Raw genomic sequence first — 71,592 nt, 5'->3', positions numbered from 1 at the left:
TGTACAACTGCCCCTGTATGATTGTATATTTGGGGGCTTTCCTCTTGATAGCTTGTGCTTTCTTCACATCTAGGGGCGTCTCTGCATGCTCCAGATATCGGGAGATTGGGTCCATCCATGAGGGGGGGTTCGGCACCTGGGTTGTGCACATGACGACTGCAGGTTCCGTTGCTAGCCCTGGGATTAGGGATCTGTTCCCTGTGCTAGGTTTAGTGCTTTCTAGCTTAGAAAGGAGGTCGGCTTGGGCGTTTCTTTCTTTGGGAACGTGCTGGATTGTGACCTCTTCGAAAATTTTGCATAACTCTTTTACCTTTTCCAAGTATTTTTGCAGTAGTGCGTCCCTGGCTTGGTAGTTACCATTTACTTGGGAGGTGACGATTTGGGAGTCGCTACTGACTTCTACTCTCGATGCTCCGACTTCTTTGGCTAGTATCAGTCCTCCTATCAGGGCTTCATACTCGGCCTGGTTGTTGGAGACCGGGAAGTCGAATTTGATGGATTGCTCATAGGCTACTCCTGCCGAGTTTTCGAGGATGATTCCGGCCCCTCCAAATGCTTGGTTGGATGCTCCGACAACGTGGAGTTTTCACCGTGTGTTTGGTGTGTCGGGAGTCTCTCCTGTGACTTCTACGAGGAAGTCTGCCATGGCTTGGGCTTTGATTGCCTGTCTTGGCCCGTATTGCAAATCATATTGGGACAGTTCTATTGCCCATGCCATCATTCTTCCCGCTAGGTCGGGTTTCTGTAGGACCTGTCGGATAGCTTGGTCGGTTCTCAGAATGATTACATGCCCTTGGAAGTATTGCTTTAGCCTTCTAGATGAGATTAGTAGGGCGTAGGCCAGCTTTTCCAATTTGGTGTACCTCATTTTCACCCCTTGGAGTACTTTACTGATGAAGTATATTGGGCGCTGAGTTTTGTCCTCTTCTCAGACTAGGACTGCCGCCATTGCTTGCGTGGTCACGGCTAAGTACAAGTATAGGGGCTCCCCCTCTCTAGGCTTGCTAAGTACGGGAGGTTCCGAGAGTATCTTCTTAAAATGGCTGAATGCTTCTTCGCATGCCGGGGTCCACTCAAAGGTGATTCCCTTCTTCATTAGGTTGAAGAATGGGATGGCCTTTTCTGCTGATGCTTCGAGAAAATGAGACAGAGCCGTGAGCTTTTCGGTAAGTCGTTGCACATCTTTGATACACCCATGGCTTGTCATCTTGAGGACGGCTTCGCATTTGTCCGGGTTAGCTTCTACCCCCCTTTGTGTTATCATGAATCCTAGGAATTTCCATGCTTCCAAGGTGAATGCGCACTTAAGCGGGTTAAGTCTCATGTTGAATTTCCTTAGTGCCTTGAAGACAGCCTGGAGGTCGTCTATTAGTTTGCTCGGCTCTGCTATTTTTACCAGGATGTCACCGACGTACACCTCTACCGTTTTGCCGACGAGGTCGTGGAAGACTTTGCGCATCAGTCTTTGGTAGGTGGCTCCTGCGTTCTTCAATCTGAAAGGGCATTACTTTGTAGCAGTAGGTGCCCCTTGGTGTTATGAATGTCGTTTTGTCCTCGTCAGGTCGGTGCATCGGGATCTGGTTATAGCCGGAATAGGCATCCATAAAGCTGAGGAAACGATATCCCGCCGCCGGGTCAACCAAGGTGTCAATGTTGGGGAGGGGAAAGGAGTCCTTTGGGCATGCCTTGTTCAGGTCGGAGTAATCGACGCATATCCTCCATTTTCCACTGGCTTTTTTTACTAGGACAACATTGGACAGCCATGTCGAGTATTCGAGTTCCTTGATGAACCCTGCTTCTAGTAGTCCTGCTGTTTGCTTAGCGACTTCTTTGGCTCTTTCCTGCGACATCTTCCTTCGCCGCTGGGCTACCGGTTTGGCCTCGGGCTTTATGGCTAACCGGTGGGACATGACCTCGGGATCCAATCCCGGCATGTCTGATGGGGTCCATGCGAAGAGGTCGCCATTTGCCCTTACGATTTCCATGAGGGGGCCCTTGAGTTCATGGGGTAGGTTCCTATTTATGAAAGTAAACTGATCTGCCGACTTCCCTATTTAGAACTTTTCCATGTCCCCTTTTGGTTCAGGTCTTGGCTTGTCCTCCATCCTGACGTCCAGGTCTGCCAGGAACACGCCGGATGCCTTCCTAGATTCTTTCCTTAAGGAGAGACTGGTGCTGTCACAGGCGACTGCCGTTTCTAGGTCTTCCCTTATGGAACCGACTGTTCCCTTGTCCGTTATGAACTTCATTGTTAGGAACTCGGTGCATATTACAGCTGAGAATTCATTGATAGTTTTTCTTCCTAGGATGATGTTATAAGCAGTGGAGTCTCTAAGGACTACAAAGTCTGTCATAACCGATTTTCTGGCGTCACTGGTTCCTAGGCAGATTGGGAGGGAAATCGTCCCGTCGGGTCTAATGTAGTTATCGCCTAGTCACATAACTCCGTGTTAGTGATTTTTTAGATCGGATTCCTTGAACCCCATGGCATCAAACACATTTCTAAATAGGATGTTAGAATCGGCTCCCGTGTCGACAAGGATACGCCTAACTAGTCCTGTCCCGATCATCGCGGTAACTACCATGGGGGGTTTTCGGGGAGGTCATTGAACCACTTATCTTCTGGGCCGAATGATATTGTGGGATGCCTTTTATTGGGGGCGGGGCCATCTACCGAGATGAAGAGTACTTGGGCGTCCCTCTTGGCTGCCGACTTGGATTTAGGGGGGCTGTCGCGCCCAACCACTATGTTGACCACGAAGGTTAGGGGGTTACTGGCATCCCCCGTGGGTTCTTGTCTTGGTTTGACAGTCCGGCTCCGATCTTTCTCGGAGCGCTCCCTTTCCTGCCTCTTCGGTTCTCTAATGAGTCGGGAGAATTTGCTCAGCTTTCCTTCTCTGATGGCTTGTTCCAGGACATCTTTAAGGTCGAAACAGTCTTGGGTTTTGTGGCCAAACCCCTTGTGATAATCACAGTAAAGGTTCTTGTTGCCTCCCGTTCTCTCCTTCAACGGCCTAGGTCTGGACATGATTCCTTTGTCTTCAATTTATTGGTAGACTTCTACTATGGGCGCCGTAAGTGGCGTGTAGTTCGTGAACCTTCCTACCCATGGTTGTTTGGGTGGCTAGTTTAGGGAGCCGTCCCTGGGAGCTTCTTTGTACCTGTCAACGTGAGGGGCCTGCCGAGCTGACGAGCTAGGGAGCTGCTGTTTATTGGCTGCTACAACCTGACTGACCTCTTCATCATTAATGTATTCCTTGGCCACGCTCTGAATTTTCTGCATGGTCCATACAAGTTTGGTTGTGAGGTGCTTCCTAAAGTCTTCGTTTAGCAGGCCGTTTGTTAGGCATAGACTAGTGACTGAGTCCGTGAGGCCGTCGATATCTAAACACTCGTCGTTGAACCTGTCTAGGAACTTCCTGGTCGGTTCGCCGGGTTTTTGGGTAACCCCCAGTAAGTTGATTGGGTGCTTTGCCTTGGCTATGCGTGTCGTGAACCGAGCTAGAAAACTTCGTCCTACATCTGCAAAAGCTGTGATGGACTCTTGTAGGAGGATGTTAAACCATCGGATTGCTGGACCGGCCAACTTCACGGGGAATGCCCGACATCTGACCGCGTCGTCTACCCCCTCCAGGTTCATTCTTGCTTCAGAAACTGTGATGTGTTCCTGGGGGTCCTTGGTCCCGTCGTACCTCATGTTCGTCGGCTTGTCGAAGTTTCTCGGGAGCCGGACCTTGAGGATTGAGGGGTGAAAGGGAGTGGCTCCCATGATGATGGGGTCTTGTCTCCTGGGTTTCCTTTTTGGGGATTCCTTGCGGCTTATCAACTTACCTTGAGTGGGTTGGGAAGTTTCTTGCGTGTGCACCTCTTCTTGCCTTGTTAGGCTTCTTCCTTCGCTGTCGTGTACTCGGGGGGGATCGGGTGCGGGTGCGGGACCGGCTGACGTCGCCGTGTAAATGGCTGGCGTCTTCGTGGGATCGGTCCCTCGCCGCCACCTCCCGCTCAAGGTTTTGTACTCTATGCCTGAGTTCTTGCATTATCCTGGCGCTGTCGGCTCCTGTTCCCCCTAAGGGGTGCCTTTCGGGGGTCTTGGTGTACATTTGTTGGTGAGGTTGAATGGAGGATCTCGATTGGTCGGCGGCGCGGGTTGTCGAACTGGCCCTGCTCAAACGGGCCCCGCCTCCCTCGCGGAGCTCTTCTGAAGTGATGGGTCGCTCCATGTATGCGTCGGGTTCCCCACAGACGGCGCCAATGTTCGTTACCTGGCGTTCTCGAGTAGTCGGGTGGTGATTAGTAGGAGAGAGGGAGAGACTCCGGGCAGACGTTAGGGGTGTTCGCGGTGTGGTTTGGTTCGGTTTTGAAGGAAAAAGTCATCTGATCCGAACGCTTAATTTAAGTGTGGTGCGGTTTGGATTGGATGAACATTTTTTGAAAATCCGCTCCGATCCGATCCGATTACAAGCGGTTTGGATCGGTTTGGATCCGCAGTTTTTTAAATACAAAATAATAACTTGATTTATAACGTTATATAACCTGTCCAACAATCCATCGTAATAATAAAACACAATCCAATGTAATAATAAAACAAAAATTCCATAAAATATTATAAACCAACATGTCCAATTGTCCAACAATCCAACATATTCAACAAGTCTTGATAAAATAATAATTCTTCAGCATCAAAACAACTAAACAAGTCTCAACAACACAATTAAATAACATAGCAAAGTCTTAATAAAAACATAACTTAAAAAACTCCAAACTGAAAGCTGAAGCACTGATCACTAATCAGATTCATCACCAGAGTCTTCTTCATCTATTAGTTGAGGAATTGACTCAAGTTCTACAATAAAATGTAATAAAATAAATATTAGTAAGTTAAACATATTATCAAATAGTAAAGTTAATCACTATGTGAAGATAAAATAAAACATAATATTAAAGAACATTACCTTTCTCAAGTTTTTCAAATTCTTCAAAAGACTCCTCAAGGTCAATTGGCAATGAATTGGCTCGAAATCAATTTTTTGCACAAATCAAAATATACCTTAAACAGTTTAACACAGTTTAACAAGTAAAAATTAAAATTAAACAAAATTTTAAAACAACAGAACAAAACAAAACAAACAAAAGCAAGTAAAAATATATCTTGAAGGCTTGAACAATTTAACACAGTTTAACACAGATTAACAATAAAAATTAAAATTAAACAAAATCTTAAAATAACATAACAAAACAAAACAAACAAAAGCAAGTAAAAATATACCTTGAAGACTTCAACAGTTTAACACAGATTAACAAATAAAAATTAAAATTAAACAAAATCTTAAAACAACAGAACAAAACAAAATAAACAAAAGCAAGTAAAAATATACCTTGAAGAAGAGGCAGCAGCGGCACCACCGAGGGGAGGAGGCAACAGCGGCGTCACTAAGAAGAGGAGGCGACGAAGGGCATCATTCAGAAAAGGAGCGGCGGACGGAGTCGGCGTGTGTCAGTGAGAGTGAGTGATGCTATGATGGTAAGAGTGAGTGATGCTGTGATGGTGAGAGTGAAGAACGAAGACTAAGAGAGTGAGAGAGGGCAGAGGGGTTTCTTTCTTTAGAGTAGGGTTTCAAACATTTGGCCATTTGGGGAAGCGGCGCTAGTGTGCTACGGTAAGTAAGGGTATTATTATTATTATTATTATTATTATTATTATTATTATTATTATTATTATTATTATTATTATTATTATTTGTAATATATGCGGTTCGGTTTGGTTCGATTTGGTTTTGCAGAATAAAACCGCAAACCGAACCGAACCGCAATAAAACCAATCCAAAATCCAAAAAATATCTAAAATAGAACGGTTTAATTCGGTTTTTGGTTTGGATCGGTCCGGTTTTGCGATTTTTTTGGAGTGGTTTGGATCTGAACACCCCTAGCTGACGTAGAGCGAGAATCAAAGTGTGCTGACGCTGGAGGCTGAACGGAGCGAGGGGGTGGCCACCTGCAAGGACACTCCGACGACCAAATCAGAGTTCGTACCAGAAGATGGCTGTATTAGGTAAGAAAGTGACGTACCTCGGGGGGAGGGGCTGTCCTCTCCCCTTATATACTATGTTGGGTGGGCCTATCTATGGTCAAGCCCATTGATAGAGGAGTTGTGAGCTGTCGCTTTCCACGTAAGCGGGTCATCCCGGACTTTGGGTCGGGATGCCGGGTACTGACTTTGAGGACACCGACCCGAGCGATAGCACGCTTTGGGTGGTAAGTCGGTCGGACCTTGGGTCGGGTGTGGGGGACCAACCCGTGGAACTCTTTCGCTGAAGGTTTGGGCCTGAGTGGGGCAGTGCCCCGATCCGACGACTTCTTGGTTTGGACTTGGCAGTCCATAACAAAACACATTTAAGGTAGTACGTAAATGCCTAACGGTTACATCAGAGAGGTACAGTAGTGTACAAAAAAAAAAAAAGAAAAACTCATGAGATATGACATAATTCACTACAATTACACTAAAAACACTATTAACTTAAATATGAGAATGTCTTTGTAAGTTATTCTTTTAATTTGATGTCAGCACAATCAAAATTAGGATCTCAAAATCTCATAAACTCGTAACCTTAATAAAAGGTACAAATAACAATGATGATGATCCGATCAATTTTCTGATATTTTTTCTATTAAATTGAAATATTAAATTAAGGTAAATTTTATGGTGTTTTTTATTATGGTATTTAAATTGTCTAATTTGTTTTTAAAAGTAAAAAATAAAATGTTTAAAGTAAAAAATAAAATATTTAAAATTTATTAAATATTATCTATTTGTCTTTTTGGTAAGTTAGGCACAATTTCAAAAGCACCATAGCATTCACCTTAAATTAAAGTGGTCCATAAACGTTGAATTAAAAAAAATGCCAAATCCAAAAATCTACTAGTCTTGGCATTAGTTATTATTTGTGACTCAATGTATATATGGTTATTTCAGTTACTTTTTATTTATCACTTCAACCATCTTTATTTATATATAATTGTTCAGAAGTGGTATTTTTATTCTTTTAAACTTAAAAATTGTATGAGTAAAATTATAGAAAGTAGATTAAAGACATGATATGTTATAATTATTCTTTTATTTCGAATTCTTAATATTTTGAATTCGTCATTTTCAATATAGAGTGTATCTGCAAAGATTTTGACGCTCAAATAATTAACTTGGATTGCAAGAAGTATTAAATTAGAGATCATACTTAAGTGCACATATTTAAAATAATGCATATATATTATAAGATTGTGATATTTTGAGCTTTTTTCTTTATGTCATTTCAAAATTATGAAATATCTTTTAAATTTAGTTCATCCAAAAAGATAAATTACTCTTCTCATGAGTTATTTGATACTTTATTATGATATTATATGTAAGTCATATTTTCTTGAGCACATATATAGGATATTATAACATCCTCTTTTAAGAAGTAATTAATGGTTATAATATAACTATTAAACTCATAGAATGAATTATTATTAGGTATTATATCAATTGATGATATAAATTACTATTATCTTTGTTCGGTAAGTCGGTGGCCGAACGGTTCGGGTTGTAATCCGGGGTGATGGTAGGGGCTTGTCAAGTCGCGGACTGCCGGTCAAAGGGTGCGAGGTCCCGAGCTTTTCGTGTAAAGGGGGAGTGCCACCTGCAAAGACACTACGACGCTCTTGTCAGTAAATGTGCAGGCGGAAAGGGTGATGTGATATGTGACGTACCTCGGGGGAAGAGCCAATCTTCCCCTTATATATTGTCAGAGGTGGGCCCTGTGAAGGCAGGCCCACTATTCCCGAGACGTTTCCTTCACAGCCATGGGTGAGCTGTCACGGACGCGTGTCCGGGTCGGCGATGGAGCGTCCTACCCCCGACCGTCCGGGTCGGGTGGAGCTCGGGTCGGCCCAAACCAGCAGAGGGTTTGGGCCAGGCCGTAACAGTGCCCCCACGCGCCAGTGGTAGTCGTGAGGACTATTCGCGGCACATTTTTTCTTTCTCCACACGTTGTCGCCAGATCGGCCGCCCGTGGGGGGGGGGGACGTTCCCCCCTGCGCGCGTGTCTTTTGGTTATTGAGGTAACCGTTCATCGCTTCGTTCTCCGTGCTGAGCATTGAATGCTCATAATGGGTTGGGAAACCCCATGCGCAAAGATTATTTTGCCCTCAGTCTTTCGCGCTTCCTGGGAGGCAGTTTTAAATAGTTAACCTCCCACTTTTTTCTCTTTTTACGCTTTCGTCTCTTCCATTCCTTTGCTGTCTCCTCCCTCTTCCTTTGGGAATTCCAGCGTGTTGTTGCAGTTTTCTTTGAGCATTTTCCTCTCATTCCTCCAGTTTCAACAAATTCAGGTAATCCTCCGGCTCCTCTCTTTTCTGCTCTGTTTATTGCGTGTTTTCTGTATCTGCTTAGTGTCCTTGCTGTTTTGCTTGGATTCTGTTGTTATGTAGCCTTTCGATGCTAGGTAGATATGTTAGGGGAGGGGTACCATTCCAGGGTAGGTTTTTAGATGACTTGTGGAATAGATGTAGCTTTGGCCATGCTTGATCTTAACTGTTGAGTGGGGTAAACATGGTTTCTGGGTTTTATCCGGGCTCCCGACCTCATAGACTAATGGAGTGGTACCACCACTGTAGGTATGCCTCGCGTCGTCTCCCGGACTTCTACCTCGGGTGCAAACTACGACCCCTACGCCTGGGTGACCTCAGACATAAAGGACTCGCCTAACCAGATGGATCTGGAAGAGCTGACGGAATTCCGGCAAGCCGGGTACTTATGTGGGGGGACAGACGAGGAGACCAACTATGAGACCTTCATTCCTGCCCCCAACGAGCGGTTGTATGAAATCAACCTCCGTTCTCCCCGAGTCGCCGACTGGATCTGGTTTTACAAGGCCATGTTCACCCAGGTCGGCGTTCGCCTACCCTTCTCTGACTTTCAGATGTCGCTCCTCAATCGGATATCCGTGTCGTCGTCGCAGCTCCATCCGAACAGCTGGCCTTCTATCCGCTGTTTCGAGATGGTCTGTGAGTATCTCGAGCTGCCAGCGTCAGTGGATGTCTTCCTCTTTTTCTTCAACCTTACCAACCCCTCCAAACAAGGGAAGGCGAGAAAAGGGTTCCTTTCTTTCCGGTCTGCCCAAGGACGGAGGATATTTGGTCTGTTCGAGGACTCTTACCATGGGTTCAAAGACAAATTCTTTAAAGTTCGCCCCGCTAAAGGTCGCCATCCCTTTTGGTTATCGTTAGAGGGGGAGCGCCTCATCCCAACTTATTAGAGTTTTGGGGCGGGGTCCAATTCTTTTATTAAGGTTACGTACAAAGGGATGTCCCCTGTAAATAAGAAGATAGCTTATGTGTTGTTTGCTCTCTTTGGGAAGAACCCTGTGAACCCCCATCTCCTTATGGGTGAACGGGAGGCCGCCAGGAGCTATATCCGTGAGTCGTTTTGTTTTGTGCTTGTACTGTTTATCATTGCTTGTTTTACCTGATCTAGCGACTGATGTGTTTGTCTGTTTGCTGTAGTGGAGATGTCTGCATCAGTAACGGGGCTTGAAAATTTGATGAAGACCTTCTTCGAGGACAGTGATGAAGAGAAGGCTGAAAAGAAAGATGCCGAAAAGTCGGAGGGGCCTTCCGGGGAGAAAGAGGATCAGGCTGTGCCCTCTCCCCAGTATACCGGTATGTCGGATAAGAACCCAGAAGGGGCGCAGGCTTCCCCCCTTCCCGAGGTGGTCGTTGGCGGGCATTCGTCCTCTACCCATCAGGAAGATGATGATGTGGAACTCATCCACACCCCTAAGAGGCGGAGGGCGTCTGCGAGCCCGGAAGGGACTCTTACCATTATGGAAAGAAATTTTGATGCTACAAAGTTTATTGACTCGCAGCTGATCCCTGGGACGGAGGAGCATTTTCATGGAACCGACCTGGCTGGACAGGCGAGATGGATGTACCGGACTTTACTCCGGGGGGCCGTGATAGCTCGAAAGGCTGAGTTCGAGTTGTCGGGAATGCAGGCTCTCCGGAGGAAGCTCGAATCCTCTAGCAAGGCAAACAATGATTTCAAGGTGCAAGTTGAGCTGCTCCAGAGCCAGTTGTCCGAGATGGGGGAGAAGCTCAAGGCTTCTGAGGAAAAAACGACATCTGCCGAGGAGAAATTGAAGGCTTCCGACGAGACGGTGGCCCGTTTAGCCGAGCGGGAGATGACCCTGGAGAGCCAGCTGAATGCCGCTCAGGGTCGGGTGGCGGTCTTGGAGCAGGAGCGTGACCAAGCCATTTCGTCGGTTAAAGCCGCTAAAGCCGAGGTCGAGGAGCTCAGGAAGAAGCTGAAAGCAACCAAAGAGCAAGGGAAGAACGCGATCTCCATGACTGAGGACACCCTGAAGGCCCAGGTGAAGATCGTGGCTCCTGATTTCGACACATCGGCTATTGGTGTCTTCAAGATGATCCAGGACGGCAAGATTGTCGATATGCCTAGAAAGTGATTTCTTGTAACTTTGGGTTGTTGTGGGTTTGTTGAACATTTCGTTGTGAACTTGTTACTTTATGTTTAGTTGGTCGCTTGGTCGTCTTGTCGTTATTGTTGTTTATCTTGTTTGGCGTTTTTGTTTTTGTTACCGCCTTTTGGGGCGGGCTTATTGCTTGTGCCCGTTTTGCCATTTGCGTTGGTAACCCGATTAGAACCGTTGTGGTTTTATTTACAAAGCCGCTTGATATGGCCATGGTTCTGTTGACTTCCCGGGGTGATCAGTCCCGGGTTGCCGTTCACGAGTGCGATTTCGTGAATTACGCATCGGGAGATAAAAAATGGAAGAATTTGGACAAGTAAGAATTAGTCGTTAGCTAGACAAGTCTATGAACACAATGGGCATTTGATAAAAGTAAATAATTGGGAATTATCATTTGATTAAGGCAAAACTCTACCCAGCTTATCAGGCCGCTTGGTCGGTAAGCCCAAGCTACGAGTAGAATCTCCTCAGGTTACCTGCGTTCCAAGTTCTCGGGATCTCCCTACCATCGAGTCTTTCCAGCTTGTAGGCACCTTTGCCGAGCACTTCTTTGATTCTGTAGGGGCCTTCCCAATTTGCCGCGAGTTTTCCTTCTCCTAGAGTCGGTAAACCGATGTCGTTGCGTCGTAGGACGAGGTCTCTTTTCTCAAAATCCCTCCTGAGGACTTTAGTGTTGTAGCGTAGAGCTATTCTTTGTTTTAATGCCGTTTCTGACAAGTGGGCCATCTCTCTGGTCTCTTCCACCAGGTCCTTTTCTACCGCTTCGTCTACTCCTGCAAGTAGTAGCCGTGGGCTCGGTTCGCCGATTTCGACGGGTATCACTGCGTCGACCCCGTATGTTAGGCGAAAAGGGGTTCCCCCGTAAAGCTTTGTTCGGTTGTTCGGTAGGACCAGAGGACCGACGCGAGTTCCTCGGCCCATGCGCCTTTTTTGTTGTCTAAGCGCTTCTTGAGGCCGAGTAGGACGACTTTGTTTGCGGCCTCCACTTGCCCGTTTGTCTGGGGATGTTCCACCGAGGAGAATTTCTATTTTATCCCTAGGCCGGTGAGAAACTCCGTGAACTTCTTGTCAGTGAATTGCGTCCCATTATCCGATATGACGACCTCCGGGATACTGAAACGGGTTATCACCTGTCTCCACATGAACTTCCTGCAATTGGAAGAAGATATGCTGGCCAATGGCTCGGCTTCTATCCACTTGGTGTAGTAGTCGATGGCGACTATCAGATATTTGACTTGTCCTGGGCCAACCGGGAAAGGTCCTAAAAGGTCAACTCCCCATTGAGCGAAAGGTCGTGTAGACGTCAGCAGGCTCAGCTCGGAGGCCGGCGCTTTGTGGAAGTTGGCGTGTTGTTGACACTTTACGCACTTTCTAACAAATTCCCTGGAGTCTTTCATCATTGATGGCCAGTAATATCCGGCTCGGATGAGCTTCCTCGCCAGGGCCTTGCCCCCGATGTGGTGGCCGCAGCATCCCTCGTGGACTTCTCTAACTACATAGTCCGTCTGGTCGGGATGTAAGCACTTCAACAGGGGTTGGCTGAGCCCCTTTCTGAACAGTTGCCCTTGTATGATTGCATATCTGGCTGCCTCCCTTCTCAATGTTTTGGCCGTCTTCTCATCGTCAGGTAACTTTCCAAGTTCCAGGAAGTTCGTGATGGGTTCCAACCAGGAGAGGCTTGACTCCGTCAAATGGAGGGCGACGGTTGGTTCTTTCACCATGCCCTGGATGAGAGACCGGTTACCCGCTCCTGGCTTCGTGCTTGCCAGTTTGGACAGGAGGTCTGCCCGTGTGTTCCTTTCTCTTGGAACGTGTTGGACCGTGACCTCTTGGAACTCTCTTGTCAATTCTCTCACCTTTTCCAAATATTTTTGTAGAAGGGGGTCCCTGGCTTGATAGCTTCCGTTTACCTGTGAGGTGACGACTTGTGAGTCACTGCATACCTCCATCCTTGCTGCCCCGACCTCCCGAGCTAACGTTAGTCCACCTAAGAGGGCTTCGTATTCCGCTTGATTGTTCGACACAGGAAAATCGAACTTGGTCGATTGCTCGTAAATGACCCCCGCCGGGCTTTCTAAGATGACCCCGGCTCCCCCGGATGTCTGGTTGGAGGCCCCGTCTACGTGGAGCCTCCACCGTGTGCTCTTTTCCTCGGGGGGATCACCGATCACCTCCACCAAGAAATCTGCCATTGCCTGTGCCTTAATCGCATGCCGGGGCTCATACTGCAAGTCATATTGGGAGAGCTCGATGGCCCAGGTCATCATCCTGCCGGCCAAATCAGGTTTTTGGAGTACTTGGCGAATCGCTTGATCCGTTCTGACGACTACACGGTGACTCTGGAAGTACTGCCTCAACCTTCGAGAGGAGGTTAGGAGTGTCAGCGCCAGTTTTTCCAGTTTGCTGTACCTCAGCTCTGCTCCTTGTAGGGCCCTGCTTACGAAGTAAATCGGTTGCTGAGCTTTCCCTTCTTCTCTTACGAGCACTGCTGCAAGTGCTTCCTCTGTTACTGCTAGGTAGAGGTAGAGTGGCTCTCCGGCCTTGGGCTTTCCGAGCACCGGAGGCGTTGCTAGGATTTCCTTGAAGTGGTTGAATGCTTCCTCACAGGATGGGGTCCATTCGAATGCTATCCCCTTTTTCATCAGATTGAAGAAGGGCAGGGCTTTCGTTGCCGATGCGCCGAGGAAGTGGGATAACGCCATCAGCCTTCCCGCCAGCCGTTGGACGTCTTTGATGCAACCCAGGCTCTTCATCTGGAGGATCACTTGGAACTTCTCAGGATTGGCCTCTACTCCTCTTTGGGTGATCATGAATCCCAGAAACTTCTCGGCCTCCATTGCGAAGGCGCATTTGAGCGGGTTGAGCCTCATGCCGTGTTGTCGAAGGGAGGCGAACACGCTCCCCAAGTCGCTCAGGAGATCGTCAGGCCGTGCAGTTTTTGCGAGGATGTCGTCCACGTAGACTTCTACTGTCTTGCCTATGAGCTCATTGAATATCTTGTTTATCAGTCTCCAGTATGTGGCGCCGGTGTTTTTCAGACTAAACGGCATCACCTTGTAACAATAGATCCCTCCTGGCGTTATGAACGCCGTTTTGTCCTCGTCAGGTCGGTGCATCGGTATCTGATTGTACCCAGAGTATGCGTCCATGAAGCTCAGATACTGGTACCCCGCCGCTGCGTCGACGAGTGCGTCAATGTTGGGTAGGGGATAGCAGTCTTTAGGAATGCCTTGTTGAGGTCGGAATAGTCTACACATATTCTCCACCTCCCACTGTGTTTTTTCACCAAAACCACGTTCGACAGCTAAGTCGAGTAGTCCAGTTCTCGGATGAACCCTGCTTCGAGTAGGCTGGCCGTCTGCCTGGCACCTCCTCTGCCCTTTCCTGTGACATCTTTCTCCTCCTCTGAGCCACTGGCTTGGCCTCCGGCTTGACGGCCAGATGGTGTGACATGAGCTGGGGATCTATCCCTGGCATATCGGCTGGTGTCCAGGCGAAGAGGTCGGCATTGGCTCTGATCATCTCCATCAAAGGTTCTTTTAATTCGTGGGGGAGGTTTCTGTTTATGAACGTGAACTTCTCGTCCCCATCGCCGACCCTAAATTTCTCCAAGTCCCCTTCTGGCTCAGGTCTGGGCTTGTCATCTATCCTGGCATCCAGGTCGGCAAGGAAAACCCCGGATGCTTCTTTGGATTTTTTCCTAAGAGAGAGGCTGGCGTGGTCGCAAGCGACTGCCGTTTCCAAGTCTCCTCTGATGGATCCTACGGATCCGTCATCAGTAACAAACTTCATTACGAGCAGTTTTGTGCTAATCGCTGCCCCAAGGTCATTTATGGTTTTTCTCCCCAGGATGATATTGTAAGCAGTGGAATCTCGTAAGACAACAAAATCGGCCATTACCGTCCTTCGCCTCTGTCCTTTTCCAAGGGAGGTCGGTAGTGAGATGATCCCATCTGGCTTGATGAAGTAATCACCCAACCCTACCACACCGTGCTGGTGGGTCGCCAGGTCGATATCACGCAGTCCCAAGGCGTCGAAGACGTTGCGAAACATGATGTTCGAGTTCGCCCCCGTGTCCACTAGGATCCGTTTGACGAGTCCGATTCCGACTCTGGCCGTGATAACCATGGGGGGACTTTCCGGTACCTCATCGAACCATTGGTCCTCGGGGCCGAAAGAGATTGATGGGAGTCCCCGGGAACTTCTAGCGGGTGAGGAGGAGACCGCCATGATCTTGGCGTCTTTTTTCTGCGCCAATTTTGACCTCGGGGCGGAATCCCTCGCTGTTATTACGTTCACCACCGTGAGACCGTGGTCGTCCCCCTCGGGTTCTTGACGTCGTCTTGTCGCCCGAGACCTGTCCTCGCTATCTTGATCCCGATTCCGTCTCCTCGGTTCCCTTATGAGGTGGGAGAAGTCGACGAGCTTTCCATCCCTGATTGCTTGCTCCAGGGCATCCTTTAGATCGAAGCAGTCTTGGGTCTTGTGCCCGTATCCCTTGTGATATTCGCAGTAAAGGCTCTTGTTTCCCCCCGTCCTGTCCTTCAGAGGTCGGGGCCTCGATAGTATCCCTTTCTCGGCTATCTGTTGGTAAACTTCCGTGATCGGAGCCGTGAGGGGGGTATAGTTGGTGAATTTCCCGACTCGGGAAAATGGCTTTGGCGCCTTGCTCGGACCGCCGTCCCTGACATGTTTCTTCTGTTTTTCTCCACCATCGTAGTGCCGGGTTTGGTTGTAGGGGGGTTGTCGTTTATTGGCAGCCACGACCCGGCTGACTTCCTCGTCGTTGATATACTCCTTAGCCACGCACTGGATCTCTTGCATTGTACAGACTGGCTTTGTGGTAAAGTGCTTCCTGAAGTCCTCATTCAGGAGCCCATTCGTCAAACACAAATTCGCCACCGAGTCCGTCAACCCGTCAATTTCCAAGCACTCGTCGTTGAAACGATCCAAGTATTTTTTGGTCGGCTCCCCGGCTCTTTGGGTCACCCCTAGCAAATTGATTGGGTGCTTGGCTTTGGCGATCCTGGTTGTGAACTGAGCCAGGAAGGCATGGCTGATGTCGGAGAATTGGGTCACCGAGCCCTGCGGGAGGTTGTTGAACCACCGTATTGCAGGTCCCACCAGGGTGACCGGGAAGGCGCGACACCTTACCTCATCTCCCACTCCTTCTAAGTTCATCCTGGCCTCGAAGGCCGTTAGGTGTTCCAGGGGGTCTTGCGTTCCATCATACCTCATATCCGTTGGCTTGTCAAAATGTTTTGGCAGCCGGGCTTCGAGTATGGAGCGGTGGAATGGGGTCGCTCCCATTATTACGGGTCCCCGTGTTCCCGTCGTTCTTCCCTCGTCGCATTCCCGACGAGTGTCCTCATCTCCGCGGTTCCCGGTACGCCGCCCCTCACGTCTGGCGTAGATGACGGGGTCACGACGTCTTCTCGCGCGCCCTCTCCCCCCGGTGCTTTCGGATTCAGCTTGGGGGCTAGGCGTGCGTCTGGAGCGACTCCTGGAGCGAGAGCGGGAGTGGCTCTGCTCTGGGGTGTGTTGGTCGCGTTCCCTATCTGCTAGCCGACGCTCCAGGTCTTGCATTCTATGGCGTAGTTCTTGCTTTATTCTGGCGTGGTTATCTCCGGTCCCCCAAAGGGGCGTCTCTCATGTGCTTGGGTTGCATCCCTCGGGGGTGATCTCGGATGTTGTCGGGTTCCCGTCTCGGCGGCATCGCCTCCGGGTATGGCCTCGTGGCCTGTCTCCGTTTCGACCAGCACGAAGTCCATGGACAAGTCCCCACAGACGGCGCCAATGTTCGGTAAGTCGGTGGCCGAACGGTTCGGGTTGTAATCCGGGGTGATGGTAGGGGCTCGTCAAGTCGCGGACTGCCGGTCAAGGGGTGCGAGGTCCTGAGCTCTTCGTGTAAAGAGGGAGTGCCACCTGCAAAGACACTCCGACGCTCTTGTCAGTAAATGTGCAGGCGAAAAGAGTGATGTAATATGTGACGTACCTCGGAGGAAGAGCCAATCTTCCCCTTATATATTGTCAGAGGTGGACCCTGTGAAGGCAGGCCCACTATTCCCGAGACGTTTCCTTCACAGCCATGGGTGAGCTGTCACGGACGCGTGTCCGGGTCGGCGATGGAGCGCCCTACCTCCGACCGTCCGGATCGGGTGAAGCTCGGGTCGGCCCAAACCAGTAGAGGGTTTGGGCCAGGCCGTAACAATCTTCGTAACATCTTTTATGGAATTCTTGGAATCTGAGATAATAATCAAAATTGGATTTTTTACATACTGTTAAATTCGGTTCTTAATAATAATGAGTTAGAGAAATATTCTAGAACAATAATATTTGTCCATTTGATTTTTTTGTAATAAATTAATATAAAATATTATATACATACAAAAAATTAACTATTAAATTAATTATTATATATTTATATATAAATATATATATTTTTATACTCATTTTTAATATATTTTTATATTTTAACATGTCTTTTATATATATGATTGATTTGGTAAATAACTTTTAATGTATATATGACACTATTAAAATTATTAAAAATTATATATTGATATTATCTTTAAATTACTTTAAATTTCAAGGTTCGTAACAATTGTGCATGAAACCAAATTACCCTTTTTTTAGAAAAAGAATGAGCATATGTAAGAAAAGAACATACATAAGGAAAAAAAAAAAGAGTTAATTAATTTGAATGAATATTTAATATTTTTATAAAAGAATGATGAAATAAAAACAAAATGATTTTAGGATCGGAATATAGTATGTTCTTGTATGACATGATCTTGATATAGTTTGTCTCCAAATGATTGTCTTTCGGTCTTTAATGAGTAATACTACTTTGGTTGCTAAAGAATAAGGAAGGAGGATGAATATTGCAAAAGATATTCTAACACTCAAATTAATATGTGATTCATGAATTATTTTTAAGAATGAAATGTTAGGGTGATAAAAAAAAGGTTTAATTACTCTGTTGGTCCCTATAGTTTCACCAAATTTTTAATTAGGTCTCTATATTTTTTTTCCTTTCAATTGGATCCCTACACTACTATAATTTTGTAATTAAGTCCTTCCTAGTGTAAAAAATATTAGAGTTAACTGAATATTTATTCGCAAATTGAAGGTATTTATAATTAAAAACTTAATTAAATCTTTGACCCCATGCATTCTGGTAAAAATATTATGTTAATTTTAACATTTTTAACATGAAAAGGACGTAATTACAAAATTAAAAGCAGTGTAGGGACCCAATTGAATGGAAAAAAAGTATAGGGACCTAATTAAAAATTTGGTGAAACTATAGGGACCAACAGAGTAATTAAACCTAAAAAAAAAATCAGAACTTGTTTTATTTTAATTATTTTTTTGTTACTAAATATTTTTGGATTAATAGTCAAATTCGTCTCTAAAAGATCACTAATTTTTTAAATTAGTCCTCAAATAATTATTTTAATTATATTAATCTTTGAAAGATAAAACGTAAGTCAAATTAGTCCTTCCGTTAGTTAGATAATGATGTGTCACGTGACATGATGGCATGTTATGTTAAGTGTCACGTGTCACCAAATGATTGGTTGACGTGTCACTTAACATTTAAAAAGTTATTTATAATTAAAATAGTTCTTAAAAGTTGTTTGAGCTGCTTCAATTTACTGATTTTTTGAGTTGTTGATTTTTGAGTTGCTAATTTTTTAAAATAATAGTTGATTTGAATGATTCTGCTAAATATTAGCTTATTTTGAGTTGCTGATTTTTTTGAAGCAGTGGTTGAATTGAATGATTCTTTTAAATATTTTTTGTTAAGTTGATTTGTTTGAGTTAATTTTGTTGATAGTCATTTAATTTATGTTAAAAAAAAAAACAATCACAAAGTGATCAATAACCATAAGAAAATGCTGTTCACAAATTCCAAAGGCATTCTTTAGAAGGATTGGTTGAAAATGTTAACAAAATATTAACCTTAACTAGTTAAAAAATTGTTTGTTAATATTTTTTTTGGTGGTATAACATTATATGTTTGTTATTTATGTATATTTTGATTTTTTTTTAGTTATAAATTTTTATGTTTAAAGTTGTTTGTGAACTTTTAATTATGTAAAATTATAAAATTTTAAATTTTATTAGTTTAAAAATTATTTAATTTAAATATTTAAAATTATATATTAAATTTTTAATATTTTTATTTTATATTTAATTAAACCAGTTAAATTTCAATTAAATTTTGGTTAGACTACTGAAATCATTAAGCCAATAATTTTATTAATTCATTGACCGATTCGGTTCTCGCAATCTACTACGATTAATGCGGTATCAATATTAATCGCTGATTTGTAATGTTTGTCAGAGTTATAGCGTATAGACGATCCATAACGGGTATATCATAATATTTATTTGAAACTTAATTTACTATACCAATATATCCTAAACCATGGTTAATATATACTTTTTAGTGGCAGTTAAATTTAACTTGAAAATTAATTAGCCCACCGTATTGATATAGCAATACTATAAGTCGGAAACAGGTGAAAGGTTCATCGCCTTCATTATGATCATTCATTTCTAGATCAATAACAGAATGTTTCAGGAGGAACGTTCTTAATTAATTTTATTTTGTTATACCTCATAAGAAGATATTCATCATCTTATTACTGACTTGAATATTGAAATATTTTTTTTTACAGATACCCATCTTCTTGTGTTTTCTAGAAGTTGAAGTATACTTCATACCCAGAAAAAAAAAAAAGAATAAGCCTAACTTCTTTGAAGTCAAAAGATACCTTAGTAGGATCATCAACACAAGAATATAACAAATATTAAATTTGCTCCAAAAACACCTAAGAATTAAGAAACTATAGTATATGAGGCTATGAGCAACGACAAAAGTTGGTAGCATACCATAGAATTTGTTACATCTCATTTACAAGAAGAGAAATTAAGTGAAATTACTTTTGTAATATCTTTTTTATCGACCATGTTATTTATATATAAAAATTATCTACCAAATGATTAGTTATATGTATAAATTATATGCTGAAATAAAAAATAGGCAAAAAAACCATATTGAGCCAGAGCAAGAAACTTGTAACCAAAATGCGCCAAATCCAATTTCGTTTCAGCAATGAGCCAAAATGTATTTTAATACAATTCGAACCAAGCTGGTTCGAATTGCACTCCTTCATAATTCGAACCAAGATGGTTCGATTTAGTGTTCCACGTTTTTGAATAATTCGAACCAAGATGGTTCGAACTTCTCCAACACATAATTCGAACCAATAAGGTTCGAACTTCTCTCATGCATAATTCGAACCAGGGTGGTTCGAATTATGCTTTGTATTCGAGTCCATGTAATTCGAACCAGGTTGGTTCGAATTACTCCTAATGCACTCCTTCATAATTCGAACCAGGCTGGTTCGAATTATGTGTGATTCGACTATATAAGGAGTTCGAATCACCCTCATTCGAACCATTATCCCTCCCCCCTACCCCACAAAATCTCAGAGAAAACGACCCAGATTCTCTCCGAGAAAGACCTGAACGGACTACTCTGCTGATGGGGGACGATCCGGCACGGTTATATCGGTTGGACGGAGTCGCTCATATAGCCGGGGTCATCAACGACGAGGTTAGTACGGAAATTTTTTTTGATTCAAGCGTTAGTTGTGCCTTAGTGGTTTTGTATCTTGGTTAGACGGGAATTTATGTTAGTGGTTTATGTAGGTGGTTTAGGTGAGGGGATTATGTAGGTGGTTTATGATAGTGGTTTAAGCTAGCGGTATAAGTTAGTGGTTTATGTAAGTGGTTTAGGGTGGTGGTTTAGGGTAGTGGTTTTTGTTAGTGGTTTAAGTCAGTGGTTTTTGGTAGTGGTTTATGTTGGTGGTTTATGTTAGCGGTTTTTGTTAGCGGTTTTCGCAAGCGGTTTTTTTATGTGGTTTATGGTAGTTGTTTAATGGTAGGTGGTTTAAGTAAGCCGGTTTATTGAATTTGTTTCTTGTTAATGGGTCTCGTTAATTGTGGTATATGCTAGCGGTTTAGTTGTGTGGTTTAGGGTTTGTTTTCCAGTTAGTTATCTTTCATGTAATGTTATGCTGTTTAATTTAGAAAAATGGTTAATGTAAACCTGTTTATGGAAACCGTTTTATGTAAACCCGTTTACGTAGACCGGTTTACTGTGAACCGGTATATGTGAACCGGTTTACTGTAAAACCTGTGTAGTTATATATCTCAGTATGGGGTTCTTTTCATGCGCAGCCCGAGCGATGCATTAGGAGCATGAGGCGGCAGCAGGGCATGCGTCTTGATGATAGATACGTTCCATACTTGCAGATGGCAGGGCTATACCATCTTGCACGGCTGAACGACCGGTGGTTCCGGCTAGACGAGGCGCTCGTCAGTGCATTCGTTGAGAGATGGCGTCCCGAGACGCACACTTTTCATATGCCGTTCGGAGAGTGCACGATCACACTCCAGGACGTGGCATACCAGCTGGGTTTGCCAGTCGATGGCCGTTACGTGAGCGGGTGCCTGTGTTTATGTATCTCAGTCATGTATGATAGTTAGGTGTAGTTTTCTTGTTATGTAGTGCTGTGTTTATGTATGTTGTTCGTAACTTGTGTTCCGGGACGTTGACTATTTGTATTAAATGAAACATGATAAGGTATAACGTTTTCCTTTAGTTATTAAAATGAGAATCAACGATTCCTGTAGCATAACTTCAAATGAAAGACAACATATTCATTACTACTCACAAATACCAAAGTTCAAAGAATTAATCTCAACAAGTTACATTCGTGCTCAAGCAATGCATATAACAAGACAACTTAAATGTAAATAACACTAACAATAACATCATGGAAACTAATTTCGCCCTGTCTGAGACGATCCTACTACCTGTGGGCACCTACGCCTAGTGTGACCGGGTTGGCGACAAAGGCCACACCGTTTTGGCCTGTTTGGATCTGCCTCATCCATATTCGTCCGTATCCTTGTGGATCTAGGCCTCCCCTCTCTCGCACGCCTTCTGTTTGGGTCCGGAATCACCGTGGGTCCATCGTAGGGTGGCCAGAAGCCCTCCGGGATTGGAGGTGTGAATCCCATCCGATAGACATTGAACACCGAGCTAATCTGATAGACGCTATGAACATAGGAGCTCCAGCTCACACGTGCGTAGGCACAGCATGCAAGTGCGTGCTGACACGGGAAATGAAGAGCCTGAAAGTACCCGCAGTCACATGTCCGGGAGGCAAGCGATACTCGGTAAGTACCCAATGAGAAAGTACCAGTCGGAGTGGTCTCCGCTACGGTGAACTCGGAGTTATCACGGTCATACAACGTCACCGTGAAGCACCTGGCCGTCTTCAAGTTGGCCTCAATACACTTCACCAAATGCTGACTGAACTGCTGTCCGGTGCCCATCTGGGCCTCAGCCTCTCGCCCCTTGCGAACAAAGAGTTCGGCCAGCCTACCATATGTTGCCTTCACCAGGGATGCTACAGGAAGATTTCTTACACCCTTGAGGATTGAGTTTACACACTCGGAGATATTCGTCGTCATGTGACCGAATCTCCTCCCCTCATCGCGATGCTGCGTCCACAAGGAGTAATCAATACGGTTCGCCCACTCACACATCGCCGGGTCTTCAGACCTCAATATATCAAACCAGTAATCAAACTCAACCTCAGTCTTCGCGTACGCTGCATTCACGAGAAGCCTCCTAGCGTCTTTACCCTTGAAGGTAAGGGCGAAATTGGCCGCTACGTGTCGTATGCAGAATGCACGGTACGCAGAAGGTGGTAACCAACCTCCGTCCGGGGCCTCAAGCGCAGACTTGATGCCGTTGTGCCTATCCGATATAACCAGCAGACCGGGAAGCGGGGTCACGTGCTGCCGAAGGTGCGAGAGAAAGAATGTCCACGACTCCGCATTCTCACCCTCTACTAGTGCGAATGCGACAGGTAGAATGTTGGAGTTCCCGTCCTGTGCAATCGCAATTAGCAACGTTCCCCCATACTTACCATATAGATGTGTGCCGTCAATGCTGACTAGCGGCTTGCAATGCCGGAATGCCTCGATGCATGGAGGGAAAGTCCAGAAAAGTCTGTGGAAATAAGCTTGAGACTCGTCCACCTGTCCTCCAACTAGAACCGGGCTCGTTCTAAGGACCGCAACAGAACCAGGCATCGTCAGCTGGACACCCAACACCCACCTAGGTATCTCGCTGTATGACTCATCCCAGTCACCGTAGATGAGGCCAACGGCCTTCTGCTTCGCCATCCAAACCCTCCTGTAAGTCGGCCTAAAACCAAAATGCGCTGCCGTGGCGTTCAGGAGCACCTTTATGCTAACCGATGCGTCAGCCCTAACCATTGGCATAATGAACGCCGAAATCACAGAATGATCCAAACTTCTGTGATCACTTGATATGGATGTGGCCAGGCAAGTGTGAGGGCCATTGTACCGTTTGACCTCCCAAATGCCCTTGCGCTTCCGGAGACTGAGCCGAATCAACCATGTGCACCCATTCCCGAACTCCGAACACTTGCCCACATACCGGCGGTGATCGGACTCCACCACCTTGTACTGTACCCCTCGCCGGATGCTGTAAGTCTTCACACTTAACAGGGCCTCATCTTTATCCTGGAATTGCTGACCAACCTGGAACTCTGTGAGACCAGCATTTCCTTCCGCATCTCTAGCTCCGAATCCAACAGGGTGACCTAGCGCACCCTCATGCGTCATGGCGTCCAGGTCCAGAGAAGAAAAATATGGTGGATACTGCTGTGTGCCAGAGCTAGAACCACCGCCAGCCAATGCAGGCCCAGCCGCTTGAACCTCGTCCCCGCTATCATCCTCAATCGTTTCGGGCTCAACGTCGTCCTCATCAGGATCACCCAATTCTCCGTCTCCGACGCCAACCGGTGGAACGCCCTGTAAAGCGTTTGCCAGAACATCAAAGGATCCTACCTCGTCGCGGACGCCGTCATTCAAATCAACAGCAAATGACGGAGAGGCGACAAGTTGGGCCGCTGGCTCGTAAACTGGTACGGAGGAAGAGGCCACAGCAGCCATCGAACTGGAGCCAGCTGCCGTGGCTACATTGGTGGTATTCCGGTTCGAACCCCCTGAGCTGGATACCACATCAACCAGCTTTGCCAGCAACTCTGGTGTGCGGACCTCCGGAAACTGCCTCCGACAAAGAAACATGACTTGGAGGTCCTCATCACTACCAATCGTCAGACAATCATACTTCACCGTATCGTGCAGGATCGTGACTGGAATGCGATAGAAAAACTTCTTAATCCGCTTCGCACCTTCCAGGCCAAGTTTCATCAGCACAGCTCTAACCAGGTCATCATAGCTTGTCGTTCGATTCACCACAATATAGAGAGGATTCTTATCTGTGAACTTCACTCCGGACCGAGTTTTCCTCTTGATGGATCCTTTGTGGTGTACCAAAACAGCAAAACTCTCCTCCTCACTAGCCATGTTACGTCCTCTAATGAGAGCAATTCACGTTTACAGCGTTTATATAGAGCTCTGATTCCTACTAATTCGAACTAACCTGGTTCGAACCATCATACATGTAATTCGAACCAAGCCGGTTCGAATTACTACAACCAACCTCTCTTTGGTTCGAACCAGTTTGGTTCGAACCAAGAAAGCATGTAATTCGAACCAGCCTGGTTCGAATTACTACAACCAAGCTCTCTCCCCATAATTCGAACCAACCAGGTTCGAATTACATGCTTTCTTGGTTCGAACCAATCTGGTTCGAATTATTCAGACTTTTTCAGTAGTAGTTCGAACCATGTTGGTTCGAATTACTAGTTAATACAGTTCGAACCATGCTGGTTCGATTTATATAAAAATGCCTCTTGGCTTATTGCTAAAACAAATTTCTGTTTGGCGTATTTTGGTTAAACTTTTCTGCATGTGGCTTAATATGGTTTTTTGCCCTAAAAAATATATAAAAAATATTTAAACGATATATATATATTGATTTAATATAATATTTTTCTTTTAAATACCTTAAGACTTAAGTGTATGTTTTTTTTCTTTCTTATATTAAAGTCAAGTTTATAATTTTTTTTCTCTTTTTCCTTCCTAGTGATAGGCACGCTTTATACTTTAAAGAAAAAACAAAAGAGTGTAGTATACGATGCATAGAAAGAAAACGATATACAAAATATGAAAAATTGGGAGTTCTAGAAGGGCGTCTAGAAATTTTCATCCACTTTAAATGCCACTACATGTCTACATTCATTTTGTTTCTGGTTGTGTGTTCAATATACTTCAGTAGTAATTTATTTATGTTGAATTCTATGTTGTCTTTAAAATTGTGTCTAATTTATTAAAAAAGTCAAATAGATAATATTTAATAAATTTTAAATATTTTACTTTTTATTTTAAATATTTTATTTTTTATTTTTAAAAGCAAGTTAGATAATTTAGACATGGTAGTAAAAAACACTGTAGAACTCACCTTTATTTATTGCATCAAATATGGGTAAACATTGAATACGACTGAGGAGAACGCCTTATTTGAAACTTGAAAGTGATGTGTTCAATTTAATGTTAACTTTGTTGAATTTGATTGCTTCCAATTGCAATATTTGACAATTTAAAGCTTGAATTAGTCTCCACTAATAATATTCTTCCACCCGAATATCTTAACTTCGAAAATGGGATAAAATAATGCTTGATATTAAATTACTTCTAATGATAATGTATAGTGTCTAAAAAAATATTATAAAAATTAATTTTTTTAGTCAACTATCAATCAACATTTTTTTATTAATAACAATTCGAATCTTAATCCTTATTTATATTTTCTTTTATTGCTGAGTAATTGTTAGTTAAGAAAAATTAGTTTTTAATATATCTATCTGCTTAGCTATTTTATATATATAAAATTCACAATTGGTATAAGGTGACACTGACCGATGAGTAGAATAGTATTTAGAATAAAATTAAAGATATGTTTGGTTAATATTTTTATTTTTTATTTTTAAATTATTTTAGGTAAAAATAATAACTATTTTCTGTTTCTAAATTTTTTTTTAAAGATTTTAAAAACAAAAATATTAAAAATAAAAATAAAAATTAACAAACTCTAAAAAAATAAAAAATAACATTAAAAATACCCAACATGGCAGACACAATAAATTAACAACAAAAATACTATTTATATATTAAAGAAAAAGTCTAGAGAACCAATATTTTCATTAAGAGGAGTGTTAAGGGTCAGTCATTTTTATGGTTTGTAACCATCAATTGACTATCAATAGTATTTTTAATTATGTGAGATTACATCTAATGGTGGGATATTACTCACTTTTTTTTATGGTTAAGTGTTGGCTACAAAATACAAAAGTTGCTGCCCCTAAACTTTCTCATTAAAATTTGGCTAGCACTTAACCAACAAAAGAAAAATGAGTAATCTCACATCATTAAAAACATCAATAATAGCTAATTGATGGTTACAAATTATAAAATTTGCTGGCTCCTAATACTCTTCTTATTAAAATCGGTTGCTATGTATTTATATATATATTATTTAATTTATATTTAATATATATTTTATATTTTAATTTATATGAAGCATGAATTATTAACAATAAGTCAGCAGTGAGCACGTTCATAATTCGCATACACACCATTCCATCTGCAATTCCCTTGACCCCATTATATGCCTATAAATAGAAGCCACTCCTCTGCTCATCAACCACACACTACAAATCTAACCTCACTTATTACTATCTACTTCTCATTCCTTTCATTCCTTCCCTTAGCTTCTTAACTCAGTCATGGGCGTCTTCACTTTTGAGGATGAAATCACCTCCACCCTGCCCCCTGCTAAGCTTTACAACGCTCTGAAGGATGCCGATACCATCACCCCTAAGATTATTGATGACGTCAAGAGTGTTGAAATCGTTGAGGGAAACGGTGGTCCTGGAACCATCAAGAAACTCACCATTGTCGAGGGTCAGTAACTATTAATTCAGTCAAAATGATCACTTTTCTTTTGTTTTAAGTACTAGTAACATTTTAATAAAAGTACTCGTTTTATAGACTTTTTTAAATTTTTATTTTTTTAAAATAATTTATAAAAATTAAGATCTCCATGTAAACGATCTCGGTCTATCTGTAGACATATACATAACAGAGCACAATGGCGTCGTTTGATTCATGTAGCCGACCCTATTTAGTGGGACAAGACTTTGTTGTTGTTTGTAATTTATAAAAATTAACTTTTAAAAATTGTATATTTCTATATTTAAAAATTAAATTAAAAATAATTTTTAATAAATATAAACAACAAGTATATTAATAAAATAATTTTTAAAATTTAAAAATATTATAACAGATATTAATATAAAAATTAAATTTAAATAAAATTATATTATACTTTTTAATTTTGATAAATATAAATTAAATTTAAAATTTTTTTTTAGATATTTTCAAAAATATTTTTAACTTTTAAAAGCTAAACACAAGTATGTACATGAAATAAATATGGGTTGTGAATTGTAATAATAATAATGATGATATATATGCAGATGGAGAAACCAAGTTTATCTTGCACAAGGTGGAGTCAATAGATGAGGCCAACTATGCATACAACTACAGCGTTGTTGGAGGAGTGGCTCTGCCTCCCACGGCGGAGAAGATAACATTTGAGACAAAGCTGGTTGAAGGACCCAACGGAGGATCCATTGGGAAGCTTACTCTCAAGTACCACACCAAAGGAGATGCAAAGCCAGATGAGGAAGAGTTGAAGAAGGGTAAGGCCAAGGGTGAAGGTCTCTTCAGGGCTATTGAGGGTTACGCCTTGGCCAACCCTTCTCAATATTAGAACACATACTTTGCTCAATCTTCATACACAAGTTTCTTTTTAGTATTATTTCTATACAGTTTTTTTCGTGTGAAAATAATAGTTAAATAATTTCACATGTTTGACTAAACAATATGTCATTTTCACACGGAGAAGACTAGTTGGGAATTTTCATTTTCTGTTGGGCATGTTTGTGTGGTGTGCGCTTGTGCTTCAAGTAATTGGTTTTCTACTCTGTAATAAGTGTTGCCTTCTATCTGCTGCAGCTTTGTCTTTGTGTGAGCTTCATATCAATAAAATTTAATACAAAAGAAATTTGAATAATTATTATTGTTTTGCTCTCGAGTCTTACTCATTTCAAAAGTGATGTTAGTCAAGTTTGAGATCAGTTCTAAGAGGGGAGAAGTTAACCTCTAATAACAATCTTATCTCATATAATTAATCTAACCTAATTCAACAATTTCATAGTTGGTTTTCTTAATTTGGTGGATATATCTTAATTGATCTCAGCTGAATGAAGCTCTTGCTTTTGCGTTGCATCTTTTATTCAAAAGATGTCAGACATATTTTGACCAAACTAAAGTCACGCTTAAAAAAAATCTCTTAACTGATAACTAAGGGTAAAGGGTCATAAATAAGTAATTTAGCTCTAAAATTTCTCCAAATTCAAGGTTTCTACATATATATACAAAAATACGTAAACGCAATTTATATATAGATTAAATTATTTTGTATCTTAAGGACACATTTAAATAGTATTATAATAGAGTTTTAAAAAAAATTAAAAATTTTAAAAATTATTGATAATTAAAAAAAAAGCATAAAATATATTCTTATATTTTGACGATCATTTTTTTTTTGGAAATGTTTGGTAACTAAAGAAAATCAGAAAAAAACAGCCATAATTTACCTTATTTAATATTTATTAATTGTTGTGACAATTAATTAATACTAAATAAGGTAAGTTTTAGCTGTTTTTTTTTTCTATCTAACATTATCCATTTTTTTTGGGTGACTGAGGATCATATATATGGATAATGCTAGGAAGACAAAAAAAAAGTCAGAACTTGCCTTATTTAGCATTCATTAATTATCGCAACAATTAATGAATATTAAATAAAACAAATTATAACTGTTCTTGACTAATTTTCTTTTGTTACCAAACATTTCCGGATATATATACTCTTCATTTAATATTGATGGGGTTTTCATCCATCTGCCCCACACGGTTTGAGTCTTTGAGATCATTGGTTTTGAATCAGACTAATGGCATAGAAGAATTTATATTAAATAGGATCAGCTGCGTAACGCATTGGGCAATATATTTGGTGATTCTTATGATATTTAAAAAATAATATCTAATTTATTAAAAATAATTAAAAATTAATATTTAATTTAAAAATATAAAAATAAATAATTTTTAAATATTTAAAATTGATTATAAAAATTAAATTAAATACTAAATAACATCCGTGATAAAATTGACCAATATATTTTAAGTATTTAACACTTGATAATTTATAGTCCAAAGATCCTATCTAAATTGTATTACCATAAAAGGATTGAGATGAGAGAAAATTAAACTTTTCTCTCTTTTTTTTTTTTCAAATAAAAAAATAAAAGCTCCATTAATATTCATTGTATTACTTAAAATCAAGATATTAAATATAACTATACAATTCTATATTTTGAAACAACCATATTACCACTACCAAAAATAAGGGATTTAGCACGAAAAAATTCGTGGCTAAACTCTAAAAAAATTGTGGCAATTATGCTTTGACAACAAATAAACATTTGTGACTAAAGAGGGCGATGCGTTTTTAATTAGCCCCGCTTTTTACTCCATTAGCCACAGTCTTAATACCCGTGGAGACATTTTGTTAGTCACAACTTTAGTACGTTTAAACACGCTCTTTTCCGTGGCAAAATGAAAAAATACATAACGAAATAATTGTTTCTGCCACACTTTACCCGTGGCAAAATTGATTAGACCGGACTTTTTTGCCACACTTTTTTCCGTGGCTAACAATAAAAGTTAAATTAAAAAAAACATCATAATAAAAATGCTCCTTAATATAAAATTTTATCAGATATGATTAAAAAAAATAATAATAACATTCCTATATGTATTATCCATAGTATAAAAATATGAAATTAACTAATACTTAGTATTGAAAAGCAAATATCTGGGAGTTTAATGTTAAAAAAATATTCAAATATAACTGTTACAAAATAAATATCAGACTTTGTTAAAATGATACAAAAAAAACTAAAAGCCTAAAAGTACCAAGACAAAATGAATTTATTAATCTCTACATTTCTTGTTACACATATAACCCACATGCAAAAGATATAACTTCATCCACTGAATTATACATCCTGTCGATACTCCAATTGTTTTGTGTGCTCCAATAAAATTTGCTAAGAAAGATAGAGATCAGGAATCAAGCTAAGAAATTAATAGGCCATGAAGAACAAAATGATGCCAAAAAAGAAATATAAAAAACAAAATGATGCCAAAAAAGAATTAACATGAAAAAGTACAACTTTATTCAACGTTGGCATCAGGACTTCCAGCATTGTCTTCTACCTAGTTCAAATTTATCCATATTCATACAAGTTTCAATAATTACAAAGCCACAAAGCTAAATCAAAAGTTTAACAGTTTAAAAGAAAACACAAACATGCATGGAAATCCCAGCATCGACAAGAGCCAAAATTGCAGCATTGATGATACACGCAGATCTAGTTCCTACACAGGAATATTAGAGAAGAGTTAGTGAATGATAAAAAAAATAGTCTTTTAAATAAAAAAAAAAGTAAAGATCCAGCAAAGAGAGAATATTAGATAAATATAAAAATAGCCTGCTTAGGGTTTCTTCTAATCTTCTTTGTGATTCAGGATTGTCTGTAAAATCTTGATTTCCGCTATTTTGGGACCTTCTTTGACGACTCAACGTTGAATTTATTAAGGATACAGAGAAACTGAACAATAATCTAAACCTGTGAGGGAGTTCTTCCGATTTTTTAGAGTGGGCTTTACTTTGGTGCCAAGTGAAAATTACTTTTAAATTTTTCGCCCAAAATTTCACTTGTATTATTGTAAAAGTTCATTTAAATTTATTTCAGTCAAGTAATTAAGATTTTTAATTTAAATTAATAGTTAACTATAATGAAAAAAATATACAATTATAATATATACCATATTTCAAAGACGGTGCATACTAATTACTGTTTCAAAAATAAACCTACTTTTAATTTATGTTGGATATTTTTTTTACTAAATTAATAAAAAGATAATAAAAAATAAAAAAATTAGGAAAACTAATGCATATTGTGAATTAGAGACAAAAAAATGTACTCTTTTTTATCGTGAATTTTATATATACTTTTAACATTCATTCTCAATTAATTAAAGCAATAAGTATGTACTCTTTTTATACTATTTCAACTCATGCATCCTCGGTTACTCAATGCTGAATTTACTAAGGATACTGAGAAATTGAACAATAATTTGAACCTGTAAGAGAATTCTTCCAATTTTCTGGTGAGTGAGATTTACTTTGATGCTACATGAAAGTTTTTTTTTCACCCAAAATTTTACTTGTGTTATTATAAACGTTTATTTGACTTGCATATTTCAAAGACAGTACATACTAATTAGGATTATGAATTTTGACTCGCATTTAAAAAAATAAAAAAAAGATTGCCGGAGAAAAAAATATTAAAATTTTGTAACTATTTCAAAAATAAACCTAAGTTAACTTATGTTGGATTTTTTTTATTAAATTAATAAAAAATATAAAAAAATTATATATTGTCAATTAGGGATAAAAAAATGTACTTTTTTTTATCATGAATTTTATACTTTTAACATTCATTCTCAATTAATTAGAATTATAAATATGTATTCTTTTTATATTATTCCAACTAATGCATATCTTATTAATTGAAAATGGTTGAGAAGGAGAGAAAAAAAAATCATCAACAAATTAGATAAGTCTACACCCTTAAAAATTAAAATTTATTATTAAGGTTTAAATTTGGAAAAAAGTAGAAATTGCATATAAAATTTTTGAAAAGGATGGAAAGAAACATTAAAAGCGCGTAATTTGAAAGTAGACATCGTTTGACTTTGCCACGGTGAGCATTAGATCTGTGGTAATTGAGAGAGTCCAGTTCAAATTGGCCACAGACAAACAAGAACGTGCAAAATTTTCGCATAATTTAGCCACAAAAAAGCAAAACGTTGCAAGTAATTACAACGATCATAGAGATTTATCACTGTTTCTTGTTCGTGAGTATTTTCCCATGGTAAACTACCACTGTTTCTGGTAGTGTACATATATATCAAATATTAATTATCAATATAAAATATATATTAAAATATAAAAAATATATTAAAAATAAATTAAATAACATGCATATATAATTTAACACTAGATCCTGAAATTAAGATAAGAGTATATTGATTTGGGAATTTAATTTTGAACTTGGATGATGATTAAATTGATTTAAAATATCACATCAATAATTAGGGGTGTTCAAATCTAAACCGATCTAAATTAAACCGTTCATCCAATTCGATCCAAACCGAAAACCGATTAAAACCGCACTAATTCGGATTTGATTGGATTGTATTTTTTGCAAATCGCTGGATTGGATCGGATTTCGGATCTACTTTTCATAACCGATCCAATCCAATCCAAACCGCACAATGTGATATAATATTATTATTTTATTATTATATTTACAATTATATTTATAACATGTTCAATTTGTTATACATTTTTCTATTATTATGTATTATTATTATTTAATAAATATTTTATATTCAAAATATTATTTATTTATTTATTTTAACTAACCTATAATTTTATTTCTATTGTTATGTTATCGTTAGCTTTTTAAGATATTGTTAAAATTTGTTATGTCATTGTTGATTATTTAAAATTTGATATTGAGACTTGTTATATGTATTTAATTTTTTTATTTAAAAAACCGCAAATCCAAACCGATCCAAACTGCTTGTAATCGGATCGGATCGGATCGGATTTCCAAAAAAATTTCATCCAATCCAAACCGCACCGCACATAAATTAAACGTTCGGATCGGATGACTTTTTTCCTTAAAACCGAACCAAACCGCACCGCGAACACCCCTATCAATAACTTACTTATAGAGTAAATTATATTATCTAATTTCAGTAGTTACTTTAATATTATGTTCATCGAAAATATAGGCCAACGAGGTGATGAATATGTTTGTCAAATTTTAAAATTATTCAAAAAAAATTATTGTTAACATTTTTAAAATTTTTTTGTTAATATTTATATATTTTATATACCAAGAATTGATGATTTAACTACTGACGAAACAATATTGTAAGGCTTGGTCTAGTGGCATTTATGCCTGTCTTGCTAGAAGTGTATCAAAGTTTAAATAATTTTAGCTATGATTAAGAAGTGGTTAAATGAAATTCATAGAGAGAAAAAGTATATGTCAGTTAGGGTGTATGACAAAAAAAAAAAACTAACGTTAATTAAGTACCTGATGACCTTTATACCTACCTAATTATTGGGGGGGAAAACCTGCTTCAAGTTTGTCATATATAACCTCAGGTTCTCAAAGTCACAGTAGAGGTAGGTAACGATAAAAAATGTTTGTCGAATAAAAAAAAAACGGAACAATGAAGTTTGAATTCAATTTGTTTATGTATGAATGCAACTCATGCGAGCCTCCAAGGTAGCCAGTAGCCACATGATCACATTCTACCAATAGTCATCCCTCTCTGGGACCATTAGTCTCAATAATATGCTTATTATTTCTAAATGTAACTATTTATCTAGAGATATTTTCATATAAAAATAACCTAGGTAAATCGTTAGATAATTTAATATTTTTAATTAAATTATTTGATGTAACACGTATTCACATCTTAAATATTATCTTTACATAAAATATTTTCATATAAGTAATCATCATTTTTAAATATACAAAAGTTGTATGTAAACAACTTATTTTCACAATTATATGTAATAGTTATATCAAAACACGGAAATATGTGTTTTTTGAGTTTGTTAGATAAGAAGAATTATAATACGCTTCTTTCTTGATTTTGTGTAGTTGTCGGTTATAATTTCCAAAATTTAATTATTTATAATTATATATCCTTTTTTAATAAATAATAATTTAAAATATATATATATATATATATACCCAGCAGCCTTTAGCATTGGAAGTCATCAAATAAGAAAAGTCATATTTATCATTGCTAAATTCCAAAATAAAATATTTATTTAATCAGAGGAGTCATTTCTATGAAACTTCATTCATTTATTGGGGACCTATAAAACACCAAAGCTTGTCCCTGAGGTTGTACATCATTTCATAATCATAACTTGGATTCTCTGTGATTTCTACATCCTACAAAATTCACCATGGGAGTCACAACCTTTAAGCAGGAGTATTCATCTTCTGTTGCACCATCACGTATGTTCCAGGCTTTGATCATAGACTCCAGAACTTTGATTCCAAAGCTGTTGCCACAGTTTGTAAAAGAAGTCAACCTCATCCAAGGAAACGGGGAAGCTGGTAGCATTGAACAAGTTAACTTCAGTGAAGGTAATTAAGCAATCAAACATAGACAATCTGAATTTTAAAGGACAAGTAGCATTTTTGATAATCAGTGAAATTAATAATTTATGTTGTGTAATGATTGCAATTGGCAAACACTGTTGCTAGTTCTAAGGAACTATAGGATAACTATAACTTTTAGAGTTTAATTTTAATGCACTGATAATGTAAAACGTTTTTATAATCGTTCGATTACATCAATTTTTACTGTTGTCAATATCAATATGAAAGTAGTTATTTACTGACCTGATTGAATGTACGTGTAAAATTGTTTTATATTTACTCTAACTTAGTGGTAATATTTTCTTATGATTGTTGTTATGCAGCTGGTCCATTCAAATATCTGAAACACAGGATTGATGAGCTTGACAAGGAGAACTTGGTTTGCAAATACACTCTGATCGAAGGCGATCCGTTAGGCGACAAGCTCGAGTCTGTTGCTTATGAGGTGAGATTTGAGGCCACTGATGATGGAGGTTGCCTCTGTAAAATGAGTAGCAATTACAACACCATGGGTGAGTATCAAGTGACAGAGGAAGAGGTGAAGGAAGGAAGAGAAAGCACAATTGGAATTTACAAAGTTGTGGAGTCTTACCTGAAGGAGAATCCAAATGTCTATGCTTAATTGCTATTATTGTTATTATTATTCAATTATTGTTACATGTGTCATAGATTTGATATACAAAGTTATTCAAATTATTTTATACATTTGATAGTGTGCATCCATAGCCACAATTAGAATGGTTGCAAAGATTTGAACTACTCAATAAGGCATTAGCATGTATTGCCATAAAGGGTTGTGGTTTTGCAGAATATTTGTACTTTGGTTTTGGTAGTAACAGAATTGAGGATTTGAATCACATTTTTAATCATACTTTGATGATGTTATTTCTGCCTAATCTTAAGCTAAATAATAATCTTGTATATTCCTTATGATAAAGTTCAGTCGCTATATATTTGTGTATAAATATATATATTGTTTTACACATTTTCAATGTATATTTTGTATGTCAATATATATTTTATACGAGTGACTGATTTGGTAGCTGATTTTTCGTGTACATGTAGCATAATTGTTGGCGCTTAACCTCTAATCAATTCCTTGCATATTTTTACCCCTGAGAAAAACAATTCCTTGCATTTCTGACATTCCTAGTCTTTTACATATTCCTTGCCCGTGTGCAAGGCATGTACAAATAGAGATTCCATTCACATATTCTTTATCCATAATCCACTTCCTTAAACCAAAAAACATCTCTGATTTCTCCAACTTCAGAGATCCATGGCAAGCAATCTTTGCAAGAGTGGCTAATCCATAAAATGCAGAAAACTCACGTCACGCAGATACAGGTCCGAGTGGACTGTAATGGATGTGTGCAGAAGATCAAGAAAGCTCTTAAAGGCATTCTTGGTATACATGATCTTCATATCGATTTCAATCAGCAAAAGCTAACAATCACTGGGTGGGCAGAACCAGAAACTATTGTCAATGCAATTAAGAAGACAAGGAAGAAAGCCATCATCTGCGCTGATATCGAACTGTCCCCTCCTCCGTCTCAACCAACAGAGTCAAAGCCGAAAGCTAATCATGCAACAGTCGACGATGCAACACAACTGCCACCAGAAGCCTCTCCACCACCGCCTGAAGCAACACCACCATGGCCACCCACATCTACAGAGAACAATTCAAGCCAGCAGTGGGAGAGATACCCAGGAAGGAAAGATGTAAGAGAGGTTCATGTGATTCACCACCATCTGCCAAACTACCTCAACAGAGTAAATTCTAGTCCAGTGTTTGTGACACACAGTTATGATTCTTACATGCTTTCACATTCTGTCAGTGAATATGAATATGTCATGCCACCACCAGTGCACACACATTACAATCTTCTAGAAAATTACGGCGGAAACGGTATCATCACATCCATGTTCAGCGATGATAATCCGAATGCATGTTGTATAGTATAGTTTCTTGTCATTGCTCTCTAAAGTCTTGATGAGCAAGTTTTCATGGTAGAAGATAATTTGAAAGGAAATTGAATGAGGGAAGAAGTAATGAAATAGCTTAGGGGTGAAAGGAATGAGAACAATAATTATTATATTCTTAGCTTCTCAGGTCCTACGTAAGTTATTCTGGATTCCTTTCCTGAAAGAGGTTTTCTTGTTCTTTTATTTTAAAGAAAAAGGCACTGTAGATTGTAACTGGAACAAGCCCTTTTTCCCGAAATCCTTTTAACACTATGTTTACATTCTCTGTTTGAGTCTGCATATCATCAGATTGCAGAGCACCATGTCAGTGCATAAAATGCATGTTTATACCATATTAAATAATTAAATCACCACAAATGCAAATGAAAGAAGAATCCATGAATAAAAATTCAATGTTACGCACGCCAACTGCCATGAAATGAATTTAAATTATACAAATTTTATAGCAGTAGAATATGAGTATGCAAAAAATGTATGAAGAATACAAAGCTATTACTCTCGAGGACAAAAATCCTATAAGATACGATTTTCCTTGGCTATCTTGTATTTTAACTTATCAGTGAAAATGTCAGTACATAATGAGACGGTACCATTTTTAACAAATCTAGATGCTAACAAAATTTCTTTCTCCAAGAAAGCAACTATCTATATGGCCACAAGTCGTGCATGGAAAAGTTGGCTCAGGTCCAGCCAGCATGTTATGCCTTTAAACCTCTTTCCGCTGCAGAGAGGCTGGTAACTCCTAATCTGTAAAGTAGAACATAAATAATTAATTATATAATCCAGTCACTGAGCATACAAAATATCATATAAAAAAAAGCTACTACAATCTACTATCCAGTACATCATGAGACTCGAATTTTCTAGGATGAAACACATGTAAAATAGGGAATTAAAAAAAGCGATCAAATAAATATTTTGGCACTTTATAATGCAAAGGCGTAGCGTATACCAAATTTATACATTATGTCATAACCAAATTGCATTTATCTACTTATCCAATTTTTGTAAGAATCAATGAATAACCCGGGAGAATTTTTAATTACTTCTCATTAAAAGAAAGACTAGCTTTCATCATCACTGCTTATTTCAGAGTCATCATCTCCTTCATCATGAAAATATTCATCCTCTTCATCCTCGTCTCCACTTTCATCCATTTGGAGATCATGTACTGGATGACTTACGGTCTGAGATGCCTTGTCAATCTGAAAGAAAGCCTGAATTAGGCTACTGCCCACAAATAACATTCCCCAGAAAGCCAAATTAATTATAAGCAAATGTCAACCAAACCTGTGATGTCATTAGTTGCAGGCGACCTGATAATTGTAATAAAGACTGAAACGTAGGCCCTCTAGAATTGGTAATCTGAAAAGTGGCAGACGTCAATTCAATTTTCCTAACAGTATGTTTGTCACAATCAAGCTAAATTACTTAATCTGAATATGAACCACTGGAAAATCAGAATGCCTAGAAGAAGCAAAGTTGAAAAAAATAGTTACACAGCAATATTGTGCATATTCCTGCTGTAATTTTAGATCATACAAAAAGTTGCGGAAGAAACATGCCGCAAGAACTAAATTAGAAGTAGTATAAGTGTAGTTGAATTTTATAGTATCTCATAAATAATGTTTGACAAATGAAGTCGAGACCGTGGAGACAAAGCATGTAAATGAAAAACTTCAAACCACAATACCTTATACAAGGAATCAAGCATACATGTTGCAAATTCTTCAGCAGTGAAATTGCGACCATGATTTACTAATATGTTATATATCCAGGGAAGAACATACTTTCCACTAGATGACCTGTTGAGTACAGATTTACAAACGTTAATATTACTGAATGAATCAGTATAGCCATGTACAGAAAAGGAAATATTTGCTTGAAGATATCACAAATGAACTTATAAGTTTGTTTACTGCCCAGACAACTCAAGACGGAGCAATAAAACAGACCTTGACTGCCAAGCAGCCAGTAACGGTTCAAGTAGCTTGACTGCTTCACTTGGCTCCATTGACAAAACAGTTGCTCTAATCTGATGGAGAGTGGATCTCAAATTCAGTCACATAAACACATACAACAATTTAAAAAGAAAACAGAAAAACAAGAATTCTTGACAATAAAATAAAAAAAATCATAAAAATTGAATCAATGAAACTAAAGAATAATACCAAAAGACAATCATGCCAATTCACAGCTAACCTTTTTCGTTGGAGTAACAGCTTCAAGATTAATACCCTTCAATAATGGATAGTATTTTTCAAGGTTTGATGAACACTCTTTTTCACTTTTAAGTATCCCTAGTGATCTCAGCTGGTCCTCCATACAAACTGCATTGATCTCATCTTGGATCATTTCATCTACACCATGTGGTAAAGTTAACAGAATAACAGATTAGAACAAGCAGAAAAAGTAGCTTCCCTTCCTTTGTTATCTACTTAATAATTCGATGCATTATATGGTTATATTTCATCAGGATGAAAGACTGACACAAGTACCTTGTTTCTTGATAGAATCAGCTTTATTAATTCTAAACAAACCATCTGTTGCATTTCTGTCTGAAGAGTCTTGGAATGCTTTCTCTTTCTCAGAAGAATAAAAAACCTTAGGAATCGGAAGCAAGGCATCTTCTGCATTAGCACGGTCTAGTGCAGTTACTGTCAAAACATTGCACCAGCAGTTAGAGACATACACCAAGATCAAGAAGAGAATTACTAAGGCATAATGATAAAGCTCAATAACAAGAGTATGATAACCAAAACCAAGCAGAAAGTTAAACCCTAATATATATATATATATATAGAAAAATTCTTGGTTTCCCTTAATAACTCATTGGGACAATCAATCCTTGACCGAAAAAAAAAAATATCAAATAAGAAAATGCTTATGAGAAAGAGTAGCTCAAAGGCACAGAAAATCTCACCTCTTCGTTCATCTGACCGCTTCTTAGATTTAACAAGAGATTGACTCATTGGAAGAAGAATACCATCATGGGAGACATTCAACTGTACATCTGTACCAGAATGCACTAAAAGTTTTTGAAATGATGGTTTTACAAGCAACCCAGAAACAAGAAAAACATGCCCAGATGCAGGCTTCTGTATGCCTTGTAACTTTGCAGCATATATTGTTGGCAATGCACCCTTGTATTTTCTTGAGAATATATCTTCCGAAGATAATGATATTTTTGTGGGTTTGGCATTACGTAGTTCTTCAATACTATTTCCAAACCAGAAATAACAAACACCAACTTCTGAGATGGCCAAAACACATATGCCGTTCTCATCATGTTCCCCGCTATCAATGCACCTGCTATCAAGAAAGACAGCAGGATGGTCCATTGCAAGAACACAACTAACTGACTGTTTTCTGGCACCATCTATCCTCCACAGAGCAACATATCTTTCACCAACGGCAGATGAAAGGATATACTTGCCATCTTCAGTGAAGACCAAGCATCTAACAGATCCCTATTAATTAAGTAATAAATTATAGTTATACAAATGACAAAATCGCAAAAAAAGATGATAGGGGAAAAATGCATTCCTGTCTTTAGGACACGTATCAACCCACCTATATATATATATATATATATACATGAACAAAGATAAAATTATGTGAAACTCACAGGATGACCAGAGAACTTTTGAATCTTTTTGTGATTAGAACTGTTAAAGATCTTCAATTGTGATGCTGCAGTAGCTAAAGTCTTCCCATCTGATGGAAGTAAAGAATCCAAGTATCAAAATCAGATGTTTTTTTTTTTAAATAAAATAATAATACTTGGAAATTGCAAAGTCATCTTAGCTAATTCGCTGAACACCTGACTGACTGCAGCTCATGCAATGGTGTTAATACTTTAGAATCACTCAATCAGGCATATGAAGCTAAAATGCAATGAATCATAATACATAAAGAAATTAACTCATAACTTGAATGGATGGCCTCGAATTATTAAAATTTGAATCAATGAATCATACATAAAGAAATTTGTGCTTTCTATTTGGAATGTTTTACTGGCAATCAAAATGGGACAAAGCTCAAAGAATTCCTAGGAAACTCATTCAGGTTATACAACTTGTCAAGTGTAGAGCTCAACTTCAGATTAACCAGCTAGCATCCAAACACCGATGCATTGACTGCATTCCTACCACAAAAGTCAAAATATTTCTGCAAAATCTATGAAGGAGACATACCTGAGGAAATAGTCATACAGGATACAGCCTTTGTAGAAGCTTTAAATTTCTCCAACAGGTTTCCCGTGACGGAATCAATTCTACATATCATCCCATCTGCCCCTGCAGTATAGATACATGATCCATTTGCTGACGATGAAATGGCTCTCACACCTCTGCAAATAGAGTTGAGGGAGCAAGAAACACAGAAAAAAGCATTAATAATTCTTTCCTAATAATATGGATTTAAACCATCACAGCCACTGAAATAACATTAATCTTAGAGTCAATAGTTACAATTATTATGAAGTTACAGGATACAATAACTGCAGAGAATCGATTCCTCATACGTTATAGTTAATTACAAAAGAACTCATATCATACCCTGGATGACAGTTGCTAATTCTCCAATTCAATTGACCAGCAGACACGTCAAATGCTAAAACATCACCACCACCAGTCCCAAGCACTAACAATGAGGATGCATGCTTTCTTTTTTTCTGCAACATGTCACAGTACCATTGAGAATATTATTGAATAAAGAAATAAAAGAAAGACAAAAGGAAAGAAGTACATCCAATAAAACAATCTACCTTTCTTTCCAACGACAACCACTTCATGCACGTATAGTCTATTGAGAGATGTCCATTCGTGGATCTATCATATATACTTCTTGTGTCATTTGATGTCATATCTGCAAACTCAGTCTGTACCTGACCCTTCAATGTATCCCATATCTATACAATGAAATTGCAGATACGTCTTAGAAAACAAAATTAACCAACAAATAAATTTATTTTAATGAATAAATATGCTTCTTCAATCACTGCAAAATATCCACACTCATACATAAAAGCACACTATTTATCTAACAGCATGACTGAATCTGAATAAACCTTCCTATAACCTATATTTTGACAACAAAAACCATATTCACCATAAGGCAAGTGAAGAGAACGCTAAAGAAGTGCTCGCAACTACATTCAACTTCTTGCTCCATCATCACAATTCACAAGTCAAGATAGCTAACTGAAAACTCAGCTATATAGTTAATGGAATGTTTTGTTAGCTAAGCAGGAAACAATAGCCGCCAAAAGAGAAACGTTAGCATGCATCATTAGCAAAACAAAGTTGATTTCATGGTTGAATAAACTGAAAAAAGGAAGCAACGGTGTGACCTATGACTAGAAGCTGAATGAAAAAAGCATAAGGAAGATGAAAAGAATGGAAACCTTAACGCGGCCATCGCCGGTGCTGATGGCGAAGTAGTCCAAAGAAGGACTAAAAGCTGTGAGAATGTCTCTGATGTCCGTTGAAGCCATAACCAAAGAGTTGAAGCTCCCAAAAACCCAGGGAAGAAGGAACACGAAAGCAGAGAGAAGAGAATGAAGGAGGAGCAGAGCGAGCTATGCCTAAACCCAAAACTGAAACCGAAACTCGAACAAACTAGGTCGGGTTGGCTAAACTGGATCTTCGGGTTATGGGCCACTCTTTTATTATTGGGCTTTAAAGCCTTACTTTAAGGCCCAATCTGTGATCCAAGATGATGGGTTTTCAAGCCCAAAAGGAAATATTACATGGTTTTCTCCATTCTCCTTAAGTATCTATTAGTTGTTTGTTTTAATTAAACTTAGGTGCTTTGAAGATTTTTAAAAGTGGTTTTACTTTCTAGAATAGTCTCATGTTCTACTTCAATATTAATATTTGAGAGAAAATATGAGAATCCAAAACCATCACAGTTACCAAAATAAATTGTAAAAATTAAAATAAAATTACAGCATTTTGAACCTTTTTTTTTTTGGTATTCTGAACCTATGTTTTATTACAAGATCACCAAAGAGAAAGCTAAGATTAGTAGATTACTGAGTTTATTTCTTATTAGTTTTTTTTTTTTTTTTTTATGTCTTTTGACTTTCAATAAAAAAGAACATTTTTCCGTTAAAATGATAGGGACTAAACACCTACTGGCAGGGGGAAAAAGGTTAAAGAATGTCACAAAAAGCATTTTATTTTATTTGATTATGACTTTTTTATTTTATTTATAGTGTTTTTTTTCGGATAAGGTACAAGTTCCTTGTGTTTTATTTATAAGTACTCAACAACTATGTACCATTCGAAAGTTATATAATTATCATTCATAACCATGTTTTAATATATGATGCTCGGAGTTAACTTTCTTTCGCAGTGTAATCACAAATGGACTAGAAATCTAGAAGAATCTGTGATATAATGTAACAAGAAAACTATCAAATGAAGTTATATAAACTACCAAAATTTCATTACACTATGAATCAAATAAATTAAACTGTACAAATAATATGTTGGTTGTTTCATTTTTTTTTTTCTCTCAGATTTTGTCTTATTGAGAAGATTTAAGGATAAAAAATAGAAGAAAAAGAAAGAACCAAATAACCCCACCGTCTTATTGGAAAGAATGTGTCTTGGCACTCTTTTGTTTTTTTTCATGGACATCAAGCAGAAGAATATGAAGCTTGTGTTGTTGCCTTTGCTCTATTGCTTAGCATGGAGGAACATGCTGTGTAAGAAACTGAAGGGGTCTCAAGATCAAGACAAGGTTTTGGGACAACAGATTCAGAGAATCCAGAGACATTTGAGCATTCCCATGTAAAGGGAGACATAGAATTGAGAGAGAAGTTTAGATTTGAAAGGCATATGTTAGTAAAAGGAGATTCTTCTAGTCCAGAAAAGGTTCCAGCAATAGTGATGTTTGTCCCAGTCATGTTCTTCAATATAATTTGATCCAAGTGTGGGAGAGCATTAGGATCAAACTTGTCATCAGGATGAGATCCACAGTGGCCTGTGGCCGCGATCGCTCGGTATATGTTCTCCATTTCTATGTCTGATATAACTATCTCCTTCATGTAACCACCTCTTCCCCTGGTGGTTCTGAACACAATGCCGGTTTTTGAGTTGTAGAGATGAACATGCTCCACTAGGACATTCGAAATGCCGCCGGACATGTCACTGCCAAACGCAAGAGTAGAGCCGGAAGAAGATTGGAGATTCACCCTTCTGATGTGCACATTTTTTGTAGGCCTGCCATAGGCAATGCCATACTCATCCCAGCCACTTTTGAGTGCAATTGCATCAAACCCCATGCTAATTGTACAATCTTCTATACACACTTTATCAGAAGAATCTGAAAAAACAAATAGAAAAACACATTATACGACAAGTTGATTAAGAAACACATGATTAAGGCATGATAACAAGTTTCAAACCTGGTACTATGCCAACAGTGAAAGGGGATTCTGAAGGAGCTGATATTGAAATATTGTGAATATGTACATTGCTGCATTAAAATACAGTACATTACATTACATTACATTACACCAGATCAGTAAGTAACAATGTACTCAATGCTTTAGAAGGAGCATAAAATGTTACCTGCAATAAACTGGGTGGATGCCATATGCAGGGGTATTCAGGAATGTGATATTTGAAACTACCACCGAGTTAGATGCGACTAATTCGATTAGATGAGGTCGGCTATAGTTCAAGGAATGAGAAGTAAAGGATTGCCACCAAATCGATCCAACACCATCTATGGTGCCATTGTTGCCTGATTATGTAACATAGATATATGAGAGCTTAAGTGAGAAAAGAAACAGACCAATTAATTGAGAAGAAAACAAAGATCCTAAACAAAAACCTGTAATGACCACATCATTTAACATGTATCCATTTATCAAGCTAAGGTATCTTCCGCCGGGAGCTTCGATTCCTCGTCCATAAGAAGGTAAAGGATCAATAACTTCCCAATGAAACGGATCCTAAACAAAGATGAATCATATAGCAACATGTCATCTCTAACAAGTTAGTGAAAATAGAGGAATCAAAGAAGCACAAAAGGGGAAAAAATACCTGAGATCCAATAATGACAGCACCTCTTTCTAGAAAGAGGGTAAGATGGCTAGTGAGGTTGAAGCTTCCGGTGAGCCATTGTCCAGGCGGTACATAAAGCTGAGCGCCACCCTTATCGGCGAATGACTTGAGATAGAATATTGCATTCTGGAATGCAATGGTATTCAGTGTCTTTCCATCCCCAACAGCACCAAACTCCAAAATAGAGACACTGTGTGGTCTTGGAGCTAGTTCTTGACTATATTCACATTGCTCAGAACCACCATAACCATTAACTCTTACTTCATTGCTCAATGCCAGCAGCAACACCAGTGCCACCTAAAACAGTATATCAATTACAGATTCATTGAATTTCTCCTAGATTAAGAATTTTCATTTTCTCCAATAAGGCAACAATCATAGGGCAATGCATATATATGTCTTTATCCATAACCATATGAATCAAGGGATTCAACAAAATTTACAAGGCAAAGAAGAACATCAAAGAGTGCCTAGTGAAAAAATAAAGTTTGCAAATTTATTGGATCAAATTGATTTTGATTGAAGCTGAACCAACCAACTACCATTGGACACACCCAAACAGAATCAAAGACATGTATAATTAGATGTTTCATATTGATGTAAAAACAAAAAAGAAATCAAAACATGCATTGACTCTACCTAAACAATCCAAACAAAGATTCAATCTTGAAACGAGGAAAAATCCTACACCAATTCTGAATACAAAACAAACAAAACAAAATAAATGAAAGCATAGAAACGTACTTACTAGCATGTTGTGTTGGTCAAAGCGGAGTAAAGGAGACAAAAGGAAGAGACAGTGGCCAAGCACCAACACAAATAACAAATAAGCTTTGAGCGCAGAGAGAGAAGAAAAAGAAGAAGAAGCAGCAACAACACCAGCAGCAGCAGAACAAGAAGCAGAGACAGGACAATTTAGAGCATATTTATTTTTATTTATTTATTATATTATATTATAAGCATTAATAATGTACCCGCATACATCTATGTAGATATGGTAAGAAATTTTCATGACAGATTATATTTCTTTCTTCCTTGCATGTCTGTGAAAAAAAATATACAAATGAGGAAAAGAAATTGTGACTATACAGAGTAAGAAATCTCCATTGATAAATACATACCAAATTCAGTTAGATGTATACATATATATAAAGTCAAAAACGCAGAATATCATATAAGAACAAAATTTTTATATTTCAATAACATTTTCGTATAAATACATTTGAGTTAAATGTCAAAGTAGTGTTTTATATTGACTGCATGCATTAAAATAATTTGCAATATATTAATTGTAAAAATTTCTTCTTTTAGACAAATAAAAAATTAAAAATATACTATGTTAATTCGTTCATTTTTTTCTGTTAAGCCACTTGTTATGCCGTTAAAGATTTATATAATTTATTTTATAGGATCTAATGAATATGATTAAAATTTTAAAAATTATTTTAGTATATACAATTAATTTAAGAGACCACTTAAGAATTAAGATGTAATAATTTATTAGTAAATAACAAATTTTTAAATAAAACTTCAATCAACAATAAATTAATTTTGAGTAAAGTATCGTTTTTATCCCGAACGTTTGGGGTAAGTCTTATTTGTGTATCTAACGTTTAAATCGTCCTATTTGTATCCTTAACGTTTATAAAAGTGACTCAATGTTATCCTACTATCAATTATATTAACAAATCAGATTATATTTTTCAATTATTCTCGCTTGGATGTATTCATTCCAAATTAGGTCTCACTTGAATGTGTTCGATTTTAATATTATACCCACTATTTGTGTTTAGATTCAATTATATCCTTCTAAAAGTGAATTATGTAAATGTTGTAAGAATTAGTTTCAACATTTGATGAGCTATTTTTCGAAGTAAATCATCGATTCTATCCCAGACATTTGTATTCTAACTTCAAGAATATATTTTTAAAACTCAAACTAAAGTACTCATGATGTGTAATTGATGGCAGGATAACATTGAATTACTTTTACAAACGTTAGGGATACAAATAAAACGATTTAAACGTTAGAAATACAAATAGAATTTACCCAAAAGTTGGAGACAAAAACATACTTTACTCATTAATTTTTTAGCCTGTTAAATTAAAAGATACAAATAAAAAAATTAATAAAAAAAAACACAAATTATTATTTATTATAATAATATAAGGGAAGAAGCGCATGTGGGGTGGGGTGGACAGAAGAGAAGGGAGACTGGGAGAGTGGGACCCACACCAATCATGGGGCAAGATGCTAGCCTGGCGTGCCGTCAATCACCTCATTAACAGTATATATAGGATATATGTCATATCTTATTGTTCTTATCATTATCATACACAACTTCTTTTTTTTTTTTTTTTCTTTTTGAAATATGCTAACCTCTAATAATGACTAATTAATTTTGTAAGATATGTGTAATTACTACTTTTTCCTTTTACCTTTTGGTTTTTGAAAGTATTGTCCCTTCTTATTATTAAGAAATGAAATAAATACTTGTTAAATATTCTCTCAAATATGCTCTATCTTAATTAGTAATTTTTGTAAGAATTAAATTTTAAATTTAGAAGAAGTTATCAATTTACCTTTTTTGATATATTAAATTACTAATACTTTATCGATATACACGTCAATTCTTGTCAATCATAAAACATTAATAATTATATCCATAAATATTTAATTTGACTCAATCCAATCAAATAAGGTTGTCAATCCAATCCGCTACGGATAGAATTGAGTGCAAAACGAATTAATTTGCACGATGGGATAAAGTGTGGGTTGAGACCTAATATTATTCGACCAACTTGTACCTTATATATGTTATATTATATAAGAAAATGTGTTAGAGATGAGTGTCGAACTAAAATCCTAATCAATATACACATCAATCTTCATCAATAAGGATGGCAGCAACAACCCTATTCGAAGATATATAATCCAACCTAATCCGACTGGATAAAATTGTCATCTGACCCATTTGCGGGTAGTATTGAATGTGAAATTGGTTGATCGGCGAGAGTAAGATAGGGTGTGGACTAAATATATATATATATATATATAGAAATTCTTGGACCAGCAATTTTTAATATTTTTTGCTATTATTTAGCCAATACAAACACTTAATTGTCTTTAACAAATAAATTTTATTAATTCATATGTGCAAATTCTGAAAAATTTGGGTGCAAACTGTATTGATTCATGTGTGCATAACTCTGATAAATATAGGTACAAATTATATTTTTGTTGTGTGCAAAATATTTATAAATATATGTGCAGATTATTGCTAGCTAAATGTTGACAAAAAATGATAATATTTACTGAGAACTGGATATTTGACTGATTCGATTGATGTTAAGAACCACCTAATAGAAAATCAACTTAAGAATTGACCGAATCAGCCAATTTTTTTTAAGGATTTCTAGCTTAGTAGATACCCCTTTAAAATAGCATTGTTTTGCTTTTAAAAGAAAAAAAAGAAATTAAAATTCAGATCTCTCTCTCTCTCTCTCTCTCTCTCTCTCTCTCTCTCTCTCTCTCTCTCTCTCTCTCTCTCTCTCTCTCTCTCTCTCATTTATATATAAAAAACTTTAATCATTCAGCTAATATTTTCGATTAAAAATTTAACACTTTTGTTTATATAAAACCCAAAATCTGTTTATTGATATATCTATCTATTATATATTACTAATTTTACAATCAAGTGTATCATATGTCACTCTATCATTGCAATTGAAATAAAAACTTTTTCTTCCAAAATTAAAGAGCTCTCACCTCTTCTCTCTTCCTTTCTCTATCTCTTTTATTCCTTCATTCATTCTATCTCTCTTATATATCGTTATTAATGACTAATTACAAATTTGATAATCAAAATATATAACATGACATTCTCTAATTACATTTAAATTAAATTAAAATTAAAATTAAAATATTAAAATTGAAATATAGTTATATTATATGTTATATTTATATATTACTAACTAATTTAATGACTAAAATGTGTCACATGATACTCTCTTATTAAAATTTAGAGAAAATATTTTCCTCCAAAATTAGTAAACATCCATTTTATTTTATTTTATCTACCTCCCTCATTTTTTCTATTTCTCTCTATTCTTTCCACTCTATATATAATTTATAATTCATATTTTACATTAGTAATTTGATAAATCAAAATGTGTCATTAGATATTTTTTTATTATAATTAAAATAAAAATTTTTTCTTAATTTCCGAAATTAACAAACTCCTTTTCTCATTTTTCTTCTTTATTTTTCTCTCTCTTTTCTCTTATTCTCTATTTTTCTCTACCTTTCTAATCTAAAAAAAATAAAATTAACAACATAATATAATTTAAATAAAAAATATTATTATATGCATATTTTTTATTAATTTTAAATTTCTACTGATTATCTTTTTAATATATATTTTCACTTCTTTTCTTTTAAATATTTATTATATATAATTTAGAGAAAATACTAATATTGTGATTAAAAGTTAGAATCAGAATTTAATTGTTTAAAAAAATAAATTTAAATTAATTTTATAATTATCAATATAAATTTTTTTATGCTAATATCTAATTATATTTTTTATATAACAAAAAAATATTATTTTTAAATAGCAAGTATAAAAATTAATTATTTCTATTTTTACAACAAACTTAACACCTAATCAAATATAAAAGTATACACGTTAAATTCTTTCAAATTTTAGATAACGAATCTTAAAATTAATTATTAATAAAAAATTAAACTCTTTCGTATAAAAATAATAATTAAAAATTTTATTATTTAATTTTATTTTTATTTATAGAGACCCTGATTTTTTTAGTTGACAGAGACTTTTGTCTCTTACGACCATTTTATAAATGTAGTTTAATAATGCTATAAATTTTTTATGTCATAATCTAATATATAACTGATGTAATTTTAAAAGATTTTTATATTTCTGTAATAATATTACGTATAAAAATACTAGTAAATACTAATTACAACTTCAAAATCTCATTAAATCATTGAGCATTATATTTTTTATAAATTGTGGGTAGAATTATATACCTGCAGATTGATGATAAATAGGATTAGAATTGACATGTTATAAATTCACAGATAAAATAAAATAAAATATTTATAAAATTTAACTCATAGATAAAATTAAAATTGAGTCTAAACTCTAAACTATTCACTGTCCAATCATACTCATCATTCTATAATTTATCTTTTTATTTTATTTTTCACTTGACAATATAATTACTACCGAAATATAAAAATGAGGACCGTATATAATGCCTAGCTCCTTATGCTTCAAAGTTGAAACACTTGTCAATTGCCTTGGGTTTATAAAAGTATTTAGTATGTACAAAAGGTTAATTTAAATGAGTTATTATACATCGTGTATATATATTGTTTTATTTAGATATTTTATATTTTATACAAATATAGGTTAGTGATTATTTTTTAAAAAACTAACAATATAATTTTTTTTTAATGTAGTTATCACTACTAACAAGTATATATATAAGTTTGTTACATAATTAAATACATAAAGAGATAAAAAAGATCGACGAAGAAAATGAGAGCAAAAATTTAACGGCAAAACACGAGAAATGACGGTCATATCGTCAAAATAGATAAAGAGAAAAGTGAGGTTGGATGTGCATCTAGTATCAAAGAAAATTCTTTTTGGGAGAATTTTTTAAAGACTTTAAAGGTCTCTCTTAAAGATAAAGTTATTAGTGCAAAAAAAATCTAAGACCTTTGCATTTGTAGAATCTCTTTTTGGAGATGGTATAACGACGGTAGTAGGTAAGCAGGTGATTCCCAACCTCCGTGTGTTAGCTTCATAAAAGAGGCGAAACTCAGCTTGGCAGGACCTTATAAATATGCCTTAGCGATCAAAGTCTTGGACAAGAACTACAGTTACACAACTCTTTCACATAAGTTTCAGACGTCCCGACACATCAAAGGTGGCTTTGATCTTCTAGATACATGTAGAAATAAAGAAGTAGGCTGAGAACAAGTACTAAGGAAGGAGAAATATAAGATGGGCCAAAAGCAAATTTTAAGACCCAAGAAAGGGAACACTCAAGTAAAGGTTTAGATAGGAAAGCAAGGCTCACATGGCATGCTCCTCATGTTGATGGGTCCGCTTTTTCACGATCCAGGGTCGGATCTCGAACCATGTTCTAGTAGCGTGGGTTGCGTGTGAAGAATGGAGATGCGTCTGCGATGCTATCTTCTCACCAGACCCCAGCGCAACCCTGCTGCTCCTCCCTCCGAAAATGGCCAAGACTACCGTCCTTGCAAAGCTAGCTGACAGAGAAGAATGGAAGCACGGTGGGAGATGCTTCCGCGAAGGTTGCTTCAATGGTAGTACCACCGGGGATGGAAGTCTTGCCGTCAAATGATGCAACATGGGAATGCAAGGATGAGGGGGCCTCCCATGAGAGATCAACGGTAATAACGTGTGAGGGAAGCTGTCTCGTGATTCAAGCATCATCTTAAGGTTGGTGAACCAATTTTATATTCACTGTTGTTCTAGTATTCTATCTTTATATTATGGATAGTTTAAATATAATATTTTGGAACATTAGGAGTGCATCTAATAAGTTTGTTCAGGTAAATTACAAAGAGCTTGTTAGAAAATTTAACTATGTCTTTTTTTTATTGTGGTTGAAATTTATTGTCCTTTTCAACACTTAAAACTGTTATGAAAAAGGCTTGATTATCATTCTATTGGTACATTGGAGGCAACAAGGCATAAAGGGAGTATATGGTTCCTTTCTACAATGTCGGATGCTTGCTGCAAGTGGGTAGATGCTTTTGATCAGTGTATTACAGTGGAAGTTCAGTTAAATAATGTGATTTGAATGTGTAATGATATTTATAATAGTCCTCATTTTAATACCAGAGTTCTTCTGTGGGATTATCTTGTGATCCAGTCCTTGTCTTTTCGTGGGCCATGGATAATTCTTGGTTATTTTCATGAAGTTCTCTTCTCTCATGAATGTAAGGGTTGTCTTTTTTCGAGTTGACGCGCAGATCGGTTTGCTACCTCATTAGGGGAAAGCAACCTGTTTAATTTAAAAACTATCGGAAGACGATTTTTTGGTACAGAAGGGTGAAAAATTATGTTGAGATGATAAAAAAGCTTGACCGAATTTATATCAATAGTGGATAGTTATCTCTATTTCCAGAGGCATATATGAAAATACTAAGTAGACTTCAGTCTGATCATTGTCCTATCCTAGTTCGCTGAAAAGGTCGGCCCCAGCCAAAAAAAAAATAGACCTTTTCGGTTTATTGTAGCTTGGGCTACCCATCTGGAGTACAGAGATATTGTGAACCAATCGTGGCAGTCTGGCTATAAAGAGGTACATGGCAAGCTTTCAGAAGTGCAGAAGAACTCTCTAAAGTTTAATTCTAAAGTGTTCGGCAATATTTTCATTAGAAAAAGTGAGTTGGAGTTCCAAATTAATTTTCTACAGAAGCGGCTGGAAGTGATGGAAGATTCTTCTTTACCACAAAAAGAGCGATAGTTGATTGATGATTACAATAACACTCTTATGCAAGAGAAACTTCTATGGTTTCAGAAATTCAAAGAGCAGTAGTGGGTAAAATTCAGGGATAGAAATATCAATTTCTTTCATGTTTAGACTCTGGTACGAAGGAAGTATAACAAAATTCATGGTTTCTTTCTCTAGGATGGGGTATGGAAAATGGATCCGAATATCCTTTGTAGGAAAGCTGAGTCATTTTTTAAAAAGTTTATTCGGCTAATCGGAGAATGCGAATTTGGGATGTCTTAATGAAGTGACCCTTCCTTCCTGAATGAGGACGCTTGTTGTAACTTTACAGCGCCAGTTACATTGGAGGAAGTTAAGTCGGTTATTTTTAGTATGCATTTTTTAAGGCACCGGATCCTAATGAGTTTCAAGCTTTCTTCTTCAAGGAATATTGAGAGATTATTGGTTTTGATGTTTGGACTATGGTTAGTCAAGCATTCTCTGGTATGGAAATTGATTCGAGAATGATGGAAACTCTCCTTATTCTTATTCTGAAGGTAAAAGCCCCGATTTCCATGAAGGATTTCAGGCCTATCAGTCTTTGTAATGTGGTTTACAAAGTTATAACAAATGTCCTGGTTGATAGAATTTGACCTCATCTTACAAACATTGTTGGGCCCTTTCAAGGAGGTTTTATTCCAAGAAGGAAAACCCCTGACAACATTATTATTGTGTAAGAGATTTTTCACTTCATGAAGAAGATGAAGTCCAAGAAAAGTACCCTAGTCTTTAAGATTGATCTGGAAAAAGCCTATGACAGAATTGATTGGAGGTTTCTGAAACATACCCTTGTGAGTTTTGGCTTTCCTATCCTTACAATCAATCACTCCTAGCCAGAAATTCAGGCAAGAAAACCCGATGTTACCATATCTGTTTGTGTTGTGTATGAAGAGGTTGTCTTACTTTATTAATCATCAAGTTGATATGGGCTTGTGGAAGCCGGTTGTTGTTTCTAGAGGAGGTCCAAGAATTTTTCATTTAATGTTCGCCAATGATTTGCTTCTTTTTTGTAAAGCTGAAAAACGCCAAGTTCAAAATGTGATGGTTGCTTTGGATAAATTCTACAGAGCCTCTGGGATGAAGGTTAATATGGCGAAATCTAAAGCATTATACTCCAAAAATGTCTCAGTGACAAGGAAAGAGATTTTTATTGGGGTGTCATCTATCAGATTCGTCCAAAATTTGGGCAAGTATTTAGGAGTTATCCTTAGTCACTCTCGGGTGACGCGAACAACGTTCAATGATGTTCTGGACAAGATTCGGGAAAGGATGACCAGCTGAAAATGGAGATTACTTAACAAGGCAGGAAGACTATGTTTAATCAATTCAGTAATGGCCATGATTTCTTCTTACTGCATGCAAGTATCTTTTTTTCCTAAAGGGATATCCAATAAGATAGAATCTATGATGCAGAGCTTTCTTTGGAAAGGTCAAGCTGATGGTAGAGGCATGTATCTAGTTAGTTGGAAGGTATTGGTCACTCTTAAGAAGTTTGGAGGTTTGAGGATTCAAAATCCGTTTTGTGCTGATGTTGCTCTTCTTGGAAAAGTAGTTTGGCAATTTTTTTTATCATCCAAACAAGTTATGATTTAAGTGTTGGTAGAAAAATATTGTTCTTTTCTCGGAGACTATTTCAGTCGGTCTCGAGACACGGGACTCTTACATTTGGAAGAGCATATGCAAAACTTTGAATTTCTTGAAGGATTGCTTTGTTTGGTACATCGAAGATCTGAACCAAAAGTGTTGGTTTTCTAATTGGATAAAAGAGGGGTAGTTTTGTCATGAGATGGATTATACATTTATGATTTGGATCTTCGAATATTGGATCTTTGGTTATCTGGATAGTGGTACCTTTAAATATCTATTCTCCTCTAAACCAGTTTTTGCAAGGTAACATTCTTTCCTATAATCCGGATGTGCAAGGTTCAGGGGTAAGATGGTTTTGGTCTAGTGTAACGTCAAAGGTTTATGACTCTCGTAGTGGTTACTTGTGCCTCAGTAAACAAAAGTTTGGTTAGGAGGACCAGGAAAATTGACTTTGCCTTTGGCGTTAGCTTTCTGAAAAAACATAAATTATTGACCTGACTTTGTCTTAGGGAAGTTTTGTCCACTGCTACTTTTTTATCGAGCTTATAAGACCAATTATCAACAAAAATGTTTAGTAAGATACTGAACACATAAATTTTGACACATAACACAAAAATTTTGTTGTACAATACAAAAAATTAGTACACAATAGAAAGAATTTCCTGGTTGTATCAATAATTTTTGTGTTATGTACGAAATTTTTTTACTATATTCATATAAATTTATGTATTATGTGCAAAATTTTATGTGTTACGTGCAAATTATGTGTTTTGTATCAAAATTTTTGTATTAAAAAAAGATGAAAACAAAGAACTAAAGATAAATGCATGTATTTTTTATTTGTTGAACTTATACTAATTTAGTTAGACTTATTTATTGAAAATACTTATACATACAGTATTCTTGAAGGAGACCACTTCGATAAAAATACTAAAAATGTCTTTTTTCAAAGACGTTTACATGTGCTATGATATTATTGGACATTTTTATTAAATCGGTTAATAATTTATTTTTTAATAAATCAGAACAAAAACGGTTTATTATAGCAACAATAATAAATCCAATTATCCGCATTATAATTATTAGACCCGATTTGATCCGTGCGATTTACACAATTTAAACTGAATCATATTTAAATTTTTTGATAAAAAGATAAATATATCCCTAATTTTTATTTTTTTTAAAAAATGATCCAATAGGTTATGTAAATTGGTCGGTTCGACCGGATATGATAACAATTGGGTTTATTGTTATTGTTATAAAAAAATCAATTTTATTCTAATTTGTTAAGAAATTCAAAAATAACCGGTTCATCAATACGTCCAATAATAATATGACATATAAGTGTCTTTACAAAAAGACGTTTTACGCATCTTTATGGGAGCATCTTCCATCATCAAATCATGTATCATAAAATAAAGATAATTTTTTAAATAAAATAATATATTTATTTTTCATATATTTTACGCATTTAGCGAATTAAAATGCATTTGATTTTGAAATTTCTCACTGATTTCAATGATTTAAAAAAGATAAGGACGCAATACTTATACTACTTTTCCCAATATGAGCAAACAAGATCAAGAATACACCCTAACAGTGAGGGTAAACTAGGGCTTTTTTATATAAATAAATATCACAAATAGGTTATTTTCCAAAATACGCACGAAGAGAAATGGTTCAAAAAATGCGCAGGACTACTTTAGGGGGCGCATGCGAATTGGATTTACACTCCAATTCAGGTGTGGCGGCCATGAAATGGGACTGACAGGAGCAGGGAGCCATTTCTGGCTCGGCGCCCACAAAATGAGAGGGGAGACCATTTTGTGGCTGGCGCCAGTGAAATGGCCAACTCCGGTGAGACATCCATGAATTGGAGTCCAAGTCAATGGTACTACATGTGAAATGGTGCACTTCAGGTGTATCGCCTACAGAGTTCGTTCCTAATTTGTCTATATAAACGTTTGTGCACCATTCACGGTAGGAGCCATTCTCCTGCGCTCTCTTCCAACTCCGAAATATCTCTCAACCTCTTTACTTTTTTTCTCTCTAAAATATTGTGGGTTTTGGTTTTGTTTTGCTGTGTGTTTGGCTTCCGAAAACGTATATGTAATCTTATACCCTAATGAAAAATTTTTTCGTACGAAAAAAGGTATTACGGTTGTTTGTGACGATCCACTTTGGATAATGATTCCGCCACAGACATCGTTGCAAGAGCTGAAGAATTTTATTCTCATGAATATCGAAATGGTGAAAAAAAGAAAATGTGTCGCAATATGAAACTCGTCCAACCGATTAAGGTTCTCTTTCACATTAACCCCATCCCTACTCATGTTAATTTTTTTTCCAAACACAACACAAAATATTAAAACCACAGCACAAATTTTCTTTACCACCACCACTTTTTTTTTAAAACCCCCTTTCCCTTTCAACCGAATGCATACGGTCCCCTCCCTTTCACCCTTTTATATGTGTCCCAGGTCCCTTTCCAAGTGTCATTTGCCATCCAGCACAATCAATGCATGTCTCGTACAGGTACTGGTGATTTCTAAAAATTGGCAACCTTGACCACCCACTTCATGGCCTCCGAAAACGAAATGTTCATTTTGTGGCCGCCGCCAACAAATTGGATCCACTTCGTTGACGCTGCCCTTGAAGTCGCCCAATTCGTGTACGCCAGTAGTGATGTGCCTTCATTTCGTGGATGCCAACAGCAGATTGATGGGGCAGCTTTTCAACCTGCTCCTGTCAGTCCTATTTCGTGGTCACTATACTTAAATTGGAGTGTAAATTCAATTCGCATACACCCCTTCTAAAGTGGTCATGCGCATTTTTAGAACCAATTTTTTTCATGTGTATTTTAAAAAATAATTTATTTGTGATATTTATTTATATAAAAAAAAACGTAAACTAGCTTATAGCCTTATCATGCACATTCTCTACCATACATGTTTGTCACTAAGAGAGGCATATGGAAACGAAAACTTTAGAAATTATTTTAAGAGGATATTATAAGACGGCAATATTTTTAATAAAAAAAATAAGTATTAGTTAGTATTAATTGAAATATAAAAATATTATCCGCATATAAAAATATAATTATTAAATTAATTATTATGTATTTTTATGTAAATATATATTTATAGTTTAATATATTTTTAATATATATTTTATATTCTAATATATATTTTATATGAATAATTAATTTAGTGATTAATTTTTTTATATTTAATATAGTTAGAGGTATTTTTTTTCTATGAATAATAGGCTTCTCTTTTTAAATATAATTTTAAAAAATTATTGCTGAATGAATAATTAAATTTTTTGTAATGGATGGATCCAGAATAATTTTTTAAAGGAGATTAATATAAAAACATAACTTTAGAAGGAGAAAAAAAGATAAAATTTGTTGTGATAAGAATGAGCAACGTGGATGCCCATTCCCATGCAAGACTCATATTTTCAAAGAGAGAATGAATATTAAATATGTGTTGAAAATCAAGACCTCATGCATGTATAAATAGGGGGTATGGTACGAGGCTTTACACATAACAAGAAATAAAAATACTCTCTCTTTTCTTTCTTACACAGAAGCAAGTAATAAGAAATCTATTCCCTCTTTATGCTACAATCAAATACTATTCTCTTTATATTTCTACTACAATTCTTTCTCCTATTTTATTTTATAAGTATTTTAAACTCTATTTTCTATTACTCTTTACATATAATATTAATAGCAATATTAACCATCTTTATTATATTGAGATAGTATCAAATGCAAATCTCTCTCTCTTTATTTTTAATACTTTTCCTTATCTTTGTATATATATACACAATACAACATATAATATTATTATATATATATAACAATTATTGAGCTAATTATATTAATAATAGAGTCTTCTATTTATACATCTTTATTTTATATATCTTTTATTTATTTTACAACACGTTATCAGCACGAGACTCTGATCAAATCGTTAGGAAGACTCAGGTAACAAATTTTCATTATGTCGAAACTCTCTCATCTTGAATTCAATGCTCTCGATATATCTGGAAACAATTATTTATCATGGATACTAGATGCTGAAATCCATCTTGATTCAATGGATCTTGGAGATACCATTAAGGCTGAAAATAATGCATCCCAGAAGGATAAAGCTAAAGCCATGATTTTTCTCCGTCGTCATCTTGACGAAGGATTGAAAAATGAGTATCTTACATTAAAAGATCCTGCAGATCTTTGGAAAGACCTTGAAGAAAGGTATAATCATCAGAAAACGGTGATACTTCCTCAGGCCCGATATGAATGGACGCATTTGCGTTTACAAGATTTTAAATCTATAAATGAATATAATTCTGCAATGTTTCGAATCACCTCACGAATGAAATTGTGTGGGGAAAAAATAACTGATCATGATATGTTGGAGAAAACTTTCTCAACCTTCCATGCCTCGAATGTGCTCCTGCAGCAGCAGTATCGAGAGAAAGGGTTCAAAAAATATTCTGAGTTAATTTCTTGCCTTCTTGTTGCCGAACGCAACAATGAGTTGTTATTAAAAAATCATGAAGCGCGTCCAGCTGGCGCCGCCCCATTTCCTGAAGTAAATGCGGCAAATCATTACCCCAGAAGAGGTAAATGGCAAGCTTTTAATAACAAGAAAAATTATGGAAGGAAAAGGAATTATGTTCAAAAGAGAGGATCTCACCAGAAGTGGGACAAAGAAAAGAATATCGGGCAGAATAAATCAACCGAGGAGAAGTGTTTCCGCTGTGGTGGAAAGGGCCATTGGTCTCGTACCTGTCGTACCCCAAGGCACCTAGTCGATCTTTACCAGGCATCTTTGAAAAAGAACGACAAAGGAAAGGAAACAAATTTTGTTTCAAATGATGCTGAGAACTCCACCACTCATTATGATGTATCTGATTTCTTTGAGGATCCTGAAGGAAATATTGGTCATTTGTCAATGATGGAATAGTTTAATATGTGGGATTGTGAAGTATATATGTAAATAAATAATTGTTAAGTTTTATTTTCTATGTATTTAAGTTTCAAATGTGATGTACATAAATAATGAAATATTAATGAATTTTGAAATTATTAAATGTGTCAAATTTTAAAATAAAATTTTAGTATATGACATTATTTTATGTACAGTATTTCTTAGAAAATAATTCTGATCAAGTATTCAATTTAACTATGCATACTACTCATTTTATTATTATTTGTTTTTGAAGAATGGCAAGGATATGTAATGAAGATGTATGCCTTGCGGATAGTGCAAGTTCACACACTATTCTCAAAAGTGATATATATTTTACCCATCTTGTGCCAAAAGAAGAGTGTGTTAATACTATCATTGGCTCAGGCAATGTGATTGAAGGCTCTGGAAGAGCTGTAATTTTGTTTCCTGGAGGAACAAAATTTATAATAAATAATGCACTATTGTCTACCAAGTCTCGAAGAAACTTGTTGAGCTTTAAAGATATTCGCCGAAATGGATATCATATTGAGACTATGAATGAGGGAGATCATGAGTATTTATATATCACAACTCATGATTCAAATAAGAAAGTTATATTAGAGAAATTACCCTCTCTTTCATCTGGGTTGTATTATACCAAGATTAGTGCAATTGAATCACATGCCACTGTAAACCAGAAGTTTACTAGCCCAAATGAATTCATAACTTGGCACGACCGTTTGGGTCATCCGGGAACAACCATGATGAGAAGAATTATTGAAAACTCTCATGGACATTCACTAAAGGACCAGAAGATTCTTAAAACTAGTGAATTTTGTTGTGCTGCATGTTCTCAAGGGAAGTTAATTTTAAGGCCATCACCAGTAAAGATTGGATTTGAGTCCCCTGAATTCCTAGAAAGGATTCAAGGTGATATATGTGGACCTATTCATCCACCATGTGGATCTTTTAGATATTTTATGGTCCTGATAGACGCATCTTCAAGATGGTCACATGTGTGCTTATTATCTTCTCGCAACCTGGCGTTTGCGAGATTACTGGCTCAAATTATTCGATTAAAAGCACAATTTCCAGAAAATCCAATTAAAGCAATTCGTCTTGATAATGCTGGTGAATTTACTTCCCAAGCTTTTGATGCTTATTGTATGGCTAATGGAATAAGTGTTGAACATCCAGTAGCTTATGTTCACACACAAAATGGGTTAGCAGAATCACTTATTAAGCGTCTCCAATTAATTGCTAGACCCTTGCTTATGAGAACAAATCTCCCAACCTCGGTTTGGGGGCATGCAGTTTTACATGCTGCAGCACTTATTCGTTTGAGGCCAACGAGTTACCATCAATTCTCTCCTATGCAATTAGCTTTTGGCCAGCAGCCAAATGTTTCCCATTTAAGAATATTTGGGTGTGCGATATATGTTCCCATTGCGCCACCTAATCGCACCAAAATGGGACCCCAAAGAAAATTGGGGATATATGTTGGATATGATTCTCCCTCTATAGTGAGGTATCTTGAGATACAAACTGGTGATGTGTTTAAAGCCCGGTTTGCGGATTGTCATTTTGATGAATCAAAATTTCCAACATTAGGGGGAGAGAATAAGCTTCCTGAAAAGGAACTTAATTGGAATGCATCATCGTTGATGCATTTAGATCCTCGATCAGCGCAATGTGAACTAGAAGTTCAAAAGATTATACATTTGCAAAGAATAGCAAATGAATTGCCTGATGCATTTTCCGATACAAAGAGGATAACCAAATCTTATATACCAGCGGAAAATGTACCAATTCGAATTGATGTCCCAGTAGGACAAGTAGCTACTGAAGCGAATTCACGCCAGAAGCGTGGCAGGGCGGAAAATGCCCCAATTCGAATTGATGTCCCAGTTGGACAAACTGCCACTGAAGCAAATACACGCCAGAAGCGTAGCAGGCCTGTCGGTTCCAAAGATAGAAATCCTCGAAAGAGAAAAGAGGTAAATATTATTCCTGTTGAAAAAGACATAGTAGAGACACCTGCAGTTGTCCAAAATTCTGATATAACGCCAGAAGACGTTCAGGTACCTGAAAATTGTGAAAATGACGAGATCTCGATAAATTATGTCTTTACAGGAGAGAAATGGGACCGAAATAAGACAATTGTCAATGAAATATTTGCATATAATGTGGCAGTAGATATCATGCATGAAAGTAAGGATCTTGAGCCAAGATCAGTCGAAGAATGTCGACAAAGAAATGATTGGCCAAAATGGGAAGCAGCCATGAAGGCTGAATTAGACTCACTTGCAAAACGTGAAGTCTTCGGACCTGTAGTCCGTACACCTGAAGATGTAAAACCTGTTGGATATAAGTGGGTATTTGTGAGAAAACGAAATGAGAAAAATGAAGTTGTGCGCTATAAAGCCCGACTTGTGGCACAAGGTTTTTCACAAAGGCCCGGTATAGATTATGAAGAAACGTATTCCCCTGTAGTGGATGCGATAACTTTGCGTTATTTGGTCAACTTATCTGGATATCATAAACTGCATATGCATTTAATGGATGTAGTAACAGCCTATTTATACGGCTCATTAGATCGGGATATCTATATGAAAGTCCCTGAAGGATTAAAGATATCTAAACCATCCAATGAATATTCGCAAGGGTTATACTCAGTCAAATTGCAAAGATCTTTATATGGTCTAAAGCAATCTGGACGAATGTGGTATAATCGTCTTACTGAGTATCTGGCCAAAAACGGATTCAAGAATGATGATATCTGCCCATGTGTTTTCATAAAGAAAACTACATCTGGGTTCATTATAATTGCTGTGTACGTTGATGATTTAAATATCATTGGGACTCCTGAAGAGATTCCAACAATTATAAAAACTCTAAAAGAAGAGTTTGAGATGAAAGATCTTGGAAAGACTAAATTTTGTCTCGGCCTGCAGATCGAGCATATAAAAGACGGGATCTTTATTCATCAAACAACATACACAGAAAAGATCTTGAAGAGATTTTATATGGATAAGTCACATCCATTAAGTACCCCAATGATCGTAAGATCTTTGGATGTGAAAAAGGATCAATTCCGTCCTAAAGAAGAAAATGAAGATATCCTTGGTCCTGAAGTACCATATCTTAGTGCCATTGGAGCACTAATGTATCTTGCTAATAATACGCGACCTGACATATCATTCGCAGTGAATTTACTAGCAAGGTATAGTTCCTCTCCAACCAAAAGACATTGGAGTGGAATCAAACAAATTTTTCGATATCTTCATGGAACGGTTGATATGGGATTGTTTTACCCCTATGGATCCAAGTCACAACTAGTTGGCTATGCAGATGCTGGCTACTTGTCTGATCCACATAAAGGGAGATCTCAAACAGGATATCTGTTTACATATGGTGGTACAGCTATATCTTGGAGGTCCACGAAACAGACAATTGCTGCAACATCCTCTAATCATGCTGAAATACTGGCGATTCATGAAGCTAGTCGCGAGTGTTTTTGGCTAAGGAGTCTGATTCAATATATTATGTCATCATGTGGACTGATTGATCATAAGATAGCTCCAACTGTCCTGTTTGAAGATAATACAGCATGCATTGCTCAACTTAAGGGTGGATACATCAAAGGTGATAGAACAAAGCATATTTCTCCCAAATTCTTCTTCACTCATGACCTTCAAAATCAAGGGACAATTGATGTCCAACAGATCCGTTCAAGTGACAATCTGGCAGATTTATTTACAAAGTCACTCCCAAAATCCTCCTTTGAAAGATTGGTACATGAGATTGGGATGCGCCGATTTCGAGACGTTAAATGATGTCGGCAAGAGGGGGAGACTGTACTCTTTTTTCTTTGGTCAGGTTTTTTTCCCATTGGGTTTTTCTTGACAAGGTTTTTAATGAGGCAGTCCCCATCACAAAGGATATTGTACTCTTTTCCCTTCACTAAGGTTTTTTTCCCACAGGGTTTTCCTTTGGTAAGGTTTTAATGAGACAATAATCCTGAATGGGCATCCAAGGGGGAGTGTTGTGATAAGAATGAGCAACGTGGATGCCCATTCCCATGCAAGACTCATATTTTCAAAGAGAGAATGAATATTAAATATGTGTTGAAAATCAAGACCCCATGCATGTATAAATAGGGGGTATGGTACGAGGCTTTACACATAACAAGAAATAAAAATACTCTCTCTTTTCTTTCTTACACAGAAGCAAGTAATAAGAAATCTATTCCCTCTTTATGCTACAATCAAATACTATTCTCTTTATATTTCTACTACAATTCTTTCTCCTATTTTATTTTATAAGTATTTTAAACTCTATTTTCTATTACTCTTTACATATAATATTAATAGCAATATTAACCATCTTTATTATATTGAGATAGTATCAAATGCAAATCTCTCTCTCTTTATTTTTAATACTTTTCCTTATCTTTGTATATATATACACAATACAACATATAATATTATTATATATATATAACAATTATTGAGCTAATTATATTAATAATAGAGTCTTCTATTTATACATCTTTATTTTATATATCTTTTATTTATTTTACAACAAAATTAAAGAGTGCCAATATAAAAATTAAACAACTATACAGAAAAAGTTTTTAATTGGGGGAAGGGAGGGTGGGCATTGTCCCCTTAATTAATATGTATGAACTATGAAGCACCGCCTCTGGCTTTGAGAATAGTTGATTTAAATTAATATAAATTATAAAGTAAATGTAAAAAAAAAAAATAGCTAGTCATTTAATTTGTATTATTATTTTATATGAATTTTATTTTACTAATCAACTTCCCATTATTCTTTAGTTTTATCCGAAAAAAGTTTATTCAAAACAGAAAGTATATATACACGAAGAGAGAATTTCCAAGTGATGATATATCATTTCTACACACAGCTAGCTATTAATTTAATGACTTAATTTTTTTTACCCGCAATAATATAATTGATATATTATTAGTTGCATTAACATCTGCCCACGTGCTAGGATAGTGGTATGATTGTTTGAATAGCACAACATAATAATTAACCAGCTGCCAATGCACCAATAATTATAAGCAACGCGCCAAATTCAAGTCTTCATAATATGCGTGTTGAATACAAATAAAAGTGTACGTAGTTATATATATTTGGAACTAACTAACATGATGATTTGCCCTTGCTGGCAGAGTGATGTGACAAATTATTTATTCACATACAATCATCAAATAATTAATGTTTAGAATGTAGTTTAAACTTATCAAAAGATTCTTAAATATAGAGTGCATATATACAACAAGATGATTAGGTGAAAACGATGGTTCTATTTAAGAGAGAGTAAGGGTGTGTTTGCAAGGGGAAAATTAAAGAAAAGGCTAATAACTTTATTTGGAGGGGGGAAATCAAAGGGAAAGGGAAGGGATAGGGTTTAATATTCCTCTTGTATATATACAAGTTTAAAATAGGGATTTGCTTTTTGGTGAATTGGTTTTCATAAGTTTTTTTTTTTTTGAAATTATTATAAAGGATTTTTTGTGATAACAATAAAATTTAATAAAAATAGCTATAAAGATATATTTATCTTTTTATAATATTTTTGAAAGTATTTTTTGTATTTATAGTGATATAATATATTTTAAGAATATATAAAAAATAAATGTTGGTGAAGATGAATATAATTCAAGTAGTAATTTTTATTTATGTACTTTTTATATTATATTAGTATGTATAAATTAGTTATCATATTGAAGTAAACACACACAAAAAAAAAGGGTTAGAGAATTCGTTATATATTTTTATCGTTTGCTATAATAACATATTAGATTTAATATTTTTTAACACAAGTAACTAGAGTAGGGTGTCAAAAGACTGTCCCGAATGGGGCTCCAATGGTAAACATTTTTTTCTATGGGGATGGGGATGGGGAGAAAAATTCTCCCGAGACAGGTGTGGAGACCCGAGCGGGGATCCCCGCCCCATATCCGATAATTTCTCGAATTGTTAAACTTACTTAAATACCCTTACTTTATTTCTAACATAGGGGGTATTTTAGTAATTTCACCCATTAAAAAATCCTAACCCTATCTTCCCTTCTCACCTTTGTTGCTGCGCCGTCTCTAACTCTCTATTCCCACCCAAGCCCCAACTCTCCAGACTCCAGTCACTCACTCTCTCTCCATTTTGTTCAAACTTCAAAACCTTCACAGTTCGCCACCGACTACTCTTGCGCCGTCACCCTGACAGCTTCACCGCGTCGTTCTCTCTCTTCAGACGCGGCGTCCTTCCCCTCTCCACTTTTGTGTCTGCGTATTTGCTTCCATTCTCGTTACTGTATGTTAACATATTTATGTCTCTGTTGTTTTAACAGAGAATATGGAGATGTTTGTTAGAAGTTGTATGCTGACAATGAAAGAATATTTTATGTTAAAGACTTTATTTTATTGCTTTCTTTATAATGAAAGTTATATTTTAAGATTTTATTTTATGGACTATGATATGAGATGTTGTATTTCTAGACTTATAATCTTAGATAAGATATGTTTGTGTGTTCGTAATAATATTTTTTAGTTTTTTTTTTGCTTTTTTTGATATTTTTTACTATAGTTTCCATATGAATGTTAAACATAGGAAGATAGGGAATGAGGCCCCGCAAGAAATGCGAAAAATACGGGAAACAGAGATGGGGACAATTATCCCCTCATAACGGAGATGGGGCGGAGGCGAGAATTAATTCTGGAGGTGAAAACGGAGAGCAGGGAGGCATCTCCCGCCCCGCCTTCGCCCTGCCCCATTGACATCCTAAACTAGAGTAGATAAAATAGTAAATATAATAATTAAGATAAAATTAATTTGGGAGAAACTTGTTAAAATGGGGAGTCTTTAAGGAATATGAAGAAGGATTACTAATTTTTTTTTTTTGAAAATCTTCGTGTTTCGAATAATAAAATTTTCAGAACTTTTTTTTTTCTTCAAAATTTTCTAAAAGCAAACTCGTGAACACATTCCAACATGAAAAATAAATTAGAAATGTATGTATATGATCTCTGCTTTTAAAGAATACAATAAGTATGTAATATGTTAACAATTAGGCCGAAAAGTTTAACTATTGGACAGTAAATTGTATTAATAAGAGAACTTTCTGCGAATGAGTTATATTTTAAATAACATAGTCTCTCTATATTCATCTAAAAGGTTGTAAGTTTGAGTCTCCCTATTTTTAGTAAAAAAAAAATAATAATAAGAGAGCTTTTTAAATTTGAACACGTTAAATAAATATATAAACATTGTATATAAGAGATTGGATACTTTATTCTTGTTGAGCAAATTTCTCTTACGAATATAAATATTTGTAAGTTTATTAAGTGGTGGTTTTAATTTGATATTTGTTCTCCTTAGCAAAGATTTCGATAGAAACAAAAAAATATTCAATTATTGAAAGTAAAAGAATAATTATTAGTACTAATAAAGGTCCCTCCTCCTTCATAAATTATGAAGTGATTCAAGTCCATCTTGATGAGCAGAAATAATGTAGTAGTCAAATTTCAATAACTCAATTATCCATCCGAATCGAATCGAATTGAACCGAACCGTTTAACAGGTAATTAAGTATAATTAAACCTAATCTGATGATACCTAATTATAATTGATTCAGGTATTAATTAATTTTAAAAAAGAAAAATTCAAACCGTAAACATCCTTAATATAAGTGTGAGTGTGATTTAAGTTAAAATTAAAACTTAAAAGAAAAAGTTAGATAAGCATATTGAAAAGAAAGAAGAAATACATTTGTACAATAATCATCAACAATAACAATGTAAAGCAAGTGAGTGAAGAATATATGAGGAGCTCCCATTATGGGAGAGAACAGGCCCCCGGGGGTGAGGGGGACAATTTAACAAGTCCAAACAACGCATAAGATCCTCAAATCATATAGGGTAGGGATGGAACCATCTAATATAGACTCATCATATCATGTCACTTTCTATGTTATAGACTCTTGACTCTAAGTAAATTTATAGAGTTTACCTAGATTTTATTTGTAGATTCCTGTTATGAATTTATTTGTTTTATAAAATATATATTTGCTCGAATTTAAATATTTAAAATTAACAATTTTATTACAAAATACACAATAAACTAAAATAGAATTATAAGTTATAAAAATATATTTAAATTCTTTAAAATTGTGAATAAAAAATGTTATGTGCGCCCCAATCAATTATCTTATATCTAATTATTTATATATAAATACATGTGTAATTTAATTTATTTTTAATGTATATTTTATATTAATAATTAATTTTAGTATACACATAACATAGATGTCATAAAATAAATACGAAACAGAACACAAATACAAAACATAAGTGAAGGCTCAAATCAAAGGCAGAAAAACACAAATACGAAGTAGAAACAAAAGCAAGAGCAGGAGTTAGAACTTAGAAACTTGAATTGGGACATAACTTAGAAATAGGTACAGCAATGACTAGAATGATGAATAAATAAAACCAAAAAGAATAAACGATGAAGCAGAATAGAGACGAAAAGGACAAAACAAGAAGATCGAAAAGCACGAAAGAGATGGAAACTTGGAGTAGTAGAATTACATGACAAACAAAGTAATTTTTTAAAGCCCAAACAAAATTGTTTTGGCTCGATAAAAACCAAATTTGCAAATTCGATAGTAACTTCTGAAATTATAAATTCAAAATATTTTACAAGTTAATTCAAGAGTTTGACAACCATACATGATACATGTAAGACGAGTTAATTGGGACTTGGAGTGAAAACTAGATTAATTAGAAATTGAGAGCATGATGACGATGATGGGGTTGAATAGAGAAAGTATAATGAGACAACGCTTATGCTAAACAATGTAAACAACAGGTTAAAAAAGAAATGTTAAATTGATTTTAAAAATAAGATTTTTAATAATCATAATAAAAAACAGCATAGCCATCCGTTGCGCTTCCACCTTCTTCTTCCCTCCTCAGTGCCGTCGTCGCCTCTTCCTCCCTCGCGTTGTCGTCCTCCACCACGCTGCGCCCCGCCCTTGCATCGCGCTCCTAAAAAAACATCCATCTAAAAATAAACATCCACATCAAATTCAAGAAACATTTATTTAAAAAAAAAAAAGAAACATTCACTTAAAATAAAAGAAATATCCATCTAAAATAAAAGAAACATCCAATCCATTATTAAAAAAAAAAGTCCAATAACATGAAAAGAAACATTCATTATCACCATAGGCAGACGAGGACCGAACGTAGGAGAGAAGAGGACCAGCTTCTTCGTTCAGAACACGCGACATGACGCAGGAGAGAAGAGGACGTACGACGGTATTGCTTATGGAGAGCACGGTTGCGGCACGGCGAAGGGGAGAAGAAGGCGCGTAGCGACAGCATCGCTTGTAAGGAGAACAAGGGTGGCGACACGTATAGGAGAAGAAGGTGCAGCGGCAACGTCGAGAGTAGGGGCGGCGTGATGCAGGGAAGAAGAAAGTGTAACGGCAGCGTCGGTTGCAGGGAGCACAGAGGCAGAGGGTTGGGGCAGCAGCATAATAGAAAAGGAGAAGCTGGCTTCGTTGCAGTGGGTGAGGGCGGCGCTGAGAAGCTTTGTTGCTAGCGATGGTAAGCAACGTGACAAGGAAGGCGACAGTGGAATTACTGCGGTAAAAATAGGGTTTAGGGTAGGTGAAAGTGGAAATAGGTAATGGAAACGGTGAAAGATAAAAGTGAAATTCGGAATAAAAATGAGTAATCAGGTTGGGATGTTTTTTTCATGGTTATTAGGCCTCAGGATGCAGCCCGTTATTTATATTGTTCACACCCTCGTTGTCTACCTGGTGGAATTAGGTTGAATATAATTAGGGATGATAATGCGTATCCATGGGGCGGGAACCCTCTCTCTATTCCCCGTCCCCGTTTAGAAAATTGCCTTTCGTCCCCGCTCCATTTCTATCAAGGGCTCCATTTATTTTTTTCCGTGGGATAGGCAGATATCTGTAGGTATCCGTGAATATTAAATTTTAAAAATGAAAAAAAAAACTACAATTTATAATTTAACTAAAATGTATCAAATTAAAAACAATTCAAACACATTCAACATAATAACATAAACTCAAAATCTCCCACATACAAATTAAAATAAAATAAAATAAAAAAATTTTTAACATAGTAATATAACAAATTTTGATTGACGATGATAATTCAATAATAGTACTCCTTCCTATAATAATACAAATTTAAATAATTAGTGTATATATATATATATAAATGATATTTTAATAATTTCACACTAGTTGGAATTTAACCGGTCCCCATAGGATGGATAACTCAATCTCCACTTCTATTCTCGTTTATTCATGGGGACGGTCCCTGTGGAAATTTCGCGAATTTCCATTCTGTTTCCCGTTGCGAATTTTTTCTGCGAATCCCTGTGAATTCGAGTTTTTTCTGCCATCCCTAAATATAATGTTAATTTTTTATTATCCACATGGCATGCTATGATTGTTAAACCATATTCAGGCAACAGCCCAATACCATAATAAAGACGAGCATACAAGAAGCCAAAAAGGTGGGGTGGTACTCCCATCCTGTTCAAACCACATGCTAACTATATATATTACGTGCTTTCACATTGCCAGCAACCCACATGTTCCTACTTCGTGTGTTTGTACAAACGACATAGGGAGCAAACTGTGAAAACTCAAAAGGGAAACTCTTCTTGTTCTTAGGCAAAGAGAATAATAATATGTTCAAACTTAAATTTTCAAATTTTAAAAAATTACTTTTTTTTTGGGTATCAAACTGTGAATGCAACAGAATAAAAACTCTTATTTATTCTTGAAATATTTAAGAAATTCTTTTTGGTGCACAAGGTGGGGGTAATAGAACTAATTACTATGCTCAGTTGATGATAAAACATGACACATGTTACGGTCAATGGATAGATATTAGATAGTGAGGTGGACCAATATTTGCTTCACCAATAATGGTGGATGGGGAGGACTAAGTTATCTTGAGTTTGAGCCTCGCCAGTTATATATATACTTATTTGACTAGCGCTCCTAAGCAAGCAAAACATTAAGCATTAAATTAAATGTACACCTTAGTGGTCACACCGTCACAGGACCACAAACACAAACACAAAATAAAGATTTTGTGGTTCAATGTACGTACCAAAAATAACTAAAAAACACTTGCTGCTAAATTCACACGATTCTGCACTCTGCATGCATGCGATATAAAACATATATTAAATAGACAACCACTTTATGTGTACACTAAAATCAGTTACTAAGTTTAATTATTAAGGTAGAATACACATTAAAAATGAGTTAAACTATAGTACTATACATATATTTATACACAAATATATAATGACTGATTTTAGTGTGTAAATAATATTTTTATAAATAGACATATTGTGGTTTCTAATTCTAACCCCACAACATTTCAGTATCAATCCGAAATTTATAGCCCCTACTATGCATGACCACAAAAATAATACAAGATATATATGCCGCGGATCACGCCAAAATCTACCATGCCTAAAAGTAACAACAACAAATAATTGTAATGGAATGTTTTTTGTTTGATTCATCCTGCAATGAACTTTCTTTTCAGTTTTCACTGCCGCTAATTACTCCTCAGAATTGAGAGACACAGCAACGTGGACTTCACATCCAAATTTAAATTTCCGATTCCCGGGACTTATCATGCGTGCACCAAATGTTGTTGGACTAGTCGATGCTAGTGGAAAGTGCAACCCAACTTTGTTAGAATCGTACCACCATGGCATATTGGCATGAATCAATTCTATCTTTATTTTTAAAGTTTTTGTCAGAGACATGCATGCCCAAGAAGATTAGGCAATGTGGACCACAGATAATCTTATACATTTTCAATTATATGGAAAAGAAGTCCAAGTACAGTTTCGTCATCTATTGTTGGGCTAAGTTATTTTGGGCCTAGTTTGTTTTGGGCCTTTTAATGTAATTGGACTCCAAAATGTTTGGGTTGTCTTTTTATTTTGTTTTACTTTCTTAAATTTGTAAAAAAATAAAACCCAAAAAATAGAAAAAAAACCAAAAAAATAAAATTATATTTTTTGTTTTTACTCTTTTTTTTTCTTTAATTCACAAAATTTTGAAAAAAACAAAAAATAAATAAATTCTAAGTTAGATTAATTTTTGTTAAAATTTATAGATAAAACAAGATCCAGAATTTTAAATTTTTTTTTTATACAAGTCTGAAATGTATCAAGGGAAAAAAAATTCTCAGTTTATATTTTATTTAGAAAAAGGGATCAAATTACATAATCATTTTCATTTGATTCATTGCATTTGCAGAACAAATAAAATAGAAATACCTTTTATCAGTATTTAATTTTAATATTTTTGTTGTGATTTTTTATTTGTTATGAGTAATTGTTGGTACTTAGATAAACCCTAGTGGTAGGAGTCGAAAACCCCAGCTTCATGCTCTGCGTAACAGAGCCCCTCTCTTCTTCCAACTAAACTCAACTTCAGGGCTCAGAGATTGAGTTTCAATGGCGCCGAAGAAGCAGGACGATGGAAGCACCAAGAAGAGGAAGCGGATTCCAGCTTCGGGCTCTAACGCCGAAGCATCACATGAATCCCCTTCTAAGGCTCCTAAACTCTCTGCCTCTAAGAAACCCTTCAAATCCCTCAAAACACGCAAACCAGACGCCGTTCCTAAAGACAAGACCAAGAAGGCTCCCCTTACAGGTCGAGAACGTCGTCTTCATGCTAAGGTCTTAAAACGTTACCAATTTGCTTTCAAATGCATTTGAATCTGTGTTTTGTTATTGAATCGGTGGAACATTTTGTTGTTTGATTTCAGGAACTTGCGGAGGCTAGGAAAAAGAAGAGGAAGCGCCATTTCACTCTTGAGCAAGTGAGTACTTATGCTCATTCATCGTGTATTTATTTATTCATATTTGGGATTTAACTTTAAGCTTTGGATTCTGTTGATATGTTTAGTTAAAATCTTTACAGCTTTGGGATATTATGGTTAATTAAATAAATAATCGTAAACAGGAGCTTGCACGCCTATGGGAAAAGATGAGGCGTCATGAGGTTGCCAAAGAGGATAGAGCCAAGTATGTATATTTAGGAAAGATTTTCAGTAATGAAATTCCTTATCTTTGTTTTCTTTCTCTTGCTCATGTTTTACTTTGGAATTTTGTATAACTCAAGGCTGGTGACAGAAGCTCTGCAAAAGATGAAGGGGAAAATTCCTGAAATTGCAGGGTCTCACATTTCTTCTCGGGTTCTTCAGGTATATAATGTTGCTAACTTGCTGAATTTCTATCTCTATTTAAGGGTAAAGGAAAAATTGGTTTCACATTCTTTCAGAGTAGCTGGCAGTTTTAAT

The 71,592-nt window shown here is 36.5% G+C and overlaps 8 protein-coding genes across 9 annotated transcripts in view; 4 read left to right on the top strand and 4 right to left on the bottom strand.

Moving 5' to 3' along the window:
* Positions 1-3,124: 3,124 nt before the first annotated feature.
* LOC112722057 (uncharacterized) lies at positions 3,125-3,769 on the bottom strand. The gene has a single exon (XM_025773037.1). The coding sequence runs from the start codon at positions 3,767-3,769 to the stop codon at positions 3,125-3,127; it is 645 nt and encodes a 214-aa protein (XP_025628822.1).
* A 7,201-nt stretch (positions 3,770-10,970) lies between these two features.
* Positions 10,971-11,441, bottom strand: LOC140176260 (uncharacterized). The gene has a single exon (XM_072206200.1). It carries the CDS (start codon positions 11,439-11,441, stop codon positions 10,971-10,973), a length of 471 nt encoding a protein of 156 aa, XP_072062301.1.
* A 14,686-nt stretch (positions 11,442-26,127) lies between these two features.
* LOC112723125 (pathogenesis-related protein 2) lies at positions 26,128-27,684 on the top strand. Its single transcript, XM_025774367.2, has 2 exons — positions 26,128-26,510; positions 27,086-27,684. The coding sequence occupies exons 1-2, from the start codon at positions 26,333-26,335 to the stop codon at positions 27,379-27,381; spliced, it is 474 nt and encodes a 157-aa protein (XP_025630152.1). The 5' UTR covers positions 26,128-26,332; the 3' UTR covers positions 27,382-27,684.
* A 5,700-nt stretch (positions 27,685-33,384) lies between these two features.
* On the top strand, positions 33,385-34,898 carry LOC112723124 (pathogenesis-related protein STH-2). The gene is made up of 2 exons (XM_025774366.2): positions 33,385-33,987; positions 34,326-34,898. Exons 1-2 carry the CDS (start codon positions 33,804-33,806, stop codon positions 34,622-34,624), a joined length of 483 nt encoding a protein of 160 aa, XP_025630151.1. The 5' UTR covers positions 33,385-33,803; the 3' UTR covers positions 34,625-34,898.
* Positions 34,899-35,319: 421 nt separating this feature from the next.
* Positions 35,320-35,967, top strand: LOC112722055 (uncharacterized). The gene has a single exon (XM_025773035.1). The coding sequence runs from the start codon at positions 35,320-35,322 to the stop codon at positions 35,965-35,967; it is 648 nt and encodes a 215-aa protein (XP_025628820.1).
* Positions 35,968-36,407: 440 nt separating this feature from the next.
* On the bottom strand, positions 36,408-41,593 carry LOC112723122 (uncharacterized). 2 transcript variants are annotated; one of them, XM_025774364.2, is made up of 13 exons: positions 41,396-41,593; positions 40,757-40,900; positions 40,548-40,663; positions 40,185-40,339; positions 39,617-39,705; positions 38,912-39,458; positions 38,487-38,645; positions 38,191-38,333; positions 37,944-38,023; positions 37,682-37,793; positions 37,279-37,353; positions 37,035-37,193; positions 36,408-36,735 (listed from the first exon to the last, which is right to left on the bottom strand). In XM_025774364.2, the coding sequence occupies exons 1-12, from the start codon at positions 41,483-41,485 to the stop codon at positions 37,053-37,055; spliced, it is 1,851 nt and encodes a 616-aa protein (XP_025630149.1). In that variant the 5' UTR covers positions 41,486-41,593; the 3' UTR covers positions 36,408-36,735; positions 37,035-37,052. The 2 variants fall into 2 exon arrangements, with proteins under 2 accessions (XP_025630149.1, XP_025630148.1); XM_025774363.2 differs by having other exon boundaries at positions 38,191-38,348; positions 41,396-41,592.
* An 814-nt stretch (positions 41,594-42,407) lies between these two features.
* Positions 42,408-45,219, bottom strand: LOC112723121 (probable polygalacturonase). Its single transcript, XM_025774362.3, has 6 exons — positions 44,818-45,219; positions 44,049-44,366; positions 43,837-43,957; positions 43,572-43,746; positions 43,406-43,476; positions 42,408-43,323 (listed from the first exon to the last, which is right to left on the bottom strand). Exons 1-6 carry the CDS (start codon positions 44,821-44,823, stop codon positions 42,635-42,637), a joined length of 1,380 nt encoding a protein of 459 aa, XP_025630147.1. The 5' UTR covers positions 44,824-45,219; the 3' UTR covers positions 42,408-42,634.
* A 25,289-nt stretch (positions 45,220-70,508) lies between these two features.
* The window catches only part of LOC112723119 (pumilio homolog 24), a 5,256-nt gene continuing 4,172 nt past the window's right edge, over positions 70,509-71,592 (top strand). The window contains exons 1-4 of the mRNA XM_025774360.3: positions 70,509-70,969; positions 71,059-71,112; positions 71,256-71,317; positions 71,415-71,496. Coding sequence (XP_025630145.1) covers positions 70,745-70,969; positions 71,059-71,112; positions 71,256-71,317; positions 71,415-71,496 — 423 coding nt within the window. The 5' untranslated portion in view covers positions 70,509-70,744. The remainder of the gene's footprint in view (positions 70,970-71,058; positions 71,113-71,255; positions 71,318-71,414; positions 71,497-71,592) is intronic.

The sequence above is a fragment of the Arachis hypogaea genome, chromosome 11 (assembly GCF_003086295.3).
Source record: "Arachis hypogaea cultivar Tifrunner chromosome 11, arahy.Tifrunner.gnm2.J5K5, whole genome shotgun sequence".
Lineage (NCBI taxonomy): Eukaryota > Viridiplantae > Streptophyta > Magnoliopsida > Fabales > Fabaceae > Arachis > Arachis hypogaea.
This window is presented reverse-complemented; position numbering and strand designations above follow the sequence as displayed.

Coding starts and splice junctions, on each gene's coding strand:
- LOC112722057 (XM_025773037.1), bottom strand. CDS start 3,769: ATGGGAGCCACTCCCTTTCACCCCTCAATCCTCAAGGTCCGGCTCCCG.
- LOC140176260 (XM_072206200.1), bottom strand. CDS start 11,441: ATGGGCCGAGGAACTCGCGTCGGTCCTCTGGTCCTACCGAACAACCGA.
- LOC112723125 (XM_025774367.2), top strand. CDS start 26,333: ATGGGCGTCTTCACTTTTGAGGATGAAATCACCTCCACCCTGCCCCCT. Junction 26,511..27,085: donor GAAACTCACCATTGTCGAGG/GTCAGTAACTAT, acceptor ATATATATGCAG/ATGGAGAAACCAAGTTTATC.
- LOC112723124 (XM_025774366.2), top strand. CDS start 33,804: ATGGGAGTCACAACCTTTAAGCAGGAGTATTCATCTTCTGTTGCACCA. Junction 33,988..34,325: donor ACAAGTTAACTTCAGTGAAG/GTAATTAAGCAA, acceptor GTTGTTATGCAG/CTGGTCCATTCAAATATCTG.
- LOC112722055 (XM_025773035.1), top strand. CDS start 35,320: ATGCAGAAAACTCACGTCACGCAGATACAGGTCCGAGTGGACTGTAAT.
- LOC112723122 (XM_025774363.2), bottom strand. CDS start 41,485: ATGGCTTCAACGGACATCAGAGACATTCTCACAGCTTTTAGTCCTTCT. Junction 40,664..40,756: donor GGTTGTCGTTGGAAAGAAAG/GTAGATTGTTTT, acceptor GACATGTTGCAG/AAAAAAAGAAAGCATGCATC. Junction 38,024..38,190: donor CTGTTACTCCAACGAAAAAG/GTTAGCTGTGAA, acceptor ACTCTCCATCAG/ATTAGAGCAACTGTTTTGTC.
- LOC112723121 (XM_025774362.3), bottom strand. Junction 43,747..43,836: donor AAATGATGTGGTCATTACAG/GTTTTTGTTTAG, acceptor TTACATAATCAG/GCAACAATGGCACCATAGAT. Junction 43,477..43,571: donor ATCCACCCAGTTTATTGCAG/GTAACATTTTAT, acceptor ATTTTAATGCAG/CAATGTACATATTCACAATA.